Source organism: Dufourea novaeangliae, unplaced genomic scaffold (assembly GCF_001272555.1).
Source record: "Dufourea novaeangliae isolate 0120121106 unplaced genomic scaffold, ASM127255v1 scaffold21, whole genome shotgun sequence".
In the NCBI taxonomy this organism is placed as follows: domain Eukaryota; kingdom Metazoa; phylum Arthropoda; class Insecta; order Hymenoptera; family Halictidae; genus Dufourea; species Dufourea novaeangliae.
The window spans coordinates 6,913,855-6,974,802 of NW_015373910.1; the positions used below are offsets into that span (position 1 = coordinate 6,913,855).

Genomic DNA, 60,948 nt, shown 5'->3' on the forward strand with positions numbered 1-60,948 from the left:
CAGAGTATCATTAAATAGCTATTTTGAATTATTGAGTTTTATTTTATTACCCTTATTCTGTAATTCTGTTTTTTTCAATGAAAAAGAATTAAATGGTACACGTGCGTTGTCACTACCTCTGCCCCATATTTTCCATAAATAAATAAATAATAATTGCTAAATTTAGTTAAAATCGCGTCAAAAATAAATTTAAAATCAAATTTCGCAGGAAATTTGAATCTCAACAAGCGCGGGAGAACAATTTTCAAAGCTTCATAAAGTTTTTCGTAAGTTTGTCGCCGAAATTTCCATTTCTGGAGACACACGATAGATGTGTGAATAAATATTCCAGCGCCAGAATTATTATAATTATTCCCTCAATTATTATATTAATAAATATATTATTAACTTCAATTAGAAATAATGATCGTGCGAACTATGTCGAATTCAAGTTCAGACTGACGCTGTGCGCACTTGATCTAGATTTAGGGATTCAGAAATCAATGTTTCCGGGGAAAGTTGAAATGTACCTAGAAGATACGTTCCAGGGACTTTTTGAATCGTGCAAACATGTCAGGCGCTGGAGTCTCGACTGGATGACATTTCAAACTGTTTCAAACTCGAAAAACATGGCGCTCTTCAATAAAGGGGATTGGTGTACTCCTACACCGTTTTGGCATAATGGACCGGCACCCGGCGCATTTTACCATTTTCCTGGAGGTTCCTCGCAATCCGATGTTGGAGGATTTCAGCGATCACAGTAATATGTCCCGTTGTATATTCATTATCTTAAAAGCGTTTTTGTTAGAAAATTGCATGTCATGTCGTTTTTCATAAACATAAATCACAGATAATTCGAAAATAAGTAAGACTGATGATTGCCTGCTTTCATTAATTACTAATTTAACAAAACGTAGAAATCTTTTAAACTATATGCATATTTCATATTGTTTAATGTTACTCTAACCTTAATTGGATTTTCATTTTTTCATAGGTCTCCGATGACAACAGGTACATCTGTAGTCGGAATTCAATTCAAAGATGGTATCCTTATAGCAGCAGATGTTCTTGGATCCTATGGATCATTGGCTCGGTTCAGAAATCTTGAACGCGTGATGAAAGTCAACAACAACATCATTCTTGGTGCAGGAGGAGACTATGCAGACTACCAATGCCTTAAAAGCAACATCGAAAGGAAAATGTATGTTTCTATGGTCATTTAACAAAGGGTTTTGTAATGTGAGTTAACATTGTAATTATGCTTTACAGTTTAGAGGAATCGTGTTTGGATGATGGATTATCTCTGAAGCCAAAATCTTTGCATTGCTGGTTAACTAGAGTAATGTACAACAGAAGATCTAACTTCAATCCATTCTGGAATAACTTTGTTATTGGTGGCATAGAAGATGATAAACTGTAAGTGTGCTGTTTTTCTTTCAACTATGCAAGTGTAGATCTAACACTTATTTAAATACTTTCTGCAGCTTCTTAGGTACTGTGGATAAGCTTGGCACAGCTTATAGCGATCCAGTAATTGCCACTGGATATGGTGCATACATGGCAACACCTATTCTAAGAAAAGCTTATGAAGAAAATAAGGAAATGACCAAAGAGCAGGCAATGGAACTTTTGTACAAAGTGATGCAAGTTCTGTATTACAGAGATGCACGATCTTTCCCAAAAGTAAGTTATGCAATTACATTAGAGTTCCGTGGTCTAGAAGAATATGAAAATTAAAACATTTCTTTTTTTCAGTATCAACTTGGTATAATAACAAAGGAAGGAGGTATTGAGATACAAGGACCAATATCGCTAGACAGCTATTGGGGACCTGCCATCATGTAAAGATCAATATAATAAACTTTTTCTTAATAAATATATTTACATGTAAGACGTACCTGTTGAAACAAATATTTTTATTCGACCTTTATAATAACAATTTATAAATAGAAATGGTAGTTTTGTACAAGGACTTAAAGATGCGTGTGCAGGAAATACCTTCATAAGGTTAACAAGTTAACACTTCACAGCCACTATCAGTAATTAAAATGGTGTGTTCCGATTGAGAAGTACGAGAATTGTCAACAGTAACAGCTGTCCATCCATCTTCTAAAATTTCAACTTCCCAACTACCTGGAGTTAAAATTGGTTCAATAGTAAATGTCATTCCCGTCAGCATTTTCCCAGGATCGGAATTTGCTAAAAGTAATAAAATGTATACTATATTCACTTCATCTGCTTATACGAAATATGTTAAATTAAATCCTTAATGTACCAAAATGTAAAATATCTGGTGGTCCATGGAAATAAGTACCAATACCATGGCCTGCAAAAGCTGGTAGTATATGATATCCATTTTTATTTGCAATGTCTTCAATAACACTACCTAAACAAAAAGGAAACGAATGAAGTTTCTACTTAATATTTCAGTTGCCTAACTGCAAGGAAATATGCAAGTATCATTGAGTTCCTAGAATAAATGAAGTTCTAGTGTATTATAATAATCACCAATATGACAAAAATTCTCGTTTGGTTTACAAATGTTAATGGCTTCATTTAAGCACACTTCTGTGATGCTTATTAATCGTTTAGCTTCCTTATCACATTCTCCTACTTCAAACATTTGCGAACAGTCTCCATGATATCCATTCAGGAATACCTATTTATAAATAAGTGTACATGCTGTAAACTTCTAAGGTATTTATACTTCAAGAATAACTTTCTACACACTGTTACATCAATATTGAGTATGTCTCCATTTTGCAATGGTCTACTATCAGGAATACCATGGCATGCAACGTTGTTGATGCTAGTACATATTGATTTTGGAAATCTACGATAATTAAGTGGGCTAGGATAAGCTCCATTGCTTATGATCATTTCATGAGCTATTACATCTAATTCATCAGTGGTTACACCAGGCTGAAATCAGGTCTGTTAATTCACTCAATTACAATAGTTAATTAAATTTTATGCTAGAATACACATTATATACCTTTACATATTCTTTGATTCGAGTCAATACTTTTCTAGCAAAATAACAACTATCTCTCATACATTTTATTTGATTTTTGTCCTTAATTTCTACCTTTTCTGGACTTTGTCTGGGTACGGATGACTGACTGTAAGATGGTTTAGGAATATATCCCGGTACTTTTCTCATTGGAGAAACTGTCCATGGTTCAACAATTTCATAATTCCCAAACGTATTATTCACACGTTTGGGTGCCTGAACCTACAAAGTTTACATAACGGTTAGACAAATGAACATAATTAAAACCGTATTATTACCTGCTAATAAACTTACATTTGATAGTTTTTTAAACAAATTTCTGATAAACATTTTCAAAGGACAGTGTGAACAATGTGTATGTTTATATGATTGAGTCTTATGAAATGTAGTAAATTACTAGCAGAGATAACCAATGCACCTACGGATCTCTGCTTTGAGATCTTATAAAAAAAATTGTTTATTTCTTCTTCGCAAAACCATTTGTCATGGTAATTTTCATTCAGCAAAGCGTATCAAACATGATGCAACCGAGATTCAGAGGGTTATGCACTTTTTAAATTTATAAATCAACTGACGTCAGAGTCGCGTAGCTGTCCTAGAAATCCGCTGTGATGCACAAGTGTCTGACGGGAAGACTTCCGCAAATGTGAAGTATGAATGTAATGAAATCGTTTCGAGAGGTGTTATCGAATGCGAGAAACGTGTTAATATTAACTGGCAGCGGAATTTCTGCGGAATCTGGGATTCCCACATTTAGAGGTGCCGGTGGTTTTTGGCGGAGATACCAAGCACAGAACCTTGCTACTCCGGAAGCATTCGCAGCAAATCCTTCTTTAGTCTGGGAATTTTATGAATATCGTAGAAGAGTAGCTAACGCGGCTAAACCTAATAAAGTAATCAGACGATTATTCTGTAAAGCACTTGGCGTTTGTACTTATATCTCAATTCGGTAATATTCTGATTTCTTTAGGCTCATGAAGCAATAGCAAACTTTCAACAGCATGCCTCTGGAAAAGGCAGTAAGGTTACCATTGTAACACAGAACATCGATGAACTTCATCAAAGAGCTGGTGCTAAAGATGTAATAGAGCTTCATGGTTCGCTTTACAAAACACGTTGCACTGTTTGCCACGAGGTGACTACAAATACAAATATTCCAATATGTCCTGCACTAGAAGGAAAGGGGTAAGGGTACAGTTTCTGAAGTTATTTGTACATATGTAGACTGTATTTTAAATACTATTTGTGCAAATATATTCAGATCTCCGGATCCCAACATTATGGTCTCTGACATTTCCAAAGATGATTTACCTAAATGTCAAACAGAGAACTGCAAGGGTTTACTGAGACCTCATATAGTATGGTTTGGTGAAAACTTGAATGACCATGTACTTCAACAGGCCTGTTAGTACTTTTATACATGTATAAATATATTCACATAAATGGACAAGACATAACGCTTACAATTTAACAACATATAATAAAAATATATACAAAAAGTTTAGGTAGTTGTAAATAAAATAATATTTTGGTCTTCTTTACACACTAGACAATGCTGTGGAAAATTGTGACGCATGTTTAGTTATTGGTACATCGTCGATTGTGTACCCTGCGGCAATGTTTGCACCGCAAGTGGCGAAACGCGGTGTTCCTGTCGCTGAATTTAACTTGGAGACAACTCCCGCTACGAGACACTTTACGTGAGTTCAATTCAGAACTATTTTATATCCTTCATAAATAAAGTTATAAAATAATCTATACAAAGAGTATAAGTGTCATACTATCAATAGATTTAAAGTATTTCGTTTGGCACATAAATGTACATTTGCATGCGAACCCCTTATACATCGTCGTCACACTGCGCTGTTTTTACTGTCGATCTTTTATCTGTAACATAACAATAATTCTATCTATTTTAAAGGTATCATTTTCAAGGACCCTGTACAATTACAGTGACGGAAGCTTTGGAACTTTGAATTTGTAAATTACACATGTTCAAGATGGTACAATATCTTTCCTACCTTGTACCAGGCACACTTCAGTGTTAAGTCCAAGTTCGTTTAGATATTCCAACCACAATCGTTGCTTTGTCGAAAGAACATCTCGAGGACCTTTTACCTCTACAATCTTATGCTACAAGAAATAGATGATATGTATTAATATAAAATGTGTATTTGCCATTAAGTATATGTATATAAAAAGGCATGTTTTCTATAATTTTGTTCAACAGCACTTGTTCTGTAAATATTTACCTGTCTAGTGGTATAATTCCAGACAATTAAATCAGGAAATCCAGCCTTCCAGAGCTTAAAATTATCGAGCATTCGTTTACAAATTCCTACAACGCCTTCAACTCCCAGACAATAGACAATTTCCTGAAAACAAAAAGTATATTGTATAATATATGAGTGTATTTTATTGTTTAACTGAAAAAAAAAATAGAATAGAGAGAACACGATAGTTTTATATCTTTTGACGACTGAATTGAACGTAGTTCCCATTTCCACCGCATTTAATCGTAGATGGCGTCGCAGTGTTTCAGTTTCTTTGCTAGAAATATTCTATTTATCGTGTGCTTTATCGGTAATAATATGAAAGAAATACGCACTTTCATATGAGAATTTTGTTTCAGGAAATTCGATGGCATCAAAGACCGGTAATGACTACGAGTTTTATAACTTTCTTCCATAAAACAGCTGAAATATTCTGCATCGACAGTGCTAATAATTTGCAACTTTGTATCTATAGTGTCTTTTCTATTTTCATAAAAATGCTCCGTATATAGATCAAATGGAGCATCTTGATACGGGGTCATAAATGCTCCAGGAATGTCCTCGTTATATAATTCCTCCCAGAACAAAGTACTGAATAAAAGAATTGGTAAATTTCCTTCACAGTGTAATCCATTGGAAAACCCATTCTCCGTGTAGTAATACAAGGCGAACGCTTCAACTGATCCATAACTCTGACTTTCAGTACCACTTTCCACGCACCAAACGCTCTTACTTCCGCGAGCAGTCCTAATACAATAAAATATTCAATTACAATGCATTACGCTTATTATTATGCTTCACAAATGCATCGTAAAATCGATACAAATTGATTTACCTCGGCATTGCTGAGGCGTCAATAATATTAGACGCAGCCTCATATCTTGGCATTTGGCAAATGTGATCGTCTAATACCTTCTTAATATTTACTTTTGTATCTGACTTTACGCCAGTCTTTCTTCTAAGAATCATATTTCCTCTGTTTATGAGGTCTACTTTGTCTACTCGTGATAAGTTTTCAGTATTCAAGGCCTTTATTGTTATTAATGCACTAGTATCTGAATCCTTATAATGGAACATTTTAATACGCGCTAATTCACAGTACCATCTTCCTTTATATGTATGCGTATGACACTCTTGGTTTAACAACAGATGCAAAATTTTCACGACGCGTGATTTGTCCGCATCTTTTTTGAACGCATCAATAGTTTTTGAAAGTATCTTCAACCACACGTATCCAGGCATAAAACGTCTCACATGCATGGGAAGTGTAGTATTTTGCAGTCTGCAACGTATATAGTTCACAATTATAATATTGAAAATATATTTAATAAATCTTACACTTGAATACCTTATAGATTCGGTTTCTAACATCTTAGGCAATATATTCGTTGCCATCTCTCCGAATATTTTCACCTTTCTCCAATTCTTCTTCTCGATGAAGCTCATTGTCGTGAACAACGTAGATCTAGCATACACATAACTGCAAACAGATGCCACTTTAAGTAAACTAAGATCATTAAAAATAGACGAAACCTAAACGAAATCAAATACAGATAACTTACTTCATTAAATGTATTTTAGACGAAAATATTGGAAAACGATTGTTAGGAACATCGGGGAAAATGATTTTTTCTAAGTAAACATCGCCCAGCATGTAGAATATATCCGACATAGTCATTATTCCACTCTGATACGGCAATAGCAAAGTCATTATTGTATCAATAATATTCCACGTTTCCTCTTTCACACGTACACAATAATCCAATATGCTAAAAAGAGAACTGTACAAAGCAGTGCTTGGACTTCTCATTCCCGGAAATAAAGATTTATTCTTTGACAACATTAACAATTTTTTTATACTAGCTTCTTTTTTCCCTTTGACGTCTATTTTCATGCATTGACAGAGCCGACGAAGTTCGTCAACTTGTAATAAATCCAGTATGACAGACAAATCTTCCTTCTTAACATCGCACGTGCAAATAGATCGCGATTGAAGAAGTTCGAAGGTATCTTTTAAATCTGCGGCTATTTCTGAATAATTTATGTTGCGCAAACGGTGCCAATCTCTTTTTCTTTTTATCATACGAGCCAATAACATTTGAGCTCTTTCTGGAAGGGTAAGAATGACATATATGAAATCTAACTCGTGTTCCTCGAAGTAACCGCAATTAATAGGCTCGGACATGACAGTAAGAATAGAAAAAATTAAAATCTTTGCATTTAGATCTGTAGGCAAAGTTACTCGAGTCAGATTATACTTCATCAAAGTCTGAGTATTTATTTCACTATAACAATATTTAAATGTATCCTCAGAATATATTTTTTCCAAATTGAACTCATTTGGTGAAATAGCACCTTGTTTGATTAAGTTCATGTTTTCAATTGCCTTGCTTACAATATCAACATTTATAGTGTTACTAAACAATCTTTTCCTTGCAATATGTTTTCGTGATTTAGCGGATGGCGATTTAGGAGAATAATTCGACTTTTTAGATGTAGAACTAGAACCACTAAAGCTTGTCATCGGAGACTTATCTTTGTTAGGAGTTCTTACTTCTTTATTTGGAGTTTTATTTAAAACATTAACTTCATCATTACTGAATGGTATGTCAGGCACATTTATATGTCTCATCTGCAAAATATTATTTGATACTGATGCTTCATTAGAACTCGTAGATTTTCCCAATTCATTTTCTGGTATGCTTAAATGAGTTTCATTATCATGTAACATATTTTTTTTTGCTTTATGTTTTGTGTGATTAGTTGGTGACAATGAACGCTTACTATTAGTCATCTTTCTAGATGATTCTGTCTTATTATTCTCTTTAGAAAATAATTCGATACTGTCATTTAATTCATCATCCTGAAATAACATGTCTATGTCACAAAAATCCTCAAACGATAGGTCTGTATTTTCATGATTCCCCACAAGTGCATCATTGGGTTTTTCATACACAATTACACAGTCCGATGATGCTACAGATTGAATACTATTCTGTGAGGATGAAACACTTTCTTCCTCATTTTTCTTTGTGTTTATGCCTGATTCTTCGTTATTATTTCTTGTTAATAATTCATTGTATTTATATGCATTGTCTTTAGAATCGTCGAGATTCGATTTGCTAACATCTGAATATGTAACAGCACCTTTTGATGTTCTCTCAGATTGTATATTATTCTGCGATAAAGAAAATTTTTTCTTCCCCACATTTCTCCTTTTCTTGTTCTACGAATACAGTAAACAATTTAAGAAAGAGAAATTAACCCGAAAAAGTAATTACAAAAAACGTAACTTACACTTTGCGTCAGAGGAGTAGATTTTAACTGAACCGGTTTTTTGTCGTTCGCATTGTTTAATCTTTGTTTGTTTGTTGATTTAAAATACCGATCAATGCGCGCCTGACGAAGCATTGTTTCTCTGTTAAATGATAAGTGCCATGATAATAATCTATGTTTACTATTTTATTCGGTTCGGTACCATTAAACAAAAAATGTAAAATATCTTCACGTACTTTCAATTAATAATTCACACACGCTGTAATCCATACCTCCAACCTAATACACTTTACGAACATGTTCTACTTGACTCATGACTTGACAGAAACAAAAAAGTATTGTTGATTCCTGTCATAATACATAAATAGAAAGTGCAACTGTAGATTGCATGTGCATTTCCGCAAAATCCACAAAACCTATGGTAGAGTCCACAGTGTGGATCACTGTCGACATGATGAGGTTGTCAAATTTAGCACAGGAGGCGCTAGGAAATGACGCGTAACCAAGAAAGACACCATCTATAAAATATATCATTTATCCAAGTATGTTAAATAAATATAACCTACAAATGTAGAAGACCACGTTTAAAAATAAATTAGGAGTTTAATATTAATGTTAAAATGCTTTTAAGAAATAGTTGATCGAAGAATAAAGATGAATAATATTTATGAAATTCTAGAGAATGACGTACACGAAGTTTCAAATTAATTTAACAAATTCTCGGAAACAATTACAAAACATAAATACATTGAAACATATATATACATGTATAAAGAAAATATAGTTTATATGATTGCGTCCGTTCAATTATTTAATGTTAAGTAAAAATTGAGTTCTTTTTTCACTAGGTAGGATATCCTGAAGAAAATTTATTATTTACGCGATGTAATCAGAATTTATTTTCAGCAGATGTATCCGCTCTCTTTTTGTTTGTCCAGTCTATGTTCGTAAATGTTTTTCCTGTTAACAGTATGTTCTAAATGCAATTATAAACCATCCCTTTGAGACAGGTTGTATCGTTCTTCCTGTGAAACAAAAATCTGTATACTTTGGTGCTATATAGCACATAAAGTGTACAATGCGGTACAAGTAGAATAGGCAAATAAAACAGACAAAGGCGTATCTTGATCTGTTAACATAAAGTACGCAGAGAATATGTGTATCGCATAATATGTTTTCGCCCTGACAAACTATCCTTTTGCTCCTTGTAATATGTGTATATGTATATATATATATATATATGTACAACAATCGGATTGTTTATAGTTCAGCCAATTTGTCAGAGTTACATAATTAGAATACATTTAAGAGTCAAATTTCAACCCGTAGATTGACATATATACATTCAATTAGTTACATTATCTAATAGAGTCAAATGTTAATCACATTAATTACGGATATTAATACTAAACAATAGTTGAGTTTAGATCTCTAGGCATAATTTGTAGGAAACGTAACTCATCTACCTGATAACATCTCTACTCCTCTATTAATACTGTAACGTAACGAAAACATTGTTTTTTTTTTCAAGTATTCTCGGATCACGTTTTGAACATGTTTTCACCAGCTGGTAGAAAGAGCTTCGGCCTATGTCATCGTTCAATTACAAAAGAAAGCGCATACTAGAACATTCCAAACACGAGGTCCGTGAAGCGAACGAAATTTCGGAAATACCCGCGAAGAATATTGCGTTTCGTAAAAAGTAAAATATAATTCACACGTCGTTTTATGTCTGGTAGTATTTTATTTGGACCAAATTAAATTTGATACATGCGTTCAGCGAAAGGTGTTATCAGGGGACGAGAGAGTAGATGATGTTCTTTCTTTTCATTCTTTTTTTTTTTGTATCGAAGAACAAATTTGAAGGGTCCGTCTAGATCAAACCATTCTACATACATAGAACTTGTTATCTTTACCCCGTTGGCGTTCTTCAATCGTTACAATCTCGAGAAAAAAATTCTCAAATACTCTCGCCAAACTTTCATTCGAATCGTAGCTTTGGTTGGAGCCGTTATTTTTTTTGTCACAATTTTTTTTCCCCCTTTCCAATTAAATATCTTCCTGTCGCACAGCGACATAGAAGGTGTCTACTGTATTCACAGAATAAAATACACGTATAATAGATACACTGCATGTCGACACTCGTCGATATTATCGTAAAAGTTTGTTTTTTTTTTTCAACACTCAGAACGTTTCTTAAGAGCTTCCACGTTAAACATTATATAAGCTCATTCTTTCTCTGAATAATCGGTATTGTTTTTTTTGCTCTCCTCACACGAGAAACGATATAATAGGTCTCGTTCGATCGCTCTAAACAGTTGCATTGATCCGGCTTACTTCTACTTACACGATACAAGTGTTTGTTTTTTTTTTTGTTTGTTTCCGCGTATGCAACAAATTAGGTAAACACGAAGTCTCACGATCCATCTCGACCGAATTACATGTACCTTCGTTCTCTTTTAGTTTTCTCTCTTTCTCTCACACGCACATTCTTTCTCTTACTTAATCTCGTCGACTAACTACATAAATTATTAAAATTTCTATAAATAATAAAAAGCATTCTATGCATTTATCGCTAAAGTAAATAAACTGACTATCATTCGTTCACTCGTAATAGATCTCGTTTAAAAAAAAAAAAAAAAACTGAGTAAAGATCGGTCTCTCTGTTCGGTGGAATTTCGTGTTTGCCAAATTAGAAAATGTTTATAAGTGAACTCATCAGTCTTTGGTTGGAGCGATCAAACCTTTGAAGATTATTTATTTTCCGACGTTCTTTCTTCTTCGTCTTTCGATTTTCTTTTTTTTTTCTTTCGTATTTGTAAAGTGGCTATTGGGTCAATATTTTTAACATTAATAAATTTTATATAAAAATCCATGTACCACTATATTTCGTTTAAAGCGTTCCAACTAAAATAAACAAATGGTTTTTACAAGTACATTCTTGGAAATTTCCTTTTTCCGCACAAAGTTTATCGCTCGTCCTTCTCAAACTACGTGTACACAGGCTGCGGGCGGAAGTGTCTACACAGGGGGAGGGGTGCGGTTTTTTTTTCTTTCGTGTCGCGACAATGCAAGGTTGTGTTCGCCGTACGAGAACGGAAAATGAAAACACGAAACGTAAAGAGCCAACCGTAAAATCGCGCGTAAAATTGATCTGGTTAAGCGTGTGTATAGACCGAAGACGAATATGATTAGCACCACCACCGTTGGTTTCGAAGAGTTTTTTTTTTTTTGGTATTTTTTTTGTCTTCATCGCGCCTCTCGACACACAGGTGAATTTGAGAAAAACGAGAGAAACAATAAGATATCTAAAGTTATGTACAAATGTGGCAGAAATTAGATTTCACAAAATGTTATTATAATATACAGGCGAGTGAAGTTCTTAACAAAATAATAAGTCCTATCCAGGATAAAATTTTCTTTATTACTCCTCCTTCTCTCTTCTCCCACCTAAAATCGTCCCGAATTCATAAATTTTTTTCCATACACATTCGCTGTGCGCCTACCACAACAACATTAATTACAGTTATTTTTTTTATTTTCCGTTAATTACCTAAAAGTAAGAGATACAATAAGCGTAATTATTTTTATATGTACAATATATCTTTTTTTGTTTTGTTTCTTATTATGATTTCATGAAGTCTCCCTAGAATTTGCAACATTTGCACCATTATATATATATATATACTCCCCTCCCCCCTTCCACTCTCACTTGCTTTCTTGATCTCGCGTTACGGCTCGCGAACGAACTTTCGTTTATTTTATGCTTGAACGGAAAAAAGTTTGAAAAAAAATGATAATGTTTCTGTGCCTCGAGTTCGGAGAATCGAACGACCAAATTTTTAGAGAACTCAGCATCGCGGTAATATTTCGCGATAAGGATTAGAAATTTGAAAACCTTCAGGTCCGAACAGTCAGGTTATTGGATCTCGATCAGTGTGTAAGTGTTTCGAATTGAATTGAAACGAACGTATACCTGCTACGAAATGACAATAGAAATTACGCGACGGATGAATGTGCTCTTTGAATTTTTCATCGGTTTCGAAAACTCATGCATATAGTTTAGGCTGTTCCGAGGTTCAACTATTACCCTATACATATTTGTAGGTGACGCATGCATCCGCTTACTGATCAACCACACACAGATCTATGAAAACGCGTGATTGTTGCTAAATCATCCTTCGAAATCCCGAAAACTTATTGATTTTTTCTCTCTGTTTCTGGTACCCGCCCTTGTTTCTGTTTATTTTTTTGTCTGAATGAAAATATACAGTCGATATTGTCAATTTTCTCGTTAAGCTTAGCCTCCCGGTTCACTTCGTTTGATGCTGTAACGCTTACAATCGTCTCGACAGTTACACGTTGGAAAAAGGTAGACAATAATACAAGAAAGACCTAAGAGGAAGAGAATAGACGCGCGCAATATAAAAAAAAAAAAGATCGGCGCGATTATACAGTAACTACATTCGCGTGTCGGTCGTCTTCTAGAGGTAATCGAAAGTTTTTAATAATCTTGCGAGAGAAAATTATTGTAGCGAAGCGTATGGACTACGAGTGTATGTGTGTGTATGTGTGTGTGTGAGTGCCTTACAGCACACCTTAATCTCAGTTTCCACGTAGCGGTTTTCATCAGTAGACTGTGTGTTAAAATTCCTATTCGACTACGACAAATCATTCGAATGCATAAATAACAGAGAACGGAGTCTTATTCGTAATGGCAAATAGCACTTTTTCCGATGCGATACTCTTTGTAAACGGTGTCGTTCTAAGCAGGGATTTAGTTTTAAATTCATTTATCGGAAGCTTAAACATAGTCTTAGGCTATTGTTCTAACACGTTTATTATAACTTTTGTCCATTGATTTTGCTTCGTAACGAATTCTACTGGTATAAATAAAGAAATATTTAAAATAAACACCATCCTCTCCCCGAAGTACTGTTATTGGAACCCTGCTGCGGGAATATTTATAAAAGAAAAAAAGGAAATAAACACATTGGCTCGCGGTGTATTGATTTCTTGTACAATATCGAAGAAGAATTTAAATCAATGTTTCACTTCGGAGCCAATCTGATAATTTAATGATGTCTTTTCCTACTTTGTATGGCGAAGAAATCCCATCAATTTAGCTTTTACCACTCGTAGCTCCGCAATTACTAAACGTGAAAGACATATAAGAATTCTCTTCTGCATTCCTTGCAAACGATATATTATTTTCCTAACGTGGTGTCACGAACTTGTTACTTTTTAATACGGAATTTTCCACGGTACAAGCTTTCCAAACGCAACATTAGGATCATATGTCTGTATGCTAGAGTATACACATAAGAGGGATGACGATTGAATAACAGCACAGAAATGCATGGTTCAGCGATCAATGAAACAATCAAAAAAACATTCTGTATTATTCGATGAACTTTTAATGCTAATTCAAGGATAATTATTATTGTTAACAATAGTTTCATTATTATTTCACAGCCTGGAAGCCTTCAACGTATTACTACTTCGTAAAGAAATAAACCGAATAATATCCTTATCGTATATAAACCGAATCTATGTACAGTGTCGAAGTAATTATCCGAGTTTACGATACGTCAAAATCATTCTACTCTTGAGTTCACTGAAATGAGCAATGTATATAACGTAATTGTTAAAGGAGATCTATAAAAGATTCGCTATACCGTTTTCATAGGAAGCAGAGCTACGCTAATTCCGACATTCATTTCTTGTTAAATAAAATTTACAATCATAAACGCACACATAAAAGTATTACTTCGAAAACCGTAGACCCACGTTAGTTGCAAAGAAAAAATCCCGTTTAAAATTAATTTCTTATAAAATTTTGCGGTACGTATTTATTATTTGTTGCCGGATCTACCCCCCTTATAAATCATATGAAATTTTTTTAAGGGTTTTTAAAAAAAAAAACAAAAAAAAAGAAACGAGGATTGTCAAGCACAAATTTCTGTGCAATATTTTTCACGATAAAAGTATTAATGCTGTGTCTGAGAAAGCTTGTGGTACGATCGTAGTAACTGCATCATAGATGTTTCAACAGTACTACTTGTGTATGAGTAACAAAAAATACGACAAAGGAGTCCTGTGCCAATGTTTTCAGTATCTCAGAATCAGGCTATTAATTAGTCAAACATAAAAGTTTCAATTATTCGCCTATCGTTCGAATTCCCGTACGAGTGATTTTTACATCAAGAAAGAAACGAAAAATAACGTTAACCAGAAATTTCCATCGGTGTGTGTGTATATGTGTGTGTGTGTGTAATGGATTTGGAAAAGTAAACTGTCCTTTCGTTCGTGTGAATATTCAGCCAAAACACCGTGTTCGTATTAAGTAATTGCAGTTGTTCCATGAGCAAGGAAAACGATCGACTTAGAAAAGTGAATTGGAGCACGATCCTCCCTTTTTTTCTTCTTCTCATAATCAAACTTAACTTGGTACTTGCAACGGAATCGATACTATTCCCCTCTTTATCGCCACAACAGGCAACTGATCAGAGCATTTTCTGCAACTGAGTCTAGCCGTACCGCGTTTCGTCTTTAACGAGCACGTGTAGTACATGTCCAGTCCCGAAAACAGGCAGGACATAGGCAAGGTAAAGTTTAGCGAAGCCCCCAGTGACGTATTGGCGGCAACAGGGGTGCCGATAGCAGGCATCATGTCACTTCCATTGCTAACGAATTTGTTTTGTTTGCCCGTACAAGCTGCTGCTGCTGCGGCTTACCGTCACAAGCTGCGCTTTCCACTCCATCCACCTCCATATCCAAACTTTCACTACAATCAAATACATAACTATTGCTAGCAAGTATTTTTAAAACAGGAATCCTTGTTTGCGCTGATACGATGCTAAATGGTAAGTTATACTTTCCCTGCTCTTTTTCCTATACGATCACAAAAACACATTCCTGCACGAGTTACGGAACATTTCATTTTTGCTGCTGGCACAGACGAGGTATAGGAGTAGACATTTTATCCGATATATTTTATCGGCCCACTTTTCTGGGACGACGTCGCCCTATTACCATTTTAGTGTCACTTCCCACCGCAGATTCACCGTTCTCATAACGTAAAGGTCGCTAAAATCACAGGCTTTTTAAGGTGTCGGCGGTACAATTTAGGTGGACCACCAACTCCCATAAGATGAAATGTCTTTTCTTATACCTCGTCGATGTGCTACTTCGTTATACTCACGCATGAATGATTCGTTAAATTCAAAGTAATTTCACTTTGGTAATATACATGCTTAGCAGGGATGCTTTAATTAATCCCATGTACCCTCACGAGCAAACTCGGCTTGGGCTAGGAAAAAAAGTAGTGTAGAAGAAGAGCCTTCTACTACTTGGTAAATTTAATTCAAATACTGAAAGAATCGCTATGAAAAAAAAGTAGTGTAGAAGAAGAGCCTTCTACTACTTGGTAAATTTAATTCAAATACTGAAAGAAATTTTAAATTAAATGTTAAGTTGACATAAATTTCAATAACTTCCGAAACCAAGTGGTAGAAAACCCTTCTCCTACGCCAAGTTTTCCCCTACCGGATGCCGAGTTTGCTCGGGTATCTACGTTAACAGTAAAAATAATTTTAGAAGTTTATACGGACATATTAAAGATCAGATTAACATAATCAATAGGAATTCGTGTAACACTCACCTATTACTATTAAGCGTAATTTCCCCGGACGTTGGGATTTGTTGCGCCTGACTTTGCGTTTGTTGTTGCTGCCTCGCGAGACTCGCCAATTTGCTCTGCGCGATCAAGCCAGGTAGCAGATTGGACGGCGGATGTTTTTGCGGCAGAACTATCGTCGACTGATTATTCACCATGTGGCTGCTATTCGAAATGTTGTTAGAGTTATTCATATGGTGTAACGGGCCGTTCGGGTGCCCGTTACCGAAGTTTGTTATTGCTCCACTAGCCGTGGCACTTGCACTGAACACTCGTACTCCAGCACTACCACTGCCACAGTTGCCGCCGTTCCTGTTATTTGTTGGACTAGTCAAGGACTTAGACAGAATGGGGGCGGTACTGCTATTGTTCGGCAATTGTCTGTGTTGTTGTTTAGTCTGATGATTCGTTTGCGTATCGGTAGCAGTGCTGGCGCACTGCGTGGACACTGTACTCGACGTTGTCGCTTGATTGCTCGCGCACGCGAAAGACGACGGGACCGTAGAATATGTAGAAGTATTTACAACACTAGAACCACTACCACTGCACTGAGGCCGGCCCGGCTGTGTCACAGGTGGTGCGAACAGATTGCCAGATAGCGGAGTCACAACGAAATGTGAACTGCCCCCCAGCTCGTCTGTCCGCGAGTCGCTAGAGTTATTGTCCGACAGTCCACTAACACACGCACTACCGGTGATATTCGCCACGGCGAGGTCGAAGTCCGACACAGCGTCTACCGAGAAATAATCCGCGATATTGAATTCAGACGTGAACGGTGGCTCGTCACCCACGCGTTCCGGCTCCACTTCCACGCAAATCGACGTCGCCTCCGGAGGGAACGGGTACGGAAGCGGTTTCGTATGCGATAACGCTGGCTCCACGTCCGAGTCCGTATCACTACTTTCTTCACTTGGACTATGCACTGACACAGGTGGAGTCTTTGGTCGGAAATGTAACCTGTTCCACACGTAAATATACGGTTATAAGTAAATCGAACGTATTCTGGTAAACAACATTCCTTTTAGGCTGTCGTTCAACGTACCACTCTTTCTTGACCGGTGTCGTGGATGTGGCAGTTGTATCGGTGTCCATTGGTTCCCGTTTTGGTTGATGTATCGTGAAGTCTAAAGACGACCACATATCATCCATATCGGTCGAACAACGATCCAATATTACTCTGGAAGTGTGAGACGTCGAGCGTGATTACTTGGAACTATCATTTATAAGGTATAATAAATTTTACACCATAAATATCGTACCTGCCACCCCGACCGTATCGTCGTCGCGCAAAACCAATACACCTTGGTACCGGTTTGCTGATACTGGTCAGTGCGAACCTATACTTCTTATCGGCCAAGCCCCCCTCGTTTTTATCACACCATGGCCAATTTCCAAAACCACCTGATACAGGCTGCAAAGAGAAAAGCTCTATATCTACAATCCTGAAAAAAAGAACTTTAAGGCTATTTCCACATTTCTCGAGGAACTCATGACGATTTTCATTGAGATCCGTGGAATAAATAAAAGTAACATATACCCCCATGTAACGACAGACAAAGTCCTGGTAAATATCAATTTCAAACCGAAATTAAAAGCTTACAACATTTCGCCGGCACATGTACATAGAAGATGAAAGTTTTTACGAAGGAGACAGCACTCACTGGTAGATAAGTGCTATTCCTATTCCGTCGGAAAGCGAATTGGCCCTCTTCAGTGGTGTCTTCGTCGTCGCGATCGGAGGGTACCGAGGGCTGAGAATGTGAATGCGATGGAAGCGGACTGTCTTCGTCTGAGCTCATTAGCGGGTCCAGCCCGCCCCCAAGAACACCAGGTCGACTTCCTCGACCGCCTCCACTACCTGTACCACCACGTACACCACTGTCGTCCAAACTTCCTCCCCTGCTGTCAGTTTTATGTTTCCGTTTCTTGTACTGTCTTTTTTCTTTTCTCGGTAGAACCTCATCCTGCTCGAAATTAAAAAAACAAAAACGTGAAATGCATTAGCGTGAAAGAAGATTACCATTTCATAATCGCAGGTATAGTACTGACTTTACTACAAACTTTATTTGCCCAATTTTGATGAACACCGAACTGATTTGTAAACAGTGGAGCAAAAGCTGGCCTAGGGGTCTTGAGTGCCGATACTTCCGCCAATATTTGCCCATTAAAGTCTTGTGCCTGATATCTGTAAACACGTTTTCAATTGTATTAGATTCAGAGGTCGTGTTTATAAGAACAAGATGGAATTAAAAGGGATTGGAAAACTTAATATCGAACCTTTTCTCGTAGACCTCGATTGTCAGATGTAGATGTTCCCGTTTAGTTTTCTCTCTTCGTTTAACCATTTCGAGAAGGGTAATTGCTCTACTGAGATCCCTACGGAGTTTCAACATTTTTTCATAACTAGTTTCGTCGTTCTTGCGGTTTTTACGTGTTTGCATTTTTTCTGTTCTACGTCTAAACGCTAGATAAGGATTATTGGCAGCTGAACCGAACCGATGTTCTGTTTTCACTGATAATAGAAGCGGATGTTGCTGTAACACATAAAAACGTTCACATTGATAACATTTTTTGTGCACTTATTGTCCAGCGCAGTTTACGTATGCTATTTAAGAAAAACATACGAAACAACATTCATAGTAAAATATATTACTTTTACATACAATGCGATTAAAAATTCTTACTGTCTTAAGACGTTTATTCAGCCAGTAATCAAAAACAGCAATAATTAAATCGTCATCCTCTTTTAAAAGCGCCTTCGCTTCATTAAGGGTGACTACAGTTTGCCCTGAACTTTTCTCCAATCGATCCATCATTTCTTCAAACTGTAGCGGAGTTAAGTCCATTTTACGGCTTTGCACTGCAACCCATTTTTCATCTTCCGAATCCATATCGTAATCCGGAATATCTTGTTCCATTGCAAATGCTTGAAAGAGAAATGTACACAATTATGAAATGTTTGCTTTATAAAACAACAATTAATATTATTCGGTACTTCATTAGTTTATTTGCTTACGTTGCATATGTATAAGCTGACGAGGTAGCTTATAATCAGCTGGATATATTTTGTCATAAGCTTCCACGTCTGTCAAGTCAGATACTTCAGGGGTAGGAATGATTAGACCAGTACATATTGCTCTTTGCAGGTGATGTTCCTATTCAGAGAATTAAAACAATGTAAAACTTAGCTTCGTATGAATTGTTTTAGAGTTTGTTTGTAGCTTTTTTTTTAATCATGAAACAGAAACACAATAAATAAAACATAATATAGTTGCGACTGAAAAGTCATAATAATAACGATAACGTTCTTTTAAAATTTATAATTGTACTATATATTTTATATTTTTATATTATACATGCTTGTTTAAAACTTAGAGTAAGAAAAAGTTTAATAATGTCCAATGTGGTTTTTATTTAATACGAGACCTTATAATAACTTGACAGTCTTTTTTATATAAACCTCTGTTGTCTACTCATGACTTAAGTTAATTATACCGATTGCAAGTGTTTCTTTGCTTGTACCATGCGATTAACAATCTAATCGTCCTAAACATATACCAAAAATGAAAAACGCATAGAAAATCATTAAATATTATTGTCATACAAATGTTACACGCCACTTCCATATTCTCGTTGCCTCATCAATGCATTGCCATTGTCAGCAGTTGATTTCAACAAAGAAACATCAAACAATCATTGTTTACACAAGACCAAGTACTCGAACAGAACAATTACCTTACAAACAAAGTACCATGAACAACAATACACCAGAAAAAGTACACGAATCTTCAATGAATAGAAAAGTTCATAAAATTTCATGTGCACTGAACAGCAACGTTGGAACATCATTTTTCATCGGACAATTTCTTTGAAACAAGAGGCTGACAGCTGTCAATAACCCGTCACATTAGTGTATTAATGTTCGAGTAACAAGAATCACCGTTAAAAAACGCCCAGCAATTACGTTTAACGTTGAAAAATAATGAATTATTGTACATAATAATGGCAAGAAAGCTGCCATCTGCCGGTTGTTTACGAAGATGCGCCCGAGGGTAAGATGGCGGACGGGGAAAACATGCTGGAAGAAGGCTGAACAGTTCGACTTACACATTCCTCCTCCTTTTCCATGCCGCTGGGCATTTGGGGCACAGCACGGTTAATAGCCGAGTAATCTGGCAGATCCGGCAGTTCCTCGGCCATGTAAATCGGCATGGGCTTGGAAGCGTCCAGGGCGCGGGCCCTGAACGACAGCTTGCTCATCCTGAGGCGGCTGGCTCGCGTGTTGACAACCGAGCTGGCTGGTGTCGAACCGTGAGGCCAGTCGGGTCGGCTCGGGCCTCGGGCTTGCGGAACGTGAACCTGACTGGGCCTGGCTGGGGGCCCTGCGCCCGTAATACCCGGCACAGAGAGCGGTCAGGGCCTCATCGTTCTACGGCCATCGCGCTGGAACACGGTCACTCAGTCACCAAACGAGATATATCACTTTGAAAACATGTTTGCGTGACACGGTCCCTGCTCAAAGCCATCATGGCCGACGCACAGCCATTTAACACGTTCAGCTCGAGCAGTTCCGCGATGCGACGTGCGCCGCGCGGGAATCGGCCCGCTGCCGCCACTGACCGACACGCGACCGCCTATTGGACGCGGGGTCTTTCACCTAATCGCAAGCCTCGTTCACACTATCCTATCGAATTTTTGGTACAATTTACTTGCAGATTTTTTGTATTCGCGGTATACACTGGATACAGAAGTAATTCTTCGGTTATCATAATTTCTGCTATAACACAGTTTTGAAAAAAATCTATACGAAGCCGATAAGCGTGGTTACGTTAAACGGTATACTCGATCGGTATTTGTTTTTAGAGCCTCCTGAGAACTTTTATTGTTTTCTATTTTGCAGAATCTAGTTAGAAATCTGTAAGATTGTTTTTCTTTTTTAAAGGGGAACGTTTGAATGCTTCTTTTACCTATTGTATGTACAAAATTCCGATAAAGTGAAAATACGATGAATATTCATTAGGTTCTTAACCTGATAAAATCCATTATAGATTTGTGTTTCATTCCCGATTTTCTAAGTTAATCTATTGGAATGAGAATTTCCGCGGAATATTTCGAAATTTGGTCTCAGCAGGCTTGAGTATTTTCAAAATTGCAGTTTTCAAGATGCGATAGTTTACGTCGATTAATGCAAGATGGCGTCGAGAATTACAAAGCTTCCGGTATCTTATTGCCGGTTATTGTGTATAAATGTACACATCGTGTAAGTTAAAAAGGAATTTTAACAAATAATTAATGTATGAGCAATTAGCGTTTTGTAATCAAAAAGTATGCTGACTCTTCCTTGACATTTATTTGATGTTTGCTCTGAATGGAAATATTAGTGCAAAAAACGTAATGGCGATGATTGACATTTATCCCCGTTTGATCTATCGTTTCTTAAGAATCATACGATTAAAAAGAGATCAACTGTTGTTGAAACAAAGTTGAAACTTGTCATCATCGCTAAATGCACACTTGATTTGTACCTTAAGGCACTTGTACTTTTGCGCACGCGTCGCGGTCATGCAGAGACTTTGAATTTTCAATTCGCTTATATGAATAAAATCCTTGATTAAACGAATCTAGTTAAACATTACTTCGTTTATTATCGTCATTTACAATTGTAGAATAAAAAATTAAGTAAACCGATTTCAAAGCAAGTAAGAAATACTCAAGCAGGAATCGAATTTGATAATACAAGTTGCACTGATTAAGTTCTTGCGATAACGTTTTTATACGTTAAAATAAAAACAATATCCTTGAAATGAAACTAATAACAAAAACGTACAGTTAAACTGTTACTAAATGAACAACTGTAAAAGAAATAATGATGATAATTCAAATAACCAAGTATGAACTATAATGTATTAAAAAAAACGTTTGAATCCTTATGTTCAACTAAAAACTTAGGTTAGACGTATCCGTGGAATGCATCGAGACAAACATTGTATAATTTGGGGTTATTATTGTTATTAATCTTTAAACGTTCCAAATAAGTGAGAACAACTAAAGAATTGTTTGATATCGATGTTGATTGTGATAATCTATTGTGAAGGCTAGATCATATTCCCGCGTGTCGACATGGCACATACTATTGCAATTCTATCTGTGATACCTAGGTTATCTTACCATCTGCGTATGCAACTTCCGAATTTAACGATATTTGACGTTGCGCCAGGTATTATTTCTGACATGCACTTTCTCTCGTGCCCGTGGAACGCGAATTCCATCGGCCCACGGGAGCTTTCGCATCGAGAGCACGTGTTGAAACGCACTAACACTACGATCCGCTATACTCTGAATTTGCGCGTTTCATGATATAGCTTGGCGGAAAATCCAACTCGTTTAAATATTTAGCGCGCACACCTGTCTCTGACGATTTGTACTGAACTTCTACATGCGATTTCAGTTTTGCATGGTCAATAAACATTCGATTTACGCGATAAACAAATTCGGTTTATCTCACGACTTAATTTTTAAATTTCGACAACGTGAACCGTTGTTTCTTTTCCTGGACATTGCAGTTTTGCTGTAGTTACTATGCTTGTTTTCCAGACAAAAACGATACATTGTCGAAATTAAATGACGCAGATATATTGGTAACTGATTGCGATTTGTTTGTACCATATCTGGATAAGTTACAATCCCTGAAATGGGTTCAAACTACATGGGCTGGCGTCGAAGCATTAACCCCGCGTTTGAAAGATACGAAAATTAATTATGTTGTTACACGTTTTTCTGATGGAGCTTTCGGTCTGGCGATGGCCGAATACGTGGTAGCACATATTTTTAATTTTGAACGTAATCAGAAGCAGCAGTACGAGAATCAGAGAAACAGGCAATGGAGAAAAGATGGGAAAATTTCTGACCATAGACTGATCTGTGATCTATCAGTAGGTGTTTTAGGCTTGGGGAATATTGGAAAATCAAGTAACTAAAAAGTTTGTATTCTTCTTACCTTGTTACTGATAATAATATTAACTTGATTTTGTTTCTAGTTGCTCAACAATTGAAGGCTTTTGGGGCTAATGTGTGGGGCATTACAAGGGGGCAGCTTAAAGAAAAGTTAGATTATTTAGATCAGCACAGAACAATTGAATTTTTACCTGAAATGCTAAAACAATGCGACTACATTGTCAATGTTCTGCCATCCACACCCAATACCTTGGGTTTGTTAAATGGAGATATGTTACAAAATTGTAAAGATAGAGGCAGTGTTTTTATCAACATAGGTCGAGGTTCAGTCATTAAGGAAGCTGATTTATTGAATGCTCTTCAGCAAAAGTGGATCTCCGGAGCAATACTGGACGTTTTTGAAAAAGAACCACTGCCAAAAGACAGTAAATTGTGGACACTGCCGCAGGTAAGTATTATAAGCCTTATGGAGAGTAAAATCTAGTATTAATATAACTTAAATAAATTTAATTAATGTTGTCAAGCAGGTCACTATCTCCCCACATATTTCGGGTGTGACTCGTTCTCAGGATGTTGCACGATTTTTTGCCGAAAATTACCAGAAATTCGCTAAAGGTGAAAATTTGTTAAATGTAATAAATTTAAAGGAAGGTTACTGATTATATTAACAAATGAAATATGTATGAATTAAATAAAAAAAATAAGATACTTCTCATAATTTATAACGCTTAACAAATATTAATGTGAAAATAGTTGTTGTAATAATTTATTATATATATATTATTAGTATTATAAAGGATCCTTGTAAAATATTTACTCTGTTTCTTGACCGATTGGATTGGAACCAGGCTTCAAGCCTCGTATACTCAGGTCATAAACTACTTCCTCCACCTTTTTGACAGAATACTTTAGACCATCAAAACGTTTCCTTAGGGAATCGTTTTTCAGATTTAAAAGCCTAAAGCCTGCATTCAGTTCATTCACAAAACGTGCTATTTCAATAGGTCTGTTATAATCACCATTTGTGACACTATTCACAGCAAATCGACTCTGAAATTAATACACAAAATAAGTGATTATTAACATTATATTATAATAATACGTACCAATTCTGCAGCCAACTGTAACAAACCCATTAAGAAATCTTCCAAGTCCAAGTGAAAACCATCCTCTCTTCTATTTTTAACTGTACGTAAAATGTACATTTAATATACAGAAGTTTAAATAAATGTAGTTTTATTACAAAGGAGAAGTTGCATACTTCCTAACATCTCTGCGACAGTTTCTTTGGTAACCAAAACCTTAATCTCTAGGTAAATCACTAAGGAGGCTAGGAAACATAACTTTTGTGTCACAAAGCGCCACTGGTCATGAAATCTGTAATACTGATCCTTAGGTACAACTAATGCAAGCCTTGCATAATCTTTACGTACATCCTCAAACAATTCTCTGGCTGATGAACAATACTGAGAAACAACTGTAAACAGAAAATATAATAATTATTTTGGCACTGCGGACACAATTTACACGCCGACATACTTATGTTCTCTTCCACGTTATTTTCATTATGTATGTTCTGTAACATCATCACAATGTCCCTGGAAGTCCTCTCAAGATCTTTTACAATAGCACGGATTTCCTTTAGCAAAAGAAAATTAATTTCAGTCGATTTCACAGGGAACACCGGAATTAAATATATAATTTTTTTAATTTAAAATTCTATACAACGTGTAAACATAAACTAACACACATCGTAATTCAAGCTAAATGTAACCTAAAATATACATACATCACAGAAGTAATTGACACAATATAGTTCATATTAATCATTGGTATAAAAGAAGTAAAACAGAAAGAATAATTGTTGCAGATATAGACACTAAATTTCTTCCTTTCATACGAGTAATATTAAAATTATTTAACACCCCATACTTTGACACTTGAGGTAACAAATCATTAGTATATACCTCGCGTAATTCCTCTTCATTATTCATATAGTCTTGAAATGAATTAAATAATTCCGATATTCTCTCAGCCATATTGCTTCTTGTTTCACAGATAATTAATCGAACGATAAGGATTTATGCTTCGACACTTTGCCGAAAAAATATCACGTCTGACAAGCGTTGTGTATACATTCGATGATGAAAACAATTGTTCGCCCCTCTCCGTATTGCTCTGTATTCAACTAACATGAATTCGAATAAATTTTGCCGTTCTGGGTATAAGATATCATGCAAATGCCGGCACGAATTATATGCGTCGCAGATCAATTCCTTTAACTAATGGCGCCATCTGTGTCAAAACGTTGAATCTGTTAGGCAAATCATATTGACAGGTAAGTACACGCTAAGAGATCGTGGCGCCACTCGTGGCAAAACACCTAAGCTACTAGCCAATTAGTACACGGGCTGTGGCACTGGATGGCGCCACTATTTATTTTTTCGACGTTTGAGCGGCGCGAATGTTGCCACTGTTAACATAGAATCTTATGGAGAATGCGGCAAACTTTATTCGAATATGTTTCGATTGAGCTTACAGCTTTGTAAGGACAATTTTTTCTTTGTTAAGTTTCAAATGCGTAGTTTAAGGAACATAGATTGAGTCTCTTTAATTGTTAAAAGGATCGAATCACAAGAACATTGCTAAAATTACAATTGTTTGTAGTGGTTGTCATTGGGTCCATTCGATAGGACCTGGTTTAATACTTTTTGGTTTGATATTTTTATTCCCATCAAATCATATAGATACACGTAATATGAATGGAATATATAACACTTCATCTGTGCTAATAATACTCAGAATTCATGCTTTATCGATAACGTCGGGTATTGACACTAAAATGCTAACAGGGTTACGTGCCCTATGAACGTAGGACAGAAAAAAGCATTGGATGATGGGTCTATTCTATACCTAGTCGGTGGTTCAACGGACGATCAGTTATAGTTCGAAGCAGTTCGAAGTGTTTCCTTTATTGGCACCGGATAAGTTGAGTGTATTGGGTGTATTGGCATTTGAAGAGTCCCTTAATTATGAAGGTAAGTCTCAGTACATAAATATATTACAGAGGAATCCGGTTGTTTGGGACACATCGGGACTAGCATCCTTTGGCCCGATTAAGCTGCTATCCCAATCATGCGAAGTATCACACAGATAAACACAGTACATTCGATTGGGTTTTGTTCTTCGAAATTTGTCCCAAATAAACGGTCAACTCGATTAACTGATGGCTCAAATAAGCGGAATTCACTGTATATTTACTTCTGCGTAAAAGAAGTGCAATATTTATTTAACATAAGATTTGCTCAACAATTTCCAATGTCCTTATTGAACACAAGACCCATAGGAAGGATCTGCTGTTTCGTGTTTCAAAACGCTTTGTTATTAATTAGACTGCGGATTTTTATGCAAAATAACATTTTCTAAAGTATTTTTTTACGACAACATCAAAGATAGGAATTTATTTCTGCTCTTGAATATCTTATTGGGTTCAGAATAAAGTAGAAAACACATTACACGTGACAAAAATTTTGTCTCTTCTGTATTACAGAAAGCCCTACTGGCTATGAATGCATGAAATCCGCATTATTATGTAGATTCGGATATTTTGAAATATATCAGATTCGCGCCATTCACGCTAAGGGAAATTCAAATCAGGGGCCACTTATCGCGGAGACCTCTGGTGGATAGATACTGCTGCCCCCTGGAAGCTCAGTTTTTTAATACAGTCGAACGAGGACAGATAGCGTCACCGATTAGCTGTGCACGTTTAAAAAAAGCAGGGGACAACAATAACGCGGATCCCTGAGTGCGGTGAAAAATCGGTGAAATGGTGGAGTTGTGTCGCGGGTATATTTAGAAGCAGGTGAGCAGATTTATTCAGTAATTAAACGGATCGTTTCGTACGCTGTCCCGTCGGGCCAATCGATGATATGTGTGCAGTGCTTTGGCGTCGAACACATTTCCTCCTGTTTCAGTCCGCGTACGGTTCACGCACGTCTTAATTGGTGGAAAAAACATTTTACCAAATCCACTAGGTGTCTCCCCGCCGGATTCGTAAACGGTTTAAGAATGAACACGTTACGATCGTTCGTCCCGTTATTCGGCCAGCTTTTTTGACGCTTCGTTCACGCAGCAGTTCGTGTTCGTCGCCCGTTACCATGCACCTTTCTGGATCATAACCTCTTCGCACGCTACACATAACATTGTGAGTCGTATTGACGACACATGATCGGCGGCGACAGCGCATACTTGTACGTACTGAGAGACTTTCTGTCATGCCCGTATTTCGTAGTCGACGTAAATTTACGTTTTAGTTTAAGCAAACTGTGTTGGGAATTAGGAGAATCGAAACTATGTATACGATCGGGCAGAAACGTGAAGGACTCACCGAGACTGTCGTGTCGTCTATTGTTTGTCTTTTTAGTTCGTTCAACGGTGTCATTCGCTATATTCAGTTGTCTTTTTTGAGATAAAATTGACAGTATTTCAATATCAATCACGGTCCTGTTGATCGAATACGAAATTGGCTGTTCATTGACATTAGACTTGAACTCTCAGTGTCAATGACGCTCGAGATGATATTTAATACAATTCCACGGGTTACAAGGATCGATACACGAGAGCTCGTGTCAAGATTGGCTTGAACTGTCGCGATCAGAATTCTCGTTTGTTTTCGCGGGAACTCGGAGTATGATTTTATTCGGATAATGCATGACGGATGAAAACATTCTGTGAGTAATCGTTCAAAATAAAATATTCCATTCTGCTACGATTGAAATTCAAACAGAAATTTCGGCCATCTCTGACGGGCCGAAAAACGTGATTTATTTCATTCTTTATACGGAAAAGGAATCCCTTTTCTAGTTTGTAGGATTCAGCAAAATTTGCATCCTGATAAAAGATCCGAAATAACAAATAAGATCTTGTAATGTCATTGAATTGATACAAGGATGCTACTTGTAAGTTAAGACAATATTCGACAATATTCTATCGTTCCCATACGTCATTTATTATTCCAATAAAATTTCGATCATCACTGTTACTAATTTTCATGACCAATTACAATGCTCGTGTAAATTGCAATTAACACAAACCAGAGCAAAAGAAATTAACTTCTCCGATTAATCCACGAATCATTAGGGGACGTATTAACAGCAAGATATAAACATTATAAATCTTGATTATAATTTGCAATAAATCCATAATATTCGTTGTCTAATTGTTACATTCGGTGTAGAAATGATTGTGTTTCGATGTGAATAGAATGTGAAAATCGTGGTGATTCAGTTAGGGACGAAATTAAATCATTGGAAACGATTCTTTTTCCTCTTCGTGGGGAGACATTCGATCCCCACCACCGGGTAGCCAAAATTCCACGGTGGCTTAATACCCCCCGCATCCCCCTCCACCATGATCCTGCCTCTATTGATTGCTCTACCGCACTACTGCCCTACTTTTATGACTTTACTTCACCCCTCCGCCCTCCTAGCGTTCCTCCCCTCCCCACCCTCGCTCGAATACCCCTCGTACCCTGGTGTATCCACGGGGAGTCATAGACACACACCGGGGAGAAGACCGTGGAACTTCTGTTTATCGAAAGACGGCGTCTCGAGCTGCAGCACTATGCGGAAGCGTGCCGATTTTAGCTGTTCCCGGAATCTCTGAAGCACCACGCCTCCGCGTGGTACAATCCTGCATTAATTTCTCCTTCCCTGATGCCGCCATTACGGTGGTATACCCTTTAAATTCTTTCTGAATTGCTCATCGTTATGCGGAGACACGGCATAACATTCGTAGTTGTATCGCGAGTATAGAAATTATGGAGCTGTGGAAGAGAATAAATTTCGAAAAGCATAGGGACGCTAGACGAGGATCATTTAGATCTTTCACGATAGGGGCAATAAGTCTTGTGAGTTTATATTGTACCGTGGGGACATAGAAATTATGGAATTGTCGAACAAAGAGGTCAGAGTTGAAGAACATGTTCGAAGAGATGTTTCGTGATTGGAGAGTAAGATTTCTTACGGTTGTAATTGGTTTGATTCTTGTCGTTTATTACCTTGTGAATATCACAATTTGAAAATTATAGAATCGAGTGTCGGTTGGGGTGGTAGGCCTGGATTCCGTTGGAAAAAGAATCGGAGTTTTCTCAACAGGGATACTAAGGGCGGGATTCATAGTCACTGCTTATTCTTATTTGCCTACGAATAAGTAGTGACTATGAATCCCGGCCTAAGAGAATGTACCCCTGCGAGCAAACTCAGCTTCCGTTAGAGGAGTAAGTGGCGAAGTGGAAGGGCCTCCTACCACTTAGTATTGGGAATTATCGAAATTTTCGCCAAATTAACGTTCGATTTAACATTTATTTCAGTACTTGAATTAAGTTTACCAAGTGGTATGAGGCTCTTTCAGTTACGCCACTTTTTCCCCTAACGGAAGCCGAGTTTGCTCGCGAGGGTACATATATCATTTAATGGATCAGATTTCCGGAGTATCCGAGCTATTATTACATGATCTTTATCCAAAAGTTATAAAACTCCAGACACTCGTTAACAACAACCGTTAACCCCGACAGTCTCTCGAACAGTTTCGATTCCAATTTCAAAATGGTACCGCATGATAAGGGAGGTTAGGTACGCCCTGTCACGTACGAAACTCCCCGAGTTCCAAAAACAAACAAGACACCGTAGCAACCGCTCTAGCGGCCGCTCGTAAATTTTCCCCACCCTTCACCGTCCATAAATCGGCCTGTGTAATATTATGCGGTTGAATATGCCCCCACGTGCGTGTGGCCCGTCGGCAACCGGGGCGAACGCTTTACGTGTGTCACATGTGCATGCACTGTTGCGTGCACAGGATCAAGGCTGCACGTGGTGCAGGTTTATTTTCGAAGAGGCCCTGTGCAACACCGCGCCGTGTCCGGAGGTGCAAGGCTTTTTCTTCTCCCTCTTTCTTTCTTCTTTCTCTCGCACACATTTTTCTCCTGAATTTCTCCCTCTAACTCTCTCTAGACCATCGTCTCGCGTTCAGCCTCGGGATATTTATACCGATTCCCCGCTCTTTTTTCCCGCCTTGTCGAACCGTAAACGTGTCTTCTACGGCGCCCATGATCCGTTTTTAGGTCGAGTGACTGCTAATTAGTCGGCTTATCCAGAGTCGCGAGCTGGACACTCGACTAAAAGCGATTCCTCTTCCGACTAACGTACACCCACGAGCAAACTCGGTTTCCACTAGGGGAAAAAGTAACGTAGGGAAAAGTACTCTTACCATTTGATGTTTGAAATTACTGAAATGTATGCCAAATTAATATTCGATTTAACATTTATTTCAATTAATTTACCAAGTGGTAGAAGACTTTTCTTCTACGCCGCTTTTTCCCCTAGTGGAAGCCAAGTTTGCTCGACACCGTACACTCTCCCCTCTCTTCTTTATCGATGGTCTCACGATTCGACCGGTAATTATCGCCTGGCGGCGTGTCAACACGGCTGGGAGACGTTTTTTTTTTTTTTTTTTTAATTTTAGTTTATCGATCCCACGGGAGATACTTTCGGACTTGGGAATCGTTCGTCGTCCCTCGATGCCGAGGTTCACGGGAATTGTTCTGAGAATCGTCTGACAAGGGAAGGCACGGAAGTGTCCCCCTCTGACTTTGATGAAACTTCGTGTCTGTTAAGCAATCAAAAATAAGGGATACGTATTTTTTTCACGCAAGTGGCCATTAGTTTATGAAATATTTAATGTTCAGTGCTGAGGAGCTTTCAAACACTCATCGAGGATTTACTGTATAAGGCACGGCCAGCCAGATTCTAGTAGGTCATGGGAAATGTTTCGGGTCGTTTGTGTCTCGTTGAATGTTCATTAGCGGACTTCTTTCGACTTTCTTTAGGGGGAGGGGCAATAACGATTTCACAGAGCGTTAGGTCAGCCACGGGTGTCAGCGTTTTGCAGTGATTAAGACCCGCGTAATAGTCGGTCACCCGTTGACCCTGTTAAGTAGCGACGCCCAGGAATTGGTCAGGCACGACTGATGATGAGCGCCTGTAGACTTCATTGACGCGTTTCGTCGTTGTGGGGCTTCCTCTTACCATCCGCTGACAATTTACCTATTCACACGCATAGGACTTAACCGATTATATCTTTCATCACTTCATCGGGATCTCAAGGTATCTGATGCTCTAATATTTCATGACTAGACGGTGGACTTTTAGTACATAAAGAATCAGAATTATCAATTTGTACAGTATTACCCGTTTTTTAATATCGTCAGCAGTTTCGGAGATATTCGAGTGGGTCGATTTAAATAGGACACCCTGTATAGGCTACAACTTGAACATTAAATAAAATTTAAATAAATAAACAAACAAATTTCCGACAATTTCATTGCACACTTTTATAGAACATAAGAATCTATTAAATTTTCATCGTAACAATTTTTATATATCTACCATACTCTTCGAGATATACAAGAAAATAGGAAAGGACACAGTAACATTTAGGGGTGGTTTCACCCCGAAGAACCGAATATCAGCAAAAACGAAAAATTGCCAGATACTTCTATCGAGATCCCCTACAATCCTGCAGATCTTCAGAAAAATCAGAATATTCGGGGTATCAAATTTCCCTTGTTGACAACATATTGTTACCTACCCAAAAGAATTAATATCGTTTTACACGCGATCACGCGTCACGTAGAGAGGATCGATTAGCCCAGGATTCGTTGAATGGCGAAGGCATTCGACGAATCCCGCGTGAGTCATCTCGTTTTTACTCGCCTCGACGATGACCTTGGTGGATAAAGACTCGTGGGCTCTGCGACGCGGGGTACTACCTGGCCGTGGTAGCCGCGGCTTTCATCGACGCTTTAATCCACGGATCGTGATCGTTGCACACGCGATCCTCGATGACCGCGGGAACCCAGGAATTGAAATCGTTTACGGAATACACCCTGTGAACTGTAACTCACAGACCACCTTATTGTGCCGTAACGAACGAAAGTCTGTGCAGAGGGTACGGATTGACGTCACAGAACGCTATTCTTAAGGGGCTATGGTAGTGTGACGGCTATATAACAAGGCAATTGTTGGGAGTTTTGTAAAGAAAAACTGTTTAACGTTTCACTTTGAATAATACATTTACTAAATATTATTTGTAGAGTATGCTATATTTTTATAAAGTAAAAACAATGTATTTTTTAAAAGTTACAGTTCGTTTGTGAGAGCGTCTTAACGAAATTTCCTTTCCATGGCGGCCATAGTATAGACTGTTGAGAAATAAAAAAATGGCGCCTTCCCGAACAGAAGGTTTAATTTATTTGCATAAAAATGGCTGGTTTTTTAATCGGCAAATTTGTAATTTTTAATATATCAAAAAACTCGTGGTACGGGCTAGTATGGCACATCTGATGAACGGATATGCCAAGTTTGAACTAAATCGGTCAATTAGTTTTTAAGTTATCGTGGCCGCCGATTAAGAAAAAGTAGCTTCGAGAAAAACGCGATCAAAGTTTCAAGTACTGTTTTAGAGCATAAAAAGAGAAATGTTTCATACTTACAGCTAATCACCCGGGCCATATAAAACACCTTCCTCTTTCTCCACAAAATTTTGGTAAACTGCAAAACAGAAAAAATCCGATTTTCCGAAACAGTCACACTAGCACAGCCCCTTAATTAGGCCAAGCACCGTGTTTTCCGTCGTTGCGCGGCTAAAGGGTTAACGGGGCGACACGTGTGCCCTCGAGGAAGGTTCTGTTAACCTTCTTTCGGGGAATCCCCCGGCCTAGGCGGCTCGATCGAAGGTAACCGTGCCGGGTGAAGGTCAAGTTCACCAGTCGGACTCGGCCTATCTCCCGTGATTCGGGGCGCCCGTTTCCGATCCCCACCGTACGGAACTCCTCCGAACTGCTACGTACCGCTCCCCGTTTTCTTGATTAATACCTCCTTCCCCTCCCCCCCCTCCACTCCCTGCTTCCTCCACCGTTGGTCGAACTCAGCCGAGCGATTATTACACTCGACGGTTCTTAATTGCGCGTCCGCACTCGAGGCGGCCGAAACTGGGACACGCGGCTCGTTTTGCGTTTGCGCTTCCTTGGTCTTCGAGATCAACCTCGAGCGTTGGGAATTTATTGAGATCTTTTTTTTTTTAATTGTGGAGCGTAAATGGTGGATTCCTTTGTTGGGTGAGTGATTCAACCGGAATCATGTTCACAGCGCTGGATTAAGGGTGTAGCCCCGTGCACCATTTTCTTTGTTACTGTTTTTTTCTGTCTCCCTGTATATCAATATTTTGGCAGTCGACGGGCAAATATGACTTTCTCGGGACATGGCACAGAATGATCGAATAGGGAATTCCAATATTGACAGGGTCCTAATTTTTTACTCCAGTTGTAAATGTTATACAGGGTGACACGAAAAGAGGGGAAACCATTGGATCCAATGAGTTTCCTATTTTAGTCTGAAGCGGAAAAATAAATTTCTACTGTTGCGCCTGTCTTCATAAATTACATTAAAAAGTGTTACATTATAATACAGTAACAAAGTTAGAATATTACTACCAAAATAGAAGACCAAGAATACTTTGCAGTCGTAATAGTTTCAACCTTTCTTCTTTTTTTTTTTAAAAAAGAAACAGAGTCTGTTCTTTTATCTCGTCTTGGGATCAAAACAATTCCCTTCCATTACCGAAGTGACGGCTATCAGATACGCGGATTAAAGGTGGCAAGGGCTCGAGGATCGTTGGGTCGACGATAAATCCACGGTGAACGCCGATTAACGATGGGGACAATAAACAAAAACAGATAAAGGCTCGATAAGAGATAATGTTACCTGTAGGAGAGGCTACTCGAGGTCTCTACGGAGATAAAAAGTGGCTGCAGTGGCCCTCGATCCAAGGAGGGCTGGCGTGCCGCGGTTCTATAAGAAACCGAATTGCCACTCTAAGGACTCGGCCCGTCATCCCCTCTAATGAGCTGTTGGCTTCTTCCACACACACACACACACACACACACACCTTCGATGTCCAGAGGAGCCGACCTCTCTATAATGGATCGTTATCGCGAGACTTAAGTTGCTAAGATACGCTGAAACTTCGATCTGGCCTCCATAAATAGTAAAAACGAATCTAAGTGAAATAACGAAAAATTCTTCGATATAAAAGCTTTGTATTGAATATGAACATTAAATATTTGATAAACTAATAGCCATATACGGCTGAAACAAATATCATTGACTCGAGAATTCCAAGCTCTATGACTATGCTAAACCTCATTATCTAGATATAAAGTTTCGAATAAAAGATAAAAAAAGTATTTCGTCATTTTTAATCGTTTAAACGTGGAAATTTCAATTTTTATAATATCATACTTCTTTATGAATCGACATTTGTCGAACAACTATTGAATCTCATTAACTGTTTGAAGCTCAGGATGACACCCTTAGATACTGCTGCTTTTACTGTGTATTATTCGAATAAAATTCTGCCCAACTCTGTTATTAGGGATACTGGCAGTAATTGGGACATTTACCCTATGCAACTTTTATCGTACCATAGCCGAGAATCACGTGAGTGGAACACGTGCGTGTATAGTCAGACGACGCTGGATTATACTTACCTTCCCCGTGCGCTGTTCCGTGGAGCATTGTGTGTAGCCCTCCGTCCTATGAATTCTGAGTCATCGGACAGTCGAGAACAGAGTCGCGTTACATCATTAATGTTCTCCCCACGTTGACGTCTCGTGACGATCCACCCCGGTAGCATGTGTCCGTTTTAACGACAACAGGAAACGCTTCCTCCTGTCTTCTTACTCCTCCCGATGAGTACAATAAACCCCTAAAGTCTTAGATCCTTAGATCCTGTTTTTTTTGTCACCTTGTATATCAACACTTTGGCAGTCGAAGAGGCAGATCTGCCTTTCTCGGGATTTAGCATCGAATGATCGAATAAGGAATTCCAATTGGAATTCCAGCAGGATCTTTCATTTTTTACCCCAGTAGTAAATTTTGTACAGGGTGAAACAAAAAAAAAAGGGTTCATTACTTCTAGAGTAAATAGTCCTAATGAACGTGGGTTCAAAGATTAATATTTTCTAAGTTATAAGCAATTTTGTTTTATAACAAAGTTTCGACGTCGAGAAACTTACCCATTTAATAGGTTAAGAAGAAAAAGGTCACTCGAGCTCTGTTTTCGTTCCGAACGTGGGAAGTATGATTTCAATACAATTTCCCTGTATGTATCGTCATCGGGGTCGGCTAAAATTCATATTAAACCGGATAAGAACGCCCCACGGTTGACATTTAATAAGGCTTTTTATCGCGAAATGCCGCCGTTCACTCTAGGAGTCAAGGTCGTTCGTTGGTCGAAATGTTCTTGCGAAACTGTGTTGGTAGGGTGGTCGAAGGGCGCCCTGATCGTATCCACCCTATCTTAATAAATTACCTTTCGGATCCCTTGTGTTTTTCGTTCGATCGTCGCGTGCATTCGTGGAAACCTACGATTTTTCGATAGTATCGTCGCGATGGAAGAGAGGATTCTGAGAATCGAACAAAATTTCCTTTCGTTCGCGGAGGAATATGAACGGACGCAGCGATGAAACATTTATTGATCCCCCTTCCTCCACCTCGATTTATCCGATTCGGTTTTCCCTGTCGTTACGCGACGCGGACAGTGAACAACGGGAAACGACCTGAAATTTCCATGAACCCTACGTGGGTTCGATCGTGTTGGATTGCCGGAGATGGATCGCGCTGGGCTCACGTGTACGTTGAATTTTTCATCGGACAATCGACGTTGTCTTTGTGGCTGCTGAAGCAGGAAATGGATGGCACACGCGTATCTGCCACATGAACCGGTCAATTTCTCCGTTTGATTGGATCTTATAGGTGAAGCTACGTTCACAATCGGAGCTTAGAGGAACCGTGGGATATGTACTTTGATACGTTGACTATTTGATTATGGTATGTATTTCCTTGAGAGTATTAGTTTCTCAAGTGGACACGTTCCAAGCTAAAGTTCCAAGAAGTCCACTGTCAAATGGATACGCAGCATAATTGTAATTGTGTTAGCACGTGGACACGTAGCATTATGTTCTTCTTCCCCACCACCCTCGTTAAAGACACTGTCTTGTTAACAGTTCACCAAAAAGAAACGGACTATTTAGTCGTTGCACACGTGCTCTCATTAAAACAATTGAACGTTACTTTGTCTTTTTTGCAAATCGTATTTTTCTCGCCAGTGTGAACGAAGCATAAGGCTCGACCGGGAGGAAACACCAGGGATACGATAAGTCTGTTTTCTTTCATGTGCTGCGTCAACTTCGAGCCAACGCGATATGCCTTCTATCGATTGAATAATTCAGCAGCGGCTTGCAGGACGCATAAGGGAGACTTCTCTATATAAACACGCGATACGAACAATTTTCACCATCAGTAGAGTTTCAACTAGCTTGTTTTCTTAGATCAGAAGCGTCTTCTCTTCACTAGTCCACAGTTGAAGTAAAAAATTCCAGTCTGTCTCTCGAACACTGAAAACCACGAACGGATCCGTTGAATAAGAACAGAAGGTACGGATGCAATGATATACACACATTAAACTCTAGGTAGAAGTTAGGTAATACACTATTCCGTGGTCGTGCTTCTCTAGATACTCGTTCCAGGTCCCCAATCGTGATCATCTAGAGAGGCAGCACTGTAAATCCTCGATGAGTGTTCGAAGGCTCCTCGGCACTGAACGTTAAATATTTCATAAACTAATGGCCATATGTGGCTGAAACAAATACAATTGGCTTCAGAATTTCAAGCTCTACCACTGTGCCAAACCCCATTAAAAAGTCAGCGTTACACCTGGAGCCTTCCTTGTCAGCGACGAGGAGCCTTCGAACACTCATCGATGATTTACGGTATTCCGTGTCAAAAGGTAAACCATGTTTTACCGGAACTTATCTATTTTCAGAAATTCTACAATTATTTATATTTGATTTCACAACAATTATTAATATTAATCTGTTATATATTTGTTATTGCTAAATTTAAACGTTATCGTTCCTAACGAATTTTCAGCGCGCAAGGTGAATGTTATTACAAGCATCGGCTGGTAGAGTGCACGATAAAACAGATTATATAATTTTCCACCGAAATTAACCGATATTACTCGAGAGCGTTCAGGTGGCTGGTTACCGCCGCCTGCCTCCTCTTCGAACGAAGCGGATTATACGGTCTAGGATCTGTCCTCATCGCACGGCCAAGGAGTCTCGGGTGAAAATCGTCCCGCCGTTAAAGCGCGTACCCGCGTTATTTTTGGTCCAGAGGCCTACAGAGAGATATAACCTGTCAACTCGCTCGAACGGTATCCACCTCTCTCGCTTCCTCTCTCACGTTCTTTTCATTGATGCTGCTGGCGTCAGAGACGATCCTGACGTAGACCTGGACCATCGCCAAGATTGACCAGGCCTCGTCGGGAACGTACACGACTTAGTGGCGGTAACTTCGTTAAATACAGTTGCTACACTGTTGAAGAAGCTCTGTATTCAAACGGGAATCAACAGGGTGCCTGTTCTTTCGTTTCGTTTCCTCCATTCGACCGTCCAACATCGATTTCCTTTAGGATGTCTATTCTCCTCGACGAGATGCTTCAAGTGGAATCTTTATTCTCAGGAATTTTTCTTTATATTTCAGCTTTCACTTAGATTTCATGTTTGTCGTGACACTCTGGACGAGGGTATAGAACGGTTTGTCCTTCAGGGAATATACCGAACTAGCGTTAAGAAGTGGACAACTATCGAGGCATTACTGTAGTTCGTTCCCTTGTGCAGGAAACCAGCTGACAATTAAGGAAACGCAAATTTAAGGAAATGCATATTAACAGGTTGCTTTAATAGGGTTGACATATATTGAGGTATTACTGTAGTTAGTTCTATTATATACTATGGGAACAATGCTATACTGAAAGGAATACAAATGAACAGGTTCGGAGTTAAAGTAACGGACAACTGTCGCGACGTTACTGTATATAATTCTCCATCGGAATCTGCGTGAAAATATGCTAACTTGCGTTTATCGAGTGTCGGAATGCCACGTATCTCAGGGAAATTATCCTCCTCCGCAAATTTTGCAAGCCTCGCTCTTATTTAATGGACTTTAATGCGAGCCTGTCAGCGGCGGACGTTGGAAAGGACGCGGAATGCGACTGTCGACAGAGAGGAATCGGATGGGAACGGTATTGATCCGGCACGAGCCAAAACTCGGGGGGGGGCTGTCTCTATAGCTTCTTTCAATTTCGGAGCATTCTTCCCGATCGGCCGTCCGTGAATTTTATGTACCAATGATGAATGACGGCACGTGTTGCTTCTCGAACTTCCCGTCGTTTCTTTCCGCGCGTTCTACCGCATCCATCGCACCGAAAACGTATCCGTTTTCTATATTGTTCCACCTCCAATTCACTCCAAACGATCGGGACTTTTGTATATCGGTGATAGTCGAACACAATTTTATTCGATAGAAAATATGAAAAAAAGTTTATATTGGTATATTTACTTGACGTGCAAATGGTAATATGTTTAACAATATTCATTCATAGAAGTAGAGCACACTTTCGTGTGCAGAAGATCTAATATTTTCAGGAGTGTACTTGCACAAGTCTACCATCAAGTGGATATGTAGCATAACAGCTACCCTCGATAATTGCACATCCGTGGACACGCAGCATTACAACCTATAGCATAACCGTTCGACGTAGTCGCGTGAAGACTGCAATTCGTGCGCGCCACCCGTCTTTTCGCACGTAAATCTCGATAATCCAGAGTGGAGGAAGGCCAGCGGTGTTCCTTCGTGGAGAACAAATCTTTCGAAAACAAATCCACTCGATACACCGTCGGGATGCACTCGTTCTGTGTCTGTGTGTCTTGCTCTCGAATATTCGGTCCCGATTGCTTCCCCGGAAAACAATACTCGATGAAATTGAAGGGAAGACGTATCGGAAAATAAAAGCGTGGCCCCGCGGAAACGAGATTCGCGGCTGTGCTCTCGTTTCATTCGTTCTGCGTGTGGAGGAAAACAGAAAAAAAAAATGGAAATCCGACCGGGATGCACCTTTGGGATTGTACAGAGGATAGTATATGCACGTGTCGATCGATCTGCCTTCTCTCTTGCACTGTTCACGGTACACTGAACAAAATATCTACTTCTGCTACTTTCCATCAATCTCTTTAAGTATTACGACGATCTATATTCTTCTTGGAATAATATTCCATTGGGAAAATAATGTTGGATTACCACATAATACTCATTCGTTAATTGTAACGACAATAATTTATTGTACAGGGTGTTTCCGAAATGATGGTATAACCCGGGATGAACTGATTCTACACGGAACTAACGCGTCCGATCATGACTGTCCTTTTCTACTTATTGTCAGCACGAATACATACATATATGTTAAATCAATGTAGGGATCTTGATAGATTCACAAGTGAAACTTCACGACTCGTAACAAGGATCGAATTATTAATTGTTTGTAAAAGAAAACAAAATTACGTCGGTGGATCGATGGGCGTAGGTGCTAAATGCGCCACGGGGATAAAGATGAACTGATTCTACACGGAACTAACGCGTACGATCATGACTGTCCTTTTCTACTTATTGTCAGCACGGATACATACATATATGTTAAATCAATGTAGGGATCTTTCTTGATAGATTCACAAGTGAAACTTCACGACTCGTAACAAGGATCGAATTATTAATTGTTTATAAAAGAAAACAAAATTACGTCGGTGGATCGATGGGCGTAGGTGCTAAATGCGCCACGGGGATATATATCCGTCGATTGATACGTGGGCAGCGGAACGGACATCGTGGTCCGTCGTGAAAATATTTTCATTATAAATAGCGGTCGACCGGCACGGAAGCCACCTCGTGTCGTTTTTCCTCCCGCGGCGAGCGCCTGGTCGTCTGGTCTGTTTGTCGTTTGGAAAATCTCATCGAGGATGAGATTCGTTGTACGGTATTTTTCCTCCGACATTTCGAGAAAGATTTCCTTGGTGGTAGACAATTTTCTATGTCTTCTTCTTCATCGTTGATACCCCAGAAAGACGTTCCTGGTTTTGAGACTATTTAAAGTGGCTTTTTCGATTTTGAAGTTCATTCAAGCGATCATTCGGTTGACATTTATTTCGTGCTTCCAGCGGTCACGACACGATATTTAATCTAGGAATTAATCTCTTCTACTAGTTGAACCCTCGTAGATGTGCCCTTTGATTCAGTTCTTGTGTTAGGAGGTCTAGTTCGTTATTTGAGTTCAATAACAAAGTAGTTAGGTGAGGTAGTAAGTTCAGCCTTGGAACACTCATCACGTATTTCCTGTATTTCTATCGTATCCTCGAACGTGACAGGGTTTTTTGAAAATACTTAAATATATAAATCAAACAATTTCTGCATTTTCATATCGAAATGAAAGTTGTAAAAGATCTGCGAAAATTTATTATTCTGACATTTTGATCATCGTTATTAAATCCCACTTACTAGTTATTTTAAGTGGTTTCTAGTGTTAATGGAGAATAATCGCCTTAATTTCTGTCCTATAGGCAAAAGACTTATCGGAGCATAGGCAAGAGATTGTTAATAAATTAGCGATTCGAATTACAATTGCATCGCGTATGAGAGACGTTCCTAGAAGGCAGATCTTACCTGGTTCTTGGGAGAATCGTTCCTCGAGGGGGAAGAGAGGGCAAGCAGCACCTTCTACGGTTCGAGGAGGATGAGCTCGATCTGTCTTCGTCGTTTATGCTCTGCCCTATTTGCTGGAATATAGGTCATGGAGTTCAGCAACCCTCCTCACCCGGGTCGACCACTGTACGGGTTGACCTGAATAAAATTTACCCCGGTACACTGGTTCCCCATGATCTTCCTCCCGTGCTCCACTTTACTCTGCCTTTCTCTCTCTCACCCACTCGTTTCTATCTCCATCCGAGTCTCTGGTCTTCTCGCTCACGTGAAAATACGTGGATTCATCATATTTCTGTCTCGAGATTAGACTCCATCTACAGAACCTCCATGAATAATCAGGCTGCAGGAACGGTTTTTACTTTCTTCGATCTGTGAAGGTGATAATACAGACTCCTCTTGATTATTGTCAGGCTTGTTCTACACGATTATTGTCCAGGCCTCACCTCTAAAGAGGGGCGTGGAGCCCCCTGCGTCCCGGCGCGGACAATAATCGAGAGGAGTGTTTTTAACGTAGGGTTCAAAAAGGGTTAAAAAAGGGAACATCGGGTACTACTGCACTCCGATTTTGATGAAACGTTGCATAAATATTTATTAGACCTACCTAAGAAGATAGCTATAATTCGGTTGTGCTAGTTTTCCACTTTGAGGGAGATATCAACCCTCTTATCGGAACCGCCAAAAAATGGTTGAAATAAAAGTTATACCGTTTCTTGAGATCTACAAAGCTGCCAGTAAATTTGTTTAAAAAAAAGAATCATTCTTTTTGGAATTTCCCAACTATGTGCTACTATTTTCGATGTTCCCTTGTAAGGTAACCGAGAGGAATATGCGCGAACAAGACCGAAATTCGTAATTTCGCAGTTACGGTCTTATTTGGCGTCTAGTATAAATTATTCCAACAGAATTTCGACGTGATCCCAGTCGGGATCTGACCATCCCTGTCCATCCCCTGGATTCCAGTAGCCAAAAGTGGGGGTCGACACACACGCCAGGTGATCGAAATCACCGGGGCAACGAGCGGGAATGATCGCGGGTAATGTCGTAACAGGCGATCGACACGTCGTCTTCTAATGCCGTAGAATATAGAGCTAAAATAATACAGGATTGGCTGGCAGCCAGCCCCCTCTCGCTCTCTTTCTCTCGTATCCTTTTTTTTTCCCCATTGTCTTTTTAACGCGGTGGCGACGCCGTCGTCGGCGAGCCTGGCGTTCCGTCGGCCGCAGAACGAGGAAATCGACGACATGTAGAATTTAGTTTTTCGTTCTTAACACAGCCAGCCTCCCCGCGGTCACGCCCGATACAACAAATCACGCCGGGGAAACAGCCGTTCACCGTGGTTTCCCGCTATTCCGGGCAACCGGCGTGACCTGGGGATCGATAATTTTGCGTCTGGTCTTGCCAATGGGGATACGATCCCCGGATCGGTTTTCAATCGCGCGAGGATCACTGATTCACGATTATACGCCGTTTTGGTCATCCGTCGGAATAGGCCAATCATGGAGCAGATATTCCCGTGATTGCTAGTATACAGTATCGTATAGAAACACATAGTTGCAATAGTAGCATATAGTAGTACATAGTAGAGTAGCATACAGTATAATATAGTAGCATATCGTAGAGTACACTAGTATATGTATAGTATTATTATATATAGAACGTAGTACATAGCAGTGGTATAGGTGCCCAGTACATAGTGGAAATTCACAATTTTGGCGATTGATATATAAAGAAAGAAAATTAACCAGAATTTTGTATCTTAAATTTTAATAGATTTTTTATTTCGCTATGTTCTCCAAGTTAAGGGACGCCATAACCGCCTAAACAGCTGCAGTTTAGTAATAAGATTTCGCGTTCACTAATCAAGGGTTAATAAGACACTTGTTCGGCGGAGGTCCGAGTCGAGTGTTTCCGGTGGTTTCCTCTATCACCGACGGGGCCGCGTATCGACGAGTGCGTGCCAAACGGTGCTTTTGGCATCGTGTCGCCGGTAATTAAGGAGCCGCGAATGAGGCGTGTTTGATGTCAGGAGGAAGAAAGTCGTCGGTTGAAGTTCGAAACCGAGTCATGTTAAATCGACGAACAAGTTTCTGCCACGAACGCTTCGGCATTAAGGTTGCGGGATGGTTCGTCGAATGAAGGATTTGGCAGTGTTGACGGTGCAAGGTCGTCGCGAGCCAAATTGCATAATGAAGCCGATCTTGACACCCCGGAATCATCGTTCGCCACTGTAATCGGTGCCTCGACCTTCGTTTTATCGACAGGACGTGCCCACCGAAACTACTTTCCCCATTCACCCTTGAAACTGTAGTCTTTGATCTTTGAGCTCGTGTAGATAGAATAGAAACTGGGAATCAGGGAGAAATTACTCATCGAGGAATTTTTAAAACTCTTTTTATTTCGAGTCTGGAAACTTTGATTCTTGAGATATGAGGATTTGGGACCTGTTGCAAATTTGGACCTATTGGAGATCGGGACCTGTCGATGATTGGGTCTTGTCGAGGATTGGGACTGATTTCTTGGGGATTGGGACTGATTTCTTGAGGATTGGGACTGATTTCTCGAGGATTGAGATTGACTTGTCGAGGATTTTCAGTTTATTTTTTTCCTGTAGCATGTAGTTTCTCGGAATAAGCGGTTGGTCAGCTAATAACTCCCGAGAAGCGTGAAGACGACACCGGAAGCTCGTCTCGACTGATAATCGCGGTGGAAAAGACGCTAGCCGCGGTATTTATAGAAGAGGCACGCGCGGGCGATCGAAGTTCCGGGGTCGGTGCGTGATTTAGGATTCGAAGTTAGATTCTCGGATGGATTCGGAGGTGAATTTTTGACGAAATTCCGACGCGCAAGTGACTAGCTTACGTCGAACGTGAATTCGTCTTCAATTCTTTTGAAATTTTTCTCTGTAGATTAGTTCTGAAGCAAGAATGATTATTTAATAGTACTACTGGCCATATGCAGGTATTTTAATTTTATAACATCTCGTTTTTCCAACAGCTTTAGAAGACTTCTTAGGCAATACATTTAAATTTCAATCCACAATAACAATTTCTAATATTTAATATCTTTATTCGACTATTTTTACCGACAAGAAGCTTCCCATATCCTATATGAACAGAAAGGACACTAAACCTCCATCACCAGCCCCAAATTATAGACATCTTTCAGGGTACCACAATATTTATTGTAGATTTCCTGGACTATTCGTTACATTACCTATCAAACCCAAAACTCAAGCTTAGGCATCCAAGTAACGATACTAAGCTACCGATAGGGAATCGCTCCAGCCATACGATTAGAGGAACAGGGCCAGGGTTCAAAGAGCATCGGATATCCTTTATTCAAATGTTTAACACGCGGGCAGGCTGGCCGATGCGTCTGTCCAGGGAGAGTAGGTCGTTTCCATGGCGACAAGGGGTGCATCGGACTGGCACGTATCGCTAAACTGAACGTACCCCCCTGGCGGCGGCCTCTAACCTCCCCTTCCCCCATATATACATATATATATATATCCCGCCTCCTGCGGAATATCCTGCCGTACTCCGGGCTACCTCCTCCGTGGCTGGGTCATCCCTCCCGCAGGAATTGGGTTACTTCCTGGAATTGGGTTTTCCGGACGATTCCTGGCGCGTGTGAAAAATCCACCAACCGCCCTGTCCGTCGAAAGGACCATTCCCACGAACAATACCCCCCCCCTATGGTGTGGTCTGGTTCCTGTGATTTCAACTGTCTCCCCCCAGCCCCACCACCCCCCCGTGGAAACCATTAATTAACACCGGCCCCGTTCGACTGGCTCGATGGAACGAATAGAGGCGCGATTAATTCCGCGCTACTGATAATAGCTCTGACCCACTTTACCGGTGCCGCGTTTTTTTTTCCCTCCCTCCCTCCTCCCTGCGTTCAACCGGCCAACAACTGGACCGGGAGGGGGGCCTGTTCTCCAAGGTGAACCTTTGAACCACCAAGATCCGATCCTCCCCCCTCCGTCGATCGATAGATATGGCGTTTCGAGTCGCTCTAGTTCGCTTTGGTGAAATTTCGTTACGGTAGGCATCGTGGAATATAGGAATAAGCTTCTTTGAACACGTGGAGAATTTTTGCTTTGAGGGATCGTATTTCGTGGTAGGGGACGGTGAATCAGCCAAGTTTTGCTTCCAATCGATGTTGCTTCTGCTTCGTGAATGCGGTTTCCAGTGATATTTGCTTGGGTTCGTGTGTTTTCGGGGTTATTAAGGGGGTTATTGTAGTGAAAGGGAAAGTGTGGCGGCCTGTTACATTAGTCGCCTGATTTGGTTTCATTGGGGGAACCTTCCCAGTAGCGGGGATCGAGCGGAAGCAGTTAACGTACAGGCTTAACGAGCTGTTATCGAGAATTCACCTATCCACTGAACTCCAGGTGGAGAAATGTGGTGAACTAGAACGTACTGGGCGTAGCGAGAATGAAACACAAGAATTTAACGTAGAAATCATTTTGAGCAGTTATCGAGACTTTATTGTATCCACTGAACGGTCGAAGAATGCAATTCCGAGAGAAACGCGTTTAAAGTTGTTAAGGTCTGATGTACACTCGCATAACTTTTACAGGTTTTTAAATTTGTTAACAAATATTTGAGGGAATATTCTAGACACTTCAAGCTATATAATTATGGGTACAACATTTTTCTCGACTGTTTCGAACAATCCCATTAACGAAAAATTCGATTTAATTCGATCCAAATATTTTTTCTGTAACGGAAAGATCTCGGTTGTCCTGTCGGAGGATATAGTTACAGGATTCTATTCCTTCGCCGCCAGCATATCGATCGTCACGCGTTAACGTGTTTTTAGGGTCACCAGAGGAGGGGGATGTTTGCGCAAGCTAGTATCGAGGTATCGGTAAACGGAACGCACCCCTAAGAGACGTTTTCGTCCTTCCGCGAGGCGTCATCCTGCGGAACGTTTCTGTCCCGTGTGATTCAGGATGATGCGTCATCGGAGGGAATAGCCCCTGGTCGCGTGTCCGCGTACGATCGAACAAGTTGAAGGTAGTTCGTGTTGAATAAAAGATAAGAAACAGTTTTTCGAGGGCAACGAATCGGCCTTCGAGCTGCGCCCCCGAATGTATTCGTTCGACTTTCGAACAATTTCTGAAAACGGATTGAACGTGTATCGAGTCGACATTTGGCAACGACATCTTCGAAGCTCTTATAGTTTTATCTGAGGGGTAAACGTATTATTCTACAGGTTAATCTTTGTGTTACATTGGTTTGGTTCATATAAATAGCCTTGTTATTCGTATTTACACAGTAAGTTATTACACAGTAAGTTTACCAAAATTAAACAAGAAAAACAAAAAAAGAAGAAAAATTACGAAAATAGTTATAAGAAAATATAGAAAGTAACAATTTATAGTTTCACTCCCTAAATTATACTGCGACATTAATTGTACGCAAAACTTTTTTCAATATTTGGCAGACGTGGCAGTCAAAGTGTTAAGGGGTCAACTATTCTCACATATAATGTGGACGTTGATTCGATAATTCAATCGAACGAACGGGGCATAGTAATCGTCACGGGGTTTTGGTTCAATTTTTTTCTCAAAAAGAGGACACCTTGTATTATTCCAGGGGATACGGAGAGAGGTGCACGACCTAGTTACGCTTGGGCGTGTTATATAGGTCATAGACACCATTCGCAGCCAGTGATACGTGCCGCACACGCGTGTGTGCACGCTCACCTGCGCGGAGGATCCAGGATCACGGTTAGTTTCCACGGAAACGCCCCCCCACCCCCGAATATGGGACAGTAAAAGTTTCACTGCTGCACGTATACACGTATGTATATCACCATGCTCATAAGGATGAGGACACCTGATCTGTACGAAGACGATGTAAAATGATACCTTTCCTTTGGTAACCGATAAGATTCTTTGTAACGATCATCGACTCTAGCCTGAGATATCGGAATAATAATAAAATTTTGGAAAATTGTTGATTTTAGGGGTTGACATTTGTCGGTTTCACGTTACATAAATTATTTTTATAGTCACGAAAAACATTCGGGGTGTAGAGGGTTAATATTCCCTGAACAATATTTATTTCAGACTTTCAGAAATTTCGTAACGTCTTCTGACATTTACTGTATATTCGATAAGTGTCCTAATACTTATGACCGTGAGTGTATGATACAGTTCTACTTACGATTATCAGTCGTGATCGAACGAATTCGTCGCCGGGGAACCGGAAACCACGGGTCGCGAAACGAGCAGTCTGACGAGCTTGTACTCCCCCCTTTCGAGGTGACTGTAACTTGGCACGAGTCCTGAAAGTTGGTTTGTCTCAAAGGAACAAAGCGGTTTTTAACACGTAACGCGAACGAAGGAACGTGCACGAGCTTTGTTTCGAATCGTTATCACACCCTTTGTGACCAGTCTGTAGGGATTTGGTCGACCAAGTGATTTGTTTTTGAAAAAGCGATTCGTTGCGCCCTTTCCATCAATTCCTCTGTCATGTCAGCCACTCGAAAGGGTGTCCTCATCATCTGAAAAGAAAAAACGATTCTCCACGACCCTCTGGAAACATCCCTTGCCTCAGAACCTTCGGTTTTTCGACGTTCCTCCACTCCCACCGTGATGGCAAAAGAGAAAGCAACACGGCAGTTTGCGTTTCATCTCCCCCCTGGTTGAAACACCCCCTTTCCAACGTCGACCTCCATATTTTTCCGGAAAGGGGGTTGGGGGTGGGCTCTTGGTAAAAGAGCATCGTCGAGGCCTTAACGTGCGCCGAGATCCGTCATCTAGATCCTTATACATACGTAGGCTCGCGTGCGCATAACAGAGTAATTTGTAGCTTTCAAGTTGCCCTCACGAGTGTGTCTCTCTCTCTCTCTCTCTGTGTATGCCAACGTCGATCGTTTCCATTCAAATCGTTTTACAGAATAAATTTCTCATAATGGGCGGGTTCTGTGCAATGAAAAATGCCTTCTTTGCGCAGCCTGGATTTCGTAATTTTACTTTTTTTTGTACGTTTGTAATCGAGGATTTACTGTATTTAGTACGACACCTTTCGTCCAAGGACGTATCGAGCCATTCCATGGGAGGGACACGTAAAAATGGAGGACTTAGGTAATAAAACGATCGATTAATACCCGAAATTGAGAGAAGATTTTCCTCCTCTGTTCTATCCAGAGTTTCCTGGTGTTCTGGAGGAAGACAGGTCGGTCGGATTAAGGGTATAACGTTCGCTTCCACTCGGAAATTTCATTTGCGGGAGCCATGCCCTCTCTGTGTTTGTACATTGAACCGGAATCGAATCAGCTTCTGTCTCTTCCGGCTTGAGGATTTCTTTCTGTTCTACCCCAAAAACGGATTGCGTGTGTTCTTTTGACGGTGTGGTCGTGTGGAGGCGTTGAAATTGGGGGATCTACATTGTTTTTCAGGTTCTTTTTGGTATGCTGATCGATGGTATTGAATAGTACTAGTATGATAGGAAACTATTTAGTAGTTTAGAGAAGGATCCCAGCTGTACAACTTTTATTTTAAGGGTTTATTTTAAGTACAGACTCCTCTCGATTATTGTCACGAATTCGGGTCCACTCCGGCACAATAATCTTATAGGGAGAAATGCTTCAGACCTTCGTAAAATTGGTTTTCTTTTTGCCTAAAAGCAGTAAATAAATGTCCATTATAGTGGACAAAGAAAGTGAACGGTCCCGTATCGTTATCGTAATGTTTAAAAAATTATTTATAAAGTGCAGAACGTGTAAAAGCCCAGTAAATAACTGCTACATTTCCGAAATATTTTTAATAAGAATTGTACTTACTAATGTTTGCTTAATACGCTAAACTAAAAATATGGGATATTAAAAGTGCAACTACACTCCACTTATAAACATTTAATAATTTCAAATGAATAAATTTGCATTTCTTTGCTTAATGGTCATTCATTGGTATGCAGCCAATTACTGGTTGGTTTACCCTCCTTCTCGAAGTCGGTCAGAAATATGTTTCCGATACTAGTAACCCATTGATTAACTCGATATCCCGTATAGTGAACAAATACAATGAGCGGATTAAGTAGATATCGATACGAGAAAGTTGATTATTCGGCGAAATGTCACGAAATTTTCTCGATCCGAACCGCTATGCGCCAGGCCGATTCATTTCCACACCCGGTATAGAGGACTCCCTCTCCACTGACGCGCACGCGTACACCAATCCATCCCCTCCCCCTTTTATGTTCTCTCCATATTTCCTCTATCCCCAGTTTTATCGTTTCCTTCTTTTCTCCTTGTCTCAAAATTCCTCCCCTATCCCTTCGTCATCCCCTTTCGTGGAGTGCAACCTCTAACCGTTCGAGGTCTCCCTTCTTCGCCTGTATCCTCTCTGTTTCCCTTACCCCCTCCGCATGGAATACGGTTCTCTCTCCTCGTCGACGGATCAGAGGGATCGCGGGAGCAACCGCGTTTCTCTCTCAGTCTCTTGCGCGAAGCGGTCCCGTGTCGACGTGTGTGCGTGCGTGTGATGTAGCGTTGCACTCGATAGGATTGCGGCTGGTCCAGATCCCTGGCTCTCCCTGGATCTCCCTGGATCTCCCTCGCTCTCCCTGGCTCTCCCTGGATCTCCCTGCTCCAACTCTTTTTACCCTTATTCCTACGTCTTCTACCAACCCAGTGACGTGTTTTAAACACATTCTCGATCACGAAAAGGTGGATGAACAATTGAGGAAGAGAAACAGCGAAAGAGTGCGTGTTACTGCTATTTTCGAGAGGCTGTGGAGCACGGCCAACGCGCGCGTCCGTGGTTCATCGGACGAAAAAGAGAAATAAAGACGTGGATTGTTCGGGGGGAGGTGGAAGGTCGTCATACAGAGCGATCCACGCACCACTGTCGATCTATTGGATCCTCTTGTCTGAGTGAACGCGCGTGGCTCTTTATGTGACAGAAGTAGTGCAACTTGAAATAGTGGGATCTTTCGATTTGTGATCGTTATTGTGTGGTTAGAGATGTTTTTTCTTTCTCCATAAAGAAAGTTGATTCGGAGCACGGTGTCGAGGATCTGTGACCCCTCGTTGCAATGATGATCGTGTAGATCTGTCACGATCACGGAGTGATTGACCCCGTAATTGACCCAGTGTGAAAATTGCTCGATTGAGAGGATTTATTGATTTGTAATCGAGAGGAGGTGAAAGATTAACAGAGTTTTCTGTCTTTTTTTTTTGTTTATTGTTATCTGGACGTTTTTCAAGTGCTGGATGGAAGGATTGTGGAGAAGTGTAAGCGGGGAACAGTGTAAGGAGAACGTTGAGGAGTTGTGAAAAGTGTTATTGTTTTGTTGAGATGTTTGAGCTGGTCACGAGTCGTGTTGGTTTAATTTGTTCGCTGTGGAGGGGATAGAGGTCGAAGTTTTATACGTGGAGGAAAAGAGGAGATCGAGGATGGCACTGTCGAGGACGTATCCCTGATTTTTCATTACTTTTGGACAGTGATAGTTCCTGCTGTTTGCACGTTACTCGTCATGGAGGCTGATTTGCGGAGGTTGGTGGCTGATTGATCGAGAAAATAAAAATAGAATTGTAGAAGAAATTATTCACACTTTGTGAAGAAAATCGATTAAAAGAATTTTCATAAAATTTTCAATTAAAAAAGATTGTTAACAAGATTGTTAAAAGCTACTGTTTCTCATGTAGCAAATAAATATTAAGTTTTGTAAATACTTCCTGAGATATTTGTAATTGAATTGAATACAAAAAAATTCGTGTTAGGGCCTATTTTTCATTTTTCAATTGGTGCAAATGGATTAATCACACTTTGTGGAGCAAATTGATTAGAAGAATTTTTATAAAATTTAGAATTAAGATAGTTGTTAACGAAATTGTAAAAAGTTACTGTTACTCGTGTAGCAAAGAAAGTTTTTGTGTTGCTATATTTAGAAGGAAGTTTGGATTGAATGAACCCGTAACGAGAGTATTGTCTTGTCGAAATTACGGGAGCTTTTAGCGCGTGCCTCGAATGCAGTTTAGTTCGTAACTAAACTCGTTACCGTTCTGCCGCGAGGTTTTCGAAACGAGAAAGTTTCATAAAACTGGCGGAACTACAACCTTCGAATACGTTAAATTGATTTTTTTTTTGCTGTTTGCTACGCAAGTTTACCTGTTTTTTCCTATCGAAAGATGAACTACCTGTCGTTACTTGAAATCTTCGAAGTATGCTCGCACTAACTGTTGCTCCTTTAAAGTGTCGTGAAATAATTTTAATAATTTACTTTATTATAAGTGTTTTTTTTTCTCCTGTGTGCAAAACCGCTTGTAAACAATTTATAAAATCACGTTTTCCTACAGAATATATGAACAAAGTTAACCTAGTACAAGTGTGAAATTGGAGTTATATCAATTTGCCAAAAAAGTATGATTAAACATCGACTGGACTGATGTCAGAACGTATTGTTTTAATCGTGTTTGCTCTAATCAACAATTGCATACAGTGTTCTGAACAGCGTTGATAACCGTTGTGTTTGTGTCTGCTTCCAGAGTGTACGATGTTGGAAGGTGGACGTGCAGTGGTCCGGCTCCTTGTATCAGCCCCACGAGCTGCACGCCACCCGAACGATTCACGTACTAACCAAATTGCACCTGTTTGAACCCACCAGTTGCAGTGTGTCCTGCACCGTAACCCCATGACGCATTTAACACATGGCCCGCCTGGAGAGTAAGTGGTACCATTCACACCCTCAAACGAGTTTTTCATCCTGTTCACCCATTGCCTGTGTCCTACAGTGATTTACAACGTGTGTTAGTTACTTACGCTGAGCTTACTAATTTACACCAATTGTCTGAAGGTTCTTCTTCCACTGGAAAGTCCAGTTTCCAGAAGGCCCCTGTCTTATCAGAAAGTCCAGTTGAAGAACCTGTGCAGACCGAATTAGAGTTTTAAGACTGTCACAAACTGGGTTTACACAGTTGATGCTGTCTAAAGATTCCTGGCTTGCTTAATACCTTTCGCCAGTTTAACCCTTTGGGGTCCTACATTTAGGTCGACTGAACAGTCGACTATATTCTCGCAACAGAAGTTTTCCATACACTGGCCTCTAATTTTCCAGCCTTCACAAATACCACCTCAATACTCCTTAAACATTATGAATATATATTATTCCAATTAACGTATTGAAATCTAGTTACCCTATACCATATTTATACAAGTGCCAGAAGTAAAATGCCTAGAATACCTTGGCCCGCAAAGGGGTTAAGTATACAGACCAAAGGAAGTCGACTGATCATTGAACCAAGTAACAACCTCCATCAGCTTAAGGGGACTCGCTTGGAGTGGCCCCAGATAAGCCTACCTCCTCCTTCACCTCCCCCTTGGTCGATTAATCACTCGATCCCTCGACCAAGCAATATCCAAGATCTGATACCGATAATTCTGTCAAAGGGACGTGTCGATCAGAGAGCGATTCGATTGTGTTTCAGTACCAAGCATAGTGGTGCATAAAGGCAGCAGGTCGCACAGCCGACCTGAGAGTCCCACGGTGGTGGTGCGAGGAGGAATGCCCTCGCATCCGTCCTCCAGGCAAGGCTTCGTCATAGGTGGCCCAAACGCGTCGTACAAGAACAGCCCGGAGCCGGATATGATAGACGGGAATGCCAATTCCAATGTCGGCTCGTCACCCTCGCTCCACCGTACCTCACCCTCCTCCTGTCCGTCTGACAAGACCGACACAGAGAACAGGAACTTTCGTAACAGGGTATGTACCGTCGGGCCTCCTCGTCGGACGTAGCCTCGGACAAAATTTTTGCTAAGGAAAAACATGTTTCACATCACCTCACGGGTCTCCTATTTCCGGGTCTTCTAATATTTTTGTTACATCCTGTATATTAGAGGTGGAATTGATTGTAGGATTATTTTTTGTGTTAGGCGAATACGAAGGTAAAGTTGCTGGTCAGGAGTCATGCCATGAGAGAGTCGACGTCTCCCCCGAGGGAGCCACACAACGGTTCGTCCTCTCCGCATAGTCCTCAGTCGGTGGATGGCGAGAAAAAATTCACTGGCAACCTGTCCCCAAGCTCCACCAAGCTCAACAACAACGAGTCGATGTTCAACAGTAATCTATGCTCGAACCAGTCCCCGAAGCAAATGCGTAACACGGCTACTTCACCTACCTGTCGAGCTCCGTCGCGAAATGGTAACTTCTTCTACGGTCAGATTCGAGTATTGAACCCTTTTTAACAAATTATCTACCGGCTGCTATTTAACAGGGCTTCCAAGGAGCTATTAACTCTTTGAGGCACACGATTTTAAAGAAAATGAAAACCCTAGTTGCACAGAATATTTTTTAATATAAAAATAAAATATTAAATTGTATGACTATGAGTAACTTCAACTTTTCGAGGTGGGTTAAAATATATCCCACCATACATAAAAAGCTAAGCAAAAGGTGGGACAGTTTTTAATCCACCTAACCCTAAAGAGTTATTAAACAGTTAAATTACAGTAGGGAATTAAATTTATGAAAAACAGCAAGAACTCTAATAGAGTAACGTATCAATTTCTTCCTTGACCCTGGTCTAAGGGTAAATTAGTTTCTGAAATTGAAAAGCCTGTTAATAGGCTACCGGTCAATAAAGTGTTAACATTAGCTAGACTCATGTTGTATATCGGTACTCAGCAACGATGCGTTCCCAATGATTCCAGGTCAATCTAGTCCTTCTCAAGTTCACTCACCAAAGAATAACACGTCTCCAACGAACGGCCATAAGTCGGAGCACCAACGTTCCAAGATGACCGGCTCGAATCAGCTTATCCAGAAATGCAATAACTGCGTCAAGAACAATCAGAACGACCGGCCCGGTCTGCTACAGACGCCTGTGTCACCGTCGAAGTCTGGCCAGGCGTTGCAGCACTCGCCTAAGAGCACGAACTTGGCCCAGAACGTTCAGAACAATCAGAAGTCGGAGCAACGTAGACCGAACAACTTGAACATCTGTAACAATCAGTGTGGCACGCAATGCGGGAATACTCTGTCGGTGAGCAGACCGGGCTCACGTCACAAGTTGAGGCACCAGAATTCGTCCCAGGGTAGCTTCGACAGTGCTTCACCATGTCTGTCCAGAGGTTCGACTTTTAAGTTTCAAATTGAGGGATCTTCTTAAATGCTCTTAACCCTTTGCACTCGGAATTTCTAATTTTTCATTCATTTTGTCTCGCGAGGCACTTCCCCTTAAAACGTACTTTCGAGCACACAGATTCGTTCTCCCACCACATTGCTCACCAAGCAGTTGACGAGACCCCATTGCAATTCTGTCTTGTTTTCGTCCCCTCAAGATTGATTACAACGATCTTTCTGGCATTTTATTTACAGACAGCAGCACAGAATTGTACACGGACAGCACCGGTATAGATCTCGAGCATTTCATCGCGGAGACCATAAACCGTAATCAGAAGGACCGCACGGTGCTGTTGAAGATCGAGAAGGATTTGATCGAGTTCGCGAAGGACAAACAAAAGGTCTGTCACAAGTTCCCGAACATGTCCTCGTACAATCGAATGTTGGTGCACCGTGTTGCCGCTTATTTCGGCATGGAGCATAACGTCGATCAGTCCGGCTCGAGCGTGATCGTCACCCGTACGAAGAACATGCGGATCCCGAACACACGTTTCAAGGAGCACATCAGGGACGATCTGATTCTGTCGGAGGAACCGCGTCGTAGTATCTTGAAAAGAGATTCGAGCTCGTTCGAGGACAGCTTCAACTTCAAGTCGCCCGATAGACTGTCCGGGGATTACTGCCGGCAAAGCAAGAGCTTCGAGGAACGGGAAGAAGAATACGAGCGCGCTAGGCGAAGGATATTTAAAGACAGTAGCGGGGACAGTAACGAGGTACCTTCGTGGCCTTACTGGTCTTCGACGGAGAGCTCTGACGCCTCCGCTAGGTACCGTTTGCTGCATCCTTCTGACCACACGATGAGGTGAACACATATTTTATTTTATAAATTATGGTAGGTTATTTTACCATAACAGGGAGGGTAAATATCATTGTTGATCTGACAGGCAAACGAAGCTGCTGAAAGGAGAGTCTTTCGACGGAAGGGAATCTTGTCGGAGCGGTGTCTTGAGGCCATCCGTTTCGAAGTCGTTCAGCTTTGGAGGTTATACGAGAGGTATGCTTTCCAGAGGGGACAGTGTCACGTCTACTCACAGCGCTGGTGCGCGTCTCATGAAGCAAGGTTCGCCAATATTCTTGTTCCTCGATAATCTATCCTAATAGGCGACGTCAAAAGTGTCTAAAGAATTGAAGTCTGTTGCAGACTCAGGTGCTAGCACGTGTTCACGACTGAGCCCGTCGAGCAGCGGCTACAAATCCCAGAGCCAGCGCAGCGACACCACGATATCTCCCTCCCCGTCGCCGTCGCCCGTGGCGAACATGACGTGCAGCCATACCCAAGTATCTAGTCAGGATCTCGCCTCGCCGGAATCGAGCAACCAGACAGTGATATGGGCGGTCACCAGTATATCGAGCGTGCCGCCCGGTAGCATAATCATCAATCCGCAAACGAATCAGCCGTACACGAATCCGGATGGTTCGATCTATCGTTTCGACCCGGAGAACCCGCCAAAGTTTTATACTGCTGCTACGTCGCCGCCGCACGAGCACGACGCGAACAACGTGTCCCCGTCGAAGAACACGGAGCCATCCGAGCCATCCAAAGTAACCAATAGCAGCGCAAAGAACGAGGGCAACAAGAAACGCTCGCACTCGAACAAAAGTAACGGTGGTAATTCAACGACGGTCACTCACGTGACGAACACGGCAACGTCGCCCAGTTTGCCATTCACGCCACCACCCCCTCAGCAGAATTTACCGCTTCAACAGCAACAACTGCCGCCGCCACAGCAACAACTGCCGCCGCCACAGCAACAGCAGCAACAGCAACAGCAGCAGTATCAGCCACAGCAACAAACTCTAGTCAAATCGTCGCCGACGGTGCAAGCTTATAATCACAACCAAACGGCTCAACCGTACGCCGCATACATACCTACCTCAGAACCGTACAACCAAGGTGTCTATCAACCCCCTGTGGGGCAGCAGACTGTGATGATGGCTCCGCATCCGAGCCAGGGTCAGCCGAATGTACAGAATAACGGCCAAGGGGATGTGTTTAATCAGAATTCGGTTTACGCGAATTATGCAGTACCTGTTCAGCAAGGACCAGTGTCGCAGACAACGGTAAACAGACAGATTCTTTCTCTTAGATTCCGAATAACGCGTGTCGGTCGCTCGAGGAGTTACAGTGAGTGATTGTGTTGTCTCGTTTAGGAAATAACGGAACTGTCCGGATATTTTATGGGTATGAGTATCTACGATCAGCGTGTGTCCGGTGATAATCATTCGACGCCGCCGCATTCTTATCCGCAACCGCAGCCGTCGACCAACCAGCCGGTGCAGAGTGTACAATCTATGCCGCAGAATTACTGGCAGCCGCCGCCCAACTCGATGCCGGTACGTTTTTCTTACATTTAAGACGTTTGCTGTTATTAGGTATAATAATATTATTATAATAAATAAATATGTTTTTAATAATAATTTATTATAACGTGCGTAAATTCGGCCAATATACATTGGAATCTTTAGAAAGAACATATTTATTTACTGTAAATAAACGGGCATGGCCCTTTTGCACAGAAAAGTTATAATAGGACTATAGAATAAACTTCAACTCAATTATAATTACGATTAAAACTAAAAAGAAGAAGAAAGAAAATTACTATTATGTTGTAATATTTACATTATTAATTACAGCCGCAACAAACAATGTATTTCGTACCCCCTCCCGGTACAGCGCTTTCGGTTAGTCAGGGTCCAGGTGATAGGCAGCCGTTGCACCAGCAACAAAGATACCCCACGAATTATTCTTTTAACGCGCAAACTATGACGCCTCCGAGCCAATCGAATTGTACGTCAACCATTTCCTCTATTCGCTAGTGTCTTCCTTAAGAAATATCTCGTCACCGATTAGTTTAATTATATAATTTCTATTTTAGCCAATTATGTGGGCAGCTATCCAGTTCCCTACAATTCTGTACCCGCCGTGACACCAGCGCCGGGCGACTACAGCTATCAACCGCCGGTTCACATGGTTCCCACGTATTACCCACCGGGCCAAGCCGCGATTCAACCACAACCGGTCATGTACAGAGTACCCACGCCACCGAACACTCCGACCTCTAATCAGGTATTCGATTACGGAATGTTCTTAAAAGAGCGCCGTTTGCATAAAGTGGGAATGAAAAAAACTGAAATCCTCACAGATGCCAGGGATGCCGTTGATGTACGTCAATTCGGGCAATTATCCACCGCCGACGATGGTATCAAATGGGACATTTAGTCATCAAGTCGGGCACAACGGTGCATCACCTGCGCCACCTGGAGCTTACATGACTCCCGCGTTGGTTCCCAATCTCGTCTTCAGACAAAACGTTCCTGTAAATGTTCCCTTGATACGTTAATTTGGCTGTCTTGCTTTCAGCACAGACGAGATATAAGAACAGACCTAACATGCAATGTAATTTTCTGTCCCATATTGCGGGGGCGTCAGAAGCCCCTGTAATATTCGTGGGACATCAAGTCCCATAAGATGTTAGATTTATTCTTATATTTCGCCTGTTCTTTCAAGTACAGATGAAAAATATGCATATTAACGTGTGTCAATTTTTCGTAGGTCGTTGCCGGTGTTCGTGCTTCGACGCCGGGTAATTCTCAAAGGACTAGCAGGTCGCCGACTCCAGCGCACGAGCTGTTCGGAAGTGGGAGCGGGGACAGAAGCGCACAATCCCAACCACGCTACCCACTGCCAATGTATCAGGGTGTCCATATTGTGCAAGGTATCTAGTCCATATTTTATACTTAAAACAATCACTATTGGCTATAGTACTGTCTGCAATTCTTTCTATATTGCACTCCATTCTTTCCCAGGGGATATGAGATTGATGCATCCCGGAGTACCGGCTAATCCACGGCTGCAGTATGCACCAGTACCATCACCACCTGTTGTTCAAGGTTGTCCACGACCGTACCGACCGCCTTCATACTCGTCGAACACCTCAGGTGCTGGTACACCCACCTCGTTCGATGGGCGAAATCAGAAGATACGTAAACAGAGGTGTGACTTTTCTTGTTATTACTAGACAGCGGATTTTTATGCAAAATCAGATTTTAGAAGGTTGTTCATAAAGATAAAAATAAATGTAGGAATTCCTTTCTTCCCTTAACTATATTATTGGATTGAAAAGAAAATAGAAAATTCGTTGCATCTGAAGAACTAGTTATTACCGTAGTAAACGTTGACAGTCATTTGTATATCGATCACATTGATCGAGTAGAAGCTTTTGTATGTTTAATATTAAAATCTTCTTCGTTAGGTCCAAAGTAACACCGTTGCCACCGACTGGCGCGCGGCCCAATCTTTATCAGACTCCTTCCATGCCGTCGCTCTCGTCCAACGTGCCCAAAGATCTCAGAGAAGGTAAGGATCAGACCGATAACCCCCGTGATCTAGAACCCGAATAAGATTAGATGTTCGGCTCGTTTCGGTACGTTCTGCTTGGAAAGCTCTCTCTCTGTTTATTTTTTTTTTCTACCTTTCCTTGTTTCCGCTTACGAAAGAACGCGAAAGAAAAATGTAACACCAATTTTTGACACGTATCTTGTGTATCCCCTTTAAAAGCGAAACCTGTGGAAGACAATATGATCTAAGGTACAGAAACTTCATCATCAGTAATAAAATACTACCAACGAACACGGTGTAAAATCACATCGTTTACCATAGGCGCTTCTTTCCACACACGTTCTATTCGCTTACGATCGATATATCTGTTCGCGTGAACGTTATATGCTTGGAAAAATGCTTTCTATTTTTTATTGGAAAATTTCGTTGAATAATTTATTCTTTTTTCAGAGCATTTACGATGCAAACAGTGCACTGTGTACGCTTACATGCTCACGCTCTCAGGCGATGTTACAGTATTTCCTTGCTATAAGATGATTGTTTATTATTATTGATTATTGTACTGATATAGATGTTACTATAAAATACCACCACTCACAGATACACCTACGTAATACAAATAAATAATACTTGCCTGCACATAACCTGACGTACAAATCGATCTTATAACGAGGAAGTATTGTACTCTGCAGAACTTATTGCCTTCAGACTAGTTACAATGAATGTTTCAACTGCACAATTAATTATTTTCTCTTTTTTTTTTTCTGACCAAAACTCTAGCATTGGGCCGTCTGTCGCACGATACCTCGGCCTCGAGGTAGACAACCACGGTTTACCAGAAATTCTAACTTCTCAATATCGTATACATTACACACAGTCTGCAAAAACTCATCGTGTAATCTCGTCAAGCATCAAAATACGCTTTACAGCGGCCGTTCTCGGTGTGTCCCGACATATACAGGGTGTCCCAAAATAGTTGTAAGTCCTTAAAAGGGGTGATTCCTGGGGTGATTTGAAACAACTTTTTCCTTAGCGAAAAAGTTCTCCGAGGCGTCGTTAACGAGATATTCAGGGAAAACCCAAGTTTTTCTTTAATATCTCGTTAACAGAGTCTCGGAGAATTTTTTCGCTGAGGAAAAAGTTGTTTCAAATCACCCCAGGAATTACTCCTTTCAAGGACTCATAACTATTTTGGATCAGCTTGTATCATCTTGAATTGATTCGCACAAAACAGTAACACTCACCGGCCCACATTATTGTATGTCACCAGGCTTGATCACGGTGATTGGCCAGCGCTGCTCTTAGAGATAATACTTTCGTCTTGCAGGGACCGTGAAGGTGACAATCACCCGTCGTAATCAACTGGTACAATATTAAGGTAGCTGGATGGTCCTGGTCGAGGAAGAACAACATTAGGAGAACAAGAAACAGAACGAAGATGGGACCGGGCTGAACAGAGAACGAACAGAATCGGAATTTGGACGTCGAATAAAATTCGTTGGTTCACCGGTATAATATACAGAACACTATTCTTAATTAATTCGTCACCGCGTACATTTAATCGTCGACGAGAGGACGGAGGAAACGAGAGCATACACATATACACCGTGCTACAAAAAAAAACACACACACACAAAAAAAAAAAGAAACGGTCGAACGAAAGCAGTCACCGCGACGATCATTTTGATAAAAATAAAATCGAATCCGATATATGACCACCGTTATCGATTAAGAAAATTCGAACTGTTATTCAAAGATCAATTCGAGGGAGTTCTATATATTCTATATATGTGTGTGCGTAGAAAGAGAAACAAAAGGATGTGAGTTTGTTTTTATTTCTATTTTTTCTGCAAGGCGGGGGGGGGGCGTACGATACACACACAGGTACACCGAACAGAGAGTTACTGAACAGAATTTTACCTATTATAATTATTATATATATTATATATATATACAGTATATTATATCTGGAGATATTTTAATCGCGGTTTTACAGATAACTATATGAATGTGAGATTTAATTTTAAGGACAGAAGAAGAAAAGGTACTTTTAAAAATGAACACACACACACACATACATAAACACGGGGGTTACCTAGACCGGCTATATGGATGGTCAAGGGAATCCGCATATAATAATAATAATAATAATAATAATAAAAGAAGCTAATGTACGAGTATTATAATGTACACGTTACTGAGTACGTTTACAATTTTGCTGTAGATCCCAATGGATTGGCTGTGCCACCACTTGCTTTTAGTCTTAATGGGAAAATAAGGAAAAATTGTTTGCTACCTCAATTTTGATATCGAGAACGTTTTAGAAAAGTCTGCCTTTTAATCAGGGCTCGGGACACTTCAGTGAATGTTTCTTTTTGCGTAATTCTCAGAACACTGTTCTTAGTTTTGTGGATCAGATCGTTTTAGGTGCCTTTTCAGTTATCTCCTTGAAAAGAACTTTGATCTCTTTCCGTTTGAGGACAATCTGAACATTAATTTAGCGATTTCCTTTAAGAAATTTCTATAGGTCACCAATGACGTGAGAATAAATACTTTAGTTAATCAAATTGGATATTATTGTTTTGT

The 60,948-nt window shown here is 40.2% G+C and overlaps 8 protein-coding genes across 9 annotated transcripts; 4 read left to right on the top strand and 4 right to left on the bottom strand.

The window, feature by feature from the left end:
- Positions 1-575: 575 nt before the first annotated feature.
- Positions 576-1,870, top strand: LOC107194097 (proteasome subunit beta type-4). The gene is made up of 5 exons (XM_015583662.1): positions 576-739; positions 974-1,180; positions 1,249-1,395; positions 1,464-1,662; positions 1,735-1,870. Exons 1-5 carry the CDS (start codon positions 576-578, stop codon positions 1,822-1,824), a joined length of 807 nt encoding a protein of 268 aa, XP_015439148.1. The 3' UTR covers positions 1,825-1,870.
- Positions 1,871-1,919: 49 nt separating this feature from the next.
- LOC107194099 (methionine aminopeptidase 1D, mitochondrial) lies at positions 1,920-3,360 on the bottom strand. Its single transcript, XM_015583665.1, has 6 exons — positions 3,287-3,360; positions 2,975-3,214; positions 2,710-2,901; positions 2,488-2,638; positions 2,255-2,365; positions 1,920-2,178 (listed from the first exon to the last, which is right to left on the bottom strand). Exons 1-6 carry the CDS (start codon positions 3,320-3,322, stop codon positions 1,988-1,990), a joined length of 921 nt encoding a protein of 306 aa, XP_015439151.1. The 5' UTR covers positions 3,323-3,360; the 3' UTR covers positions 1,920-1,987.
- Positions 3,361-3,625: 265 nt separating this feature from the next.
- On the top strand, positions 3,626-5,036 carry LOC107194018 (NAD-dependent protein deacylase sirtuin-5, mitochondrial). The gene is made up of 5 exons (XM_015583575.1): positions 3,626-3,885; positions 3,963-4,177; positions 4,254-4,396; positions 4,542-4,692; positions 4,914-5,036. Exons 1-5 carry the CDS (start codon positions 3,646-3,648, stop codon positions 4,966-4,968), a joined length of 804 nt encoding a protein of 267 aa, XP_015439061.1. The 5' UTR covers positions 3,626-3,645; the 3' UTR covers positions 4,969-5,036.
- On the bottom strand, positions 4,983-8,945 carry LOC107193953 (fanconi-associated nuclease 1-like). Its single transcript, XM_015583492.1, has 8 exons — positions 8,778-8,945; positions 8,563-8,683; positions 6,828-8,491; positions 6,614-6,745; positions 6,101-6,547; positions 5,601-6,012; positions 5,245-5,367; positions 4,983-5,125 (listed from the first exon to the last, which is right to left on the bottom strand). The coding sequence occupies exons 2-8, from the start codon at positions 8,674-8,676 to the stop codon at positions 4,988-4,990; spliced, it is 3,030 nt and encodes a 1,009-aa protein (XP_015438978.1). The 5' UTR covers positions 8,677-8,683; positions 8,778-8,945; the 3' UTR covers positions 4,983-4,987.
- Positions 8,946-15,109: 6,164 nt separating this feature from the next.
- LOC107194016 (enhancer of polycomb homolog 1) lies at positions 15,110-20,788 on the bottom strand. Its single transcript, XM_015583572.1, has 10 exons — positions 20,327-20,788; positions 19,236-19,374; positions 18,904-19,145; positions 18,497-18,753; positions 18,269-18,404; positions 17,881-18,183; positions 17,479-17,630; positions 17,262-17,396; positions 16,205-17,176; positions 15,110-15,328 (listed from the first exon to the last, which is right to left on the bottom strand). Exons 1-10 carry the CDS (start codon positions 20,477-20,479, stop codon positions 15,211-15,213), a joined length of 2,607 nt encoding a protein of 868 aa, XP_015439058.1. The 5' UTR covers positions 20,480-20,788; the 3' UTR covers positions 15,110-15,210.
- Positions 20,789-22,339: 1,551 nt separating this feature from the next.
- On the top strand, positions 22,340-23,832 carry LOC107194015 (glyoxylate/hydroxypyruvate reductase A-like). The gene is made up of 4 exons (XM_015583571.1): positions 22,340-22,436; positions 22,814-23,188; positions 23,257-23,621; positions 23,701-23,832. The coding sequence occupies exons 1-4, from the start codon at positions 22,340-22,342 to the stop codon at positions 23,830-23,832; spliced, it is 969 nt and encodes a 322-aa protein (XP_015439057.1).
- Positions 23,833-23,938: 106 nt separating this feature from the next.
- On the bottom strand, positions 23,939-25,296 carry LOC107194121 (translin). The gene is made up of 5 exons (XM_015583688.1): positions 25,141-25,296; positions 24,713-24,812; positions 24,435-24,650; positions 24,280-24,359; positions 23,939-24,223 (listed from the first exon to the last, which is right to left on the bottom strand). The coding sequence occupies exons 1-5, from the start codon at positions 25,210-25,212 to the stop codon at positions 23,987-23,989; spliced, it is 705 nt and encodes a 234-aa protein (XP_015439174.1). The 5' UTR covers positions 25,213-25,296; the 3' UTR covers positions 23,939-23,986.
- A 1,692-nt stretch (positions 25,297-26,988) lies between these two features.
- On the top strand, positions 26,989-60,423 carry LOC107193988 (R3H domain-containing protein 1). Of its 2 annotated transcripts, none has more exons than XM_015583536.1 (16): positions 26,989-27,038; positions 51,391-51,568; positions 52,330-52,604; positions 52,775-53,042; positions 53,552-53,971; positions 54,219-54,825; positions 54,908-55,083; positions 55,165-56,084; positions 56,175-56,357; positions 56,658-56,811; positions 56,900-57,090; positions 57,167-57,340; positions 57,577-57,739; positions 57,831-58,017; positions 58,277-58,380; positions 59,690-60,423. In XM_015583536.1, exons 2-16 carry the CDS (start codon positions 51,553-51,555, stop codon positions 59,737-59,739), a joined length of 3,888 nt encoding a protein of 1,295 aa, XP_015439022.1. In that variant the 5' UTR covers positions 26,989-27,038; positions 51,391-51,552; the 3' UTR covers positions 59,740-60,423. The 2 variants fall into 2 exon arrangements, with proteins under 2 accessions (XP_015439022.1, XP_015439024.1); XM_015583538.1 differs by lacking the exon at positions 26,989-27,038 and adding an exon at positions 50,362-50,398.
- Positions 60,424-60,948: the final 525 nt, after the last annotated feature.

Excerpts from the sequence above, each read along its gene's own strand:
- LOC107194099 (XM_015583665.1), bottom strand. The coding sequence starts at position 3,322 with ATGTTTATCAGAAATTTGTTTAAAAAACTATCAAAT. Across the intron at positions 2,639-2,709 it reads TACTCAATATTGATGTAACA|GTATTCCTGAATGGATATCA; the intron begins GTGTGTAGAAAG and ends ATTTATAAATAG. Across the intron at positions 2,366-2,487 it reads CGAGAATTTTTGTCATATTG|GTAGTGTTATTGAAGACATT; the intron begins GTGATTATTATA and ends CTTTTTGTTTAG.
- LOC107194018 (XM_015583575.1), top strand. The coding sequence starts at position 3,646 with ATGAATGTAATGAAATCGTTTCGAGAGGTGTTATCGAATGCGAGAAAC. Across the intron at positions 4,397-4,541 it reads CCATGTACTTCAACAGGCCT|ACAATGCTGTGGAAAATTGT; the intron begins GTTAGTACTTTT and ends TTTACACACTAG. Across the intron at positions 4,693-4,913 it reads CCCGCTACGAGACACTTTAC|GTATCATTTTCAAGGACCCT; the intron begins GTGAGTTCAATT and ends TCTATTTTAAAG.
- LOC107194016 (XM_015583572.1), bottom strand. The coding sequence starts at position 20,479 with ATGAGCAAGCTGTCGTTCAGGGCCCGCGCCCTGGACGCTTCCAAGCCC. Across the intron at positions 19,375-20,326 it reads TGGAAAAGGAGGAGGAATGT|GAACATCACCTGCAAAGAGC; the intron begins GTAAGTCGAACT and ends TTCTCTGAATAG. Across the intron at positions 19,146-19,235 it reads TCAGCTTATACATATGCAAC|CATTTGCAATGGAACAAGAT; the intron begins GTAAGCAAATAA and ends TTCTCTTTCAAG.
- LOC107194015 (XM_015583571.1), top strand. The coding sequence starts at position 22,340 with ATGGCACATACTATTGCAATTCTATCTGTGATACCTAGGTTATCTTAC. Across the intron at positions 22,437-22,813 it reads GATATTTGACGTTGCGCCAG|ACAAAAACGATACATTGTCG; the intron begins GTATTATTTCTG and ends CTTGTTTTCCAG. Across the intron at positions 23,189-23,256 it reads GGGGAATATTGGAAAATCAA|TTGCTCAACAATTGAAGGCT; the intron begins GTAACTAAAAAG and ends TTTTGTTTCTAG.
- LOC107193953 (XM_015583492.1), bottom strand. The coding sequence starts at position 8,676 with ATGCTTCGTCAGGCGCGCATTGATCGGTATTTTAAATCAACAAACAAA. Across the intron at positions 8,492-8,562 it reads CTACTCCTCTGACGCAAAGT|AACAAGAAAAGGAGAAATGT; the intron begins GTAAGTTACGTT and ends CTGTATTCGTAG. Across the intron at positions 5,126-5,244 it reads GGAATTATACCACTAGACAG|CATAAGATTGTAGAGGTAAA; the intron begins GTAAATATTTAC and ends TATTTCTTGTAG.
- LOC107193988 (XM_015583536.1), top strand. Across the intron at positions 56,358-56,657 it reads CGCCGCCCAACTCGATGCCG|CCGCAACAAACAATGTATTT; the intron begins GTACGTTTTTCT and ends TATTAATTACAG. Across the intron at positions 57,091-57,166 it reads ACACTCCGACCTCTAATCAG|ATGCCAGGGATGCCGTTGAT; the intron begins GTATTCGATTAC and ends AAATCCTCACAG.
- LOC107194121 (XM_015583688.1), bottom strand. The coding sequence starts at position 25,212 with ATGGCTGAGAGAATATCGGAATTATTTAATTCATTTCAAGACTATATG. Across the intron at positions 24,813-25,140 it reads ATGAAGAGGAATTACGCGAG|GAAATCCGTGCTATTGTAAA; the intron begins GTATATACTAAT and ends CTTTTGCTAAAG. Across the intron at positions 24,651-24,712 it reads TAACGTGGAAGAGAACATAA|TTGTTTCTCAGTATTGTTCA; the intron begins GTATGTCGGCGT and ends TTCTGTTTACAG.
- LOC107194097 (XM_015583662.1), top strand. The coding sequence starts at position 576 with ATGACATTTCAAACTGTTTCAAACTCGAAAAACATGGCGCTCTTCAAT. Across the intron at positions 1,181-1,248 it reads AGCAACATCGAAAGGAAAAT|TTTAGAGGAATCGTGTTTGG; the intron begins GTATGTTTCTAT and ends TATGCTTTACAG. Across the intron at positions 1,663-1,734 it reads ATGCACGATCTTTCCCAAAA|TATCAACTTGGTATAATAAC; the intron begins GTAAGTTATGCA and ends TCTTTTTTTCAG.